General features: G+C 39.8%; 4 protein-coding genes across 4 annotated transcripts; 3 read left to right on the forward strand and 1 right to left on the reverse strand.

Moving 5' to 3' along the window:
* The first annotated feature begins 6,259 nt into the window (after positions 1-6,259).
* LOC141588201 (uncharacterized) lies at positions 6,260-8,686 on the forward strand. Its single transcript, XM_074409657.1, has 6 exons — positions 6,260-6,557; positions 6,671-6,755; positions 6,864-7,563; positions 7,693-7,836; positions 7,948-8,065; positions 8,397-8,686. The coding sequence occupies exons 1-6, from the start codon at positions 6,260-6,262 to the stop codon at positions 8,684-8,686; spliced, it is 1,635 nt and encodes a 544-aa protein (XP_074265758.1).
* A 23,498-nt stretch (positions 8,687-32,184) lies between these two features.
* Positions 32,185-34,125, forward strand: LOC141613262 (norfluorocurarine oxidase-like). The gene is made up of 2 exons (XM_074432014.1): positions 32,185-33,197; positions 33,356-34,125. The coding sequence occupies exons 1-2, from the start codon at positions 32,271-32,273 to the stop codon at positions 33,968-33,970; spliced, it is 1,542 nt and encodes a 513-aa protein (XP_074288115.1). The 5' UTR covers positions 32,185-32,270; the 3' UTR covers positions 33,971-34,125.
* A 2,665-nt stretch (positions 34,126-36,790) lies between these two features.
* Positions 36,791-38,696, forward strand: LOC141612586 (cytochrome P450 736A117-like). Its single transcript, XM_074431398.1, has 2 exons — positions 36,791-37,821; positions 37,953-38,696. The coding sequence occupies exons 1-2, from the start codon at positions 36,913-36,915 to the stop codon at positions 38,565-38,567; spliced, it is 1,524 nt and encodes a 507-aa protein (XP_074287499.1). The 5' UTR covers positions 36,791-36,912; the 3' UTR covers positions 38,568-38,696.
* Positions 38,697-44,965: 6,269 nt separating this feature from the next.
* On the reverse strand, positions 44,966-45,448 carry LOC141588206 (secreted RxLR effector protein 161-like). The gene has a single exon (XM_074409663.1). The coding sequence runs from the start codon at positions 45,446-45,448 to the stop codon at positions 44,966-44,968; it is 483 nt and encodes a 160-aa protein (XP_074265764.1).
* Between the last annotated feature and the right edge of the window lie 26,641 nt (positions 45,449-72,089).

The raw sequence follows: 72,089 nt of genomic DNA on the forward strand, positions 1-72,089 counted from the left end.
GGTCCATTTTAAGTTTGTCAATTTGTTAATTTGTATTATGTGACAAATTGGACATGTTACTAGACATGTCATTTAAATAATGCATTTTTAACAAATTAAAAATCATTACATAAATAAAATAAATCACATATAAAAATTAACTAGTAATTCACAATTACTATTACTTAAAATGTGTCATATAATTATAAATCACAACTACTTGTATTTATAATAAATAATTCATTCTTATTTCAATTGTTTCATAAACAATAAATAAACCTTAAGTAATAAAACAATTTAGTTACTTATCACGAATCTTATTTAATCAAATTATAATAAGATACGTATTATAACTCACAAAATCATTTGTTCAATTTTAAGGAATTAATTAACTTGTATCGTCATACAATTAATTAATTAATTAATTAGTCAATTAAGAATGTTTCCTTAGAGGTATGGCCTTAAGGGATCAACTGATCACCACCGTCGCACGACAGTAATGTCAAACTCTAGTCAGCCAATCATTACCGATTAATGTGGATCAGTTGACGATAAAATGTTATATTCCCTTATGTATTCTTAATATGAGATTTAAACATGTGATCGCATTATTGTCGAGGACACATACTCAAACATAATGTTGCTGAGATACGAAGTTTCTTGGGTTTAGCTGGCTACTACATGAGGTTTGTGAAGAACTTCTCTGAGATCGCTATACCTATGACAGCTTTGATGAGGAAAGAGACCAGATTTCCTTGGGATGAGAGTTGTGAAACGGCATTTAAGACATTAAAGGAGCGTTTGACCACACCTCCCGTTCTAGCTCTACCTAAGGGAAGTGTAAACTTTGAGGTATATACCGATGCTTCAAATAATGGGTTGGATTTTGTTTTAATGCAGAATAGGAAGGTTATCGCTTATGCTTCGAGGCAGTTGAAGTCTTATGAGGAGAACTATTCTCATGATTTGGAATTGGGTGTGGTGGTATTTGCTCTAAATATTTGGAGGCACTGGGGCGACCCTTAAGGTGTTTTCAGATCATAAGATTTGGAGTACATCTATACTCAGAAAGAGTATTTGAACATGAGTTAGAGACCGTGGATGAAGCTGATTGGGGACTACGATATGGAAATCATTTATCATGAGGGGAAGGCTAGTGTGGTGGTAAATGCTTTGAGTAGGAAGAGTGTGCATTCGTTATGTACTGCTATGTCTTTGATAAAACTAAAGGATGAGATGACTAGGATGGGGATTCACACAATTAGCAAGGGTGATACCATCAGTGATTTGACAATAGAGACTGAACTTTATGATGATATAAAAAGGAAACAAGTGATCCCAAGATGCAAGGGTAGAAGTCAAGGGTAGAAAGTGGTACAGTTTCGAGGTTTTCTATCCATACAGATGTGAGAGCTCGTTTTGATGGGAGATGGTGTGTACCTAATGATGTTGATTTGAAGAAGTTGATCATGACAGAGGCTCATTGCACTCCATATTCGATACATCCGGGTGGTGACAAGCTTTATAAGGATTTGAAGAAAACATTTTGGTGGTCCGGTATGAAGAAAGATGTTGCGGAGTTCGTGACTAGGTGTTTAACTTGTCAGATGGTAAAGGGGGAGTAACAGAGACCACAAGGTAAGATTCAGTCACTTGAGGTGCCAGAATGGAAATGAGAGTCGATCTCTGTGGATTCATTGTGGGGTTACCAAGGACTCAGCAGGGTAACAATATGATCTGGGTTATCATCGATTGTTTAATCAAGTTAGCTCATTTTATTCCAATGAAAGATACTTGGAGTAAAATCCAGATAGCTTTGGGGTACACGAAGCATATGATACGGTTAAATGGCATACCAAAGGATATAGTGTCGGATCGAGATGCCAGGTTTATATCACGGTTTTGGCAAGAGTTGCAGGAATGGATGGGTACTACTTTGAAGATGAGTACAACTTTTCATCCTGTGACAGATGATCAAATTGAGAGAACTATCAAGACTCTAGAAGATATATTGCGAGCTTTTGCTATGAATTTTGGTGGGAGTTGGGAGGATAGACTAGGCCTGATAGAGTTTTCTTACAACAACAGCTATCACTCTAGTATTGGGATGACACCTTTTTAGGCTTTGTAGGCAGGAAGTGTAGGAGTCTGGTTTTTTGGGACGACAGTGCTGAAGTTGTAATCTTAAAACCACAGATGGTGCAAGATATGATTGAACAAGTACACTTGATTAGCCAAAAGATGAAAGCAGCTCAAGATCGACAAAAAAGTTACGCGGATTTGCATCGTAGGAACTTTGAGTTTGCGGTAGGTGACAAGATTCTCTTGAAAGTGTCACCTATGCAGGGAGTTATGAGGTTTGGCAAGAGAGGGAAGCTGAGCCAGAAGTTCATTGGTCCCTATGAGAGAGGTTCTTAAGGAGATTTTGGATCATAAGGTATGCAAGACAAGGAATGGTGAAACTGTCTTGCTTAAGGTACTATAGTCCAATCACAATTGAAGAAGCCACTTGGGAACCAGATGAGACTATAAGAGAGCACCACCCACACCTCTTTTATCAGGTATGATTGGTTACTAGGACGTAACTGTTGTCTTTTAAGGGTCGTAGGAGATGGTCGCATGTGTGTTTTGGGATAATTTGAGATTGGTTTGGTTATGTTGCTAGTTTGTTGATCTATAGTTTGGTCATATAGTTGGTCATAGTTGGTGGTGTTAGTATCTTCGAGTATTTTGTGTTGCTTTTGTTTTGGGTATTATATAAATTTATGGGACGAAATTCGTTTTAAGTAGGGAAAACTGTAATGCCACGGTTTTCTGGTTCTCAGTTACTAGGTCGAATAAGTGGAACTCGACCGAGTAAGTCGTCATGTGACTTCTGGTCAGGCTACTGACCAGGAACACTCGGCCGAGTAGTGAGTTACTCGACCGAGTAGGTTATACTCAGTCGAGTACCCCAGGTACTCGACCGAGTGCCCGGTCTGATGAGATTAATTTCCGCGGTTTTGATTATGTTGATTAGAGATTATAAATTACGAGTTATCAGTTTACAAATCACTTTTACAAAATCTAACAAAGCTTATCACCGCTCTAATCACGCTAATCACTCGAAAGTCTAATTGCTCGATCGTGAGTCTTCAATCCGTCTTTTCCATATCGGTTTCATTGGTAAGTCACTAGTACTTTGTTAATTAATTATGTTCGTTCTTTAGGGTTTTGCCCTAATTGAGTAGGTTAGAAAAATGGTTGAATTGGATTGATATTGTTTGTGATTATGCTAGGTGATGAGTTCGTAGAGGAACAATTCTAGCTTCCGCTATGGTTTGTAATTTCAGATTTGCTAATAAGGTAGGGTTTCCCTACTCAACCGATTGTGTAATGAATTTAAGATTGTGGTAATTGATTGATTGATTAACATGTTGAATTGGATTGATATTGGTTGTTGATATTGAGATTGGTATTGTTGAGATGGGACCATTTTCAGGAGATGGTTCCAACCCCATGTTCGCCTCTTGTGGCTTCGTCAGAAGAGGTGTGCAAATTAATGATCTGGGTGCGCTCGTTGCGATGAGCGGGGTTTAATTAGGTGGGAACGGTTACTGTCCCTCACTGGCGCTGAGGATTACCTGTTGCGATGGGTAATCTGGCAGGAGTGTGTAGTCAGTTATTGATTGATAATGGAGTTGGGGATTGGTTTTGGCATTGAGTTGATTGTATTGTTGCATTATGAATTCTTATTTTGCTTATACAGTTGACTGACCACGATATTGTTTTCAAAATTGTGGTGATCTATTCGGGGATGGTGAGTAGTTGATTTAGAATGTGTAGCTGTGGATAGCTTGCAGGTTGCATGGGGGTTGGGTCAATTTGATATACTCTACCTCGGGCAATCGATATGGTAGCACCTTGATATGCTAGGGTGGTCCTTGGTAAGACACCTTAGTATATTGGGGTGTTACAAAAGGTGCTTATTTTCGTTGTGTGTGATGTATGCCATATTTATTTTTGGTCTGAACATACGTCAAACATACAAAGATTATTCAAGAACAACAATAGATTAAGAGCTTTAAAACAAAAAAGAACATTTTTAAAAAATGGGAGTGATAGAGAGAGAGAAAGAGAGAAATAAACCTTAGGGATCTAAAAAACACAAAAAACAATGATGATTTCACCTAAAATTCGATCTCCTTTGATTTCTGCAACTAATATCCATAAAAATCAACAAAAAAAAGTAATAAAATTGAACTTCTTTCTACAACCAATGCTAATGAATTCCCAGTTTTGTCATGAAAGCTTGGTCCTTCTAGTCAGGACAGCCACAAAGAGAAGAGCATGGGTTCAATTGTGAGAATTCCCCCTCTGAATTTGACAGTTCTGGTAGAGGTTGTTACTGGAGAGGAGGAGGAAGATGAAATACCCAAGGAAGTGGTACACAACAATTAAACTGTGCTTGAAGTCATCCCAAAGCAACCTTCAGGTATGTTGCAATTTATTGAGGCTGAGGTGATAGTTGAATTAGATTTTTAGAGAAACTCAGTATATTGTTTTATCCTGGGTGCTAATCCTCTTTGGGAGGTTGTTGATGGTTTTATCCGGCGATTGTAGGCTAATCATAAGATTGATATGATTTCTTTCATGCCTAATGAAGTTTTTATGGTTCGTTTTAATTCTTTGGCTGCAAGGGAGGCAGTATTGAAACAGGGACACTTCTTATTTGATAATAAACCCCTTATTGTTAAGCCATGGACTGTCGATGTTGAACTTGTTAAGCATGATGTGAAATCTGTTCCAGCATGGGTGAAATTACATAAACTACCATTGAAGTTTTGGGGGAAGGGTATTGATCGGATCGCATGTCTTTTGGGGGAGTTTATTAAATGTGATCCTGCTAATGAGGACAGAACCAGACTTGGGTATGCACATGTTATGATTGAAGTATTATTTGGAGAGAATATACCAGACAAGGTTAAGTTTTTGGATGAACAGGGGCAGGTGGTGGAAATAGAAGTAGAATTTGAGTGAAAGCCTATAATGTGTGAGGTGTGTAAGTGTATTAGGCATTCTGCTAAAGACTGCATGAAGTCCAAGAAGAGTACTCATATTCCTCGTGCAAAAAAGGCAGTTACTCAGGTTTGGAAGCCAAAACCTGTTGTGAACAAAACCGTGCAGCTGAGTAAGGGCAAAGAGAAGGTAGTCTCAACTCCTGTGATTATACCTCAAGCAATTCAGACTAGCAATGAGGGACAGCTGCAGACTCCTACTATTTGGCAAAGGTCTAGCTCTTCTACTATGGGGTATACTCCTTCTAGGCCTCTTATGAGATTGCCTAGACAAGAGGTCACTGAAAAAGCTTATAGTGTGCATAAATTTGGACAACATACTTTTATGGAAGTCTTAAATAATTCTTCTACACCTAAGGAAAGGATTGGGATAAGCGGTAGTGTTCCTCACCAGGTGGTGAGGAATGCATAGTCTAGGCTTCTGGAATGTTAGGGGACTAAACAATCCAACCAAGCAAAAGCATGTCAAGTGGTTTATGCACAAAAACAATGTTGGTTTGTTTGGTCTCCTTGAGACAAAGGTAAAAACTTTGTCTCTAAATAGTTTACATGGGATTCTTATGGATGGATGGAGTATATCAACTAATAATAGATGGCATAAGGGAGGGAGAATTTGGGTGTTATGGAATCATATCATTTACCAGGTGGATTTTCAGGATTACTCATCTCAGTGCGTCAATATGAGAGTCACTGAATTAGCTACTAATAAAATTTTTTGTGTTTTTATGGTATATGTCGTTAATGATCAAAATGGTAGACAAGAATTATGGGATCAACTAATTGCTTTTGCCACACATGTAACTGAACCATGGCTGGTGTGTGGGGACTTTAATTATATTTTGTCATATGCAGAGAGATTAGAGAGCAGTACTAGTGATCATGAAATTGATAAGTTTCAGAAGTGTATTTCTAGGTGTGGGGTAGTGGATTGCCCAGCCATGGGGTTGTTTTTCACTTGGAATAATAAACAGGATATAGGGACAAGAGTTTATAGCAGATTAGATAGAACGCTTACCAATGATGAATGGAGTAAGGGTGTGCCTGATATGTATGCTCATTTCTTGCTAGAGGGGACATTTGATCACACACATTGTATTCTGAAGAGGTCTGGTCAGAGTGTCAACTATAGCAAGCCATTCAAATATTTCAATATGTGGGGGAAGGCACCCTCCTATCTCCCCTTGAAAGCTGGATGATGGGATCAATATATTCAGGGTACCAAGATGTATAGAGTAGTGCAGAAACTTAAGAACTTAAAACACCAATTCAGAAGATATAATAAGCATCAATTTTCAGAAATTGAAAATAATACTGGGATTGCTTTGAATAATTTGGAGTATATTCAATCTCAAATTGCTGCTAATCATGGTAATATCTACTGGATGGATAAAGAACATGCTGCCAATTCTGAATATAAGGAACTTCATGAGGCTTATACTCAATTTTTAAGTCAGAAAGCTAAAGCAGCTTGGATTAAGGATGGGGATTATAACACCAAGTACTTTCATGGAGTGATTAAGAGTAAATTTGTGAGAAATCAAGTCATATCTATACAAAACACATGAATGGTGATGTATGTGAGGATCCTCAGAGTATTCATGATGCTTTTTTATCCTATTATAAAGAATTTCTAGGGACTGAAGTTCATACTAAACATGTGAATGCTCACATAATCAGGAAAGGGAAAATTTGTACTGATGCACACTGGGGAATTCTGATGTAACCTGTGACTGCTTTGGAAGTTAAGCAGGCCATTTTTTCTATTCCTGAGCAAAAAGCTCTTGGACCAGATGGATACTCCAGTGCCTTCTTGAAAGACTCTTGAAGCATTGTTGGTGATAAGGTGTGTGCTGCAGTTCTTGATGTTTTTAAAACTGGCAAGCTCCTTAAGCAGTTAAATAATATTTTCCTAACTTTAATGCCTAAGTGCAAAATTTCTACTCATGTTACTCAATATAGACCAATTGCATGCTGTAATATCTTATACAAGAGTATTTACAAGATCATCTGCACAAGGTTAGCTGGAGTGTTGCCTGACTTGATAAGTTTAAACCAAGGAGGGTTCATTAAAAGTAGGAGTATAACTGAGAACATTTTGATATGTCAAGATCTTGTGAGGCTCTATAATAAACAAGCTTGTACACCTATATGTATGTTTAAAATGGATTTAATGAAAGTCTATGGTTCAGTTAGTTGGCAGTTTTTGGGAGAAATTATTGAGGGTTTTCATTTTCCTCCTTATTTCAGAAGTTTAGTGATGGAATGTGTTAGTAGTGCTTCCTTCTCAGTTGCTATAAATGGAGATACCTTTGGATTCTTTAAAGGAAGAAGAGGATTAAGGCAAGGTGATCCAATGTCTCCACTAATATTCACACTTTGTATGGAGTATTTGAGTAGAATACTCAATTGTGCTACTGAGAAGCTAAGGTTTACCTATCATCCTATGTGTAAACAACTGAAATTAACCCATTTGATGTTTGTGGATGATCTTCTATTGTTCTGTAAAGGAGATGCCAATTCAATAATGGTATTGCTAAGAGCCTATTCTTCTTTCTCTGCTGCTTCTGGACTTAGGATGAATTCATAGAACTCTTGTGCATATATTAATGGTGTAGGGAGTAGATTGAAAGAAGTTCTGACATTTTATGGTTTTCAGGAGGGCACATTACCATTCAAATATTTAGGAGTACCAGTTACTGCAGGCATATTGAAAAAGAAGGATTGTGCAGTTCTAATTGATAAGATTGTTGAAAGGATAAGAAGTTTGGGAGCTAAACACCTCTCATGTGCTGGTAGACTGGTATTAGTTAGTTCTGTCCTTTCCACCTTACACAATTATTGGGCAGCAATGTTTGTGTTGCCTAATGGATTGTTGGATAGAGTTGACGCAATATGCGAGAATTTTCTATAGGAAGGGAGCACTGTACACACCAAATCATCCTTAATTGCTTGGTCTAAGGTATGTGTGCCTAAGAAAGAGGGCGGTTTAGGGCTCAAACAGAGTCAGAAATGGAATATTGCTTTGATAGGTAAGTTAGTCTGGTGGATAGCAGTTAAGCCAGACAAACTTTGAGTTCAGTGGATTCATCATGTCTATTTAAAAAATACCTGCTGGCAAACCTATAATCCTCCTCCTGATATCAGCTGGTACTGGAGGAAAATATGCAAGGTTCGCGATCATATTGTTGTAGGTTTTGTTGATAATGTCGGGAGTATAAGTGGGGAAGGGTACTCAGTTCAAAGCTGCAATAATTGGGTTACAGACAAGCTGCTATAATTGGGTTACAGACAAACAGGCTGAAGTCATTTAGAGCAAGGCTATATGGAGTCACTTGGTTGTCCCTAAGCATTCCTTTATAGCCTGGCTCATTGCTCATAATGCTCTAATGCTGAAGAATCGATTGTTTCAATATGGAGTTGCTACTGATAGTTTATGCTGCATCTGTCATTCACAGATAGAAGATTTGACTCACATGTTTCATGGATGCCCCTTCAGTAAGCAGATTCTGCAAGAACTTGGGAAGTGGTTGTGCTCTGATTTTACTCAAGCAAACTCTTTTGTTAGGATTACTGGTAGAAGATGGAGCAAAATCAGGAAAGAGGTTTGTACTGTTGCGGTTAAAGCAGCTTGGTACTTCATTTGGCAATAGAGAAATGAGGCCAGGTTGTTTGATCGAGTCCTGAGGCCTGAAATAGTGATGAAGAGAGTGCAACAGGCCATTAGAATGCGGTTTTTTCATTCTAAAATAGGGGTTGTCTCTTGTAGAGATAGAGCTTGGTTGTTAAGGGTCCAACTCATATCTATTTAGCACCTGAAAAAATTGTAATGTCATAAAAATGTATGATGTAATTGCCGTTTATTAATGGAAAAGCTTACGGTTTAGCAAAAATAAAAAAAAACATACGGCAGATTATTACTTGGTATTTTATTATGCATTGCGATATGCAATCCAAATTAAAGGGAAATAAACTAATAAGAAAGTTGCTTTATCAGTGTAGGGAGAGAGATACAAAGAGCTGGTTTGTTTTCTTTGTAGAAAAAAAATTTGGGTTTTTTATTTTCTAAAATAGCAAAATGAAGTAAAAACTATATAATTCTCACATATCTCAATAATTAAGTTAATGGAAAAAGTGCTAGTTTTAGGATTGATGCTTTAACGAAAACTTTTTACTATTGAGGTCTTTTATTGAAAAAAAAAAAGTATAATTTTATTTTAGCCAAAAGATGATCATTTCATTAATAAAAAGTCATACATCTACAACATATATTAATTTCGATCAAATACAAATAGATACAAATCGAATAAGATAAATTTTCATTCAAATAAAGATCTCTATACTTAATTTGCTCAGGTTCTACACATCCTCTACAATATCTCTATTTAATTATACAACCTTTTACAAGAGGCCAAGAGGGTCTTCAAATCTTCTGAAGTTTTAATGAAAATCGAGCATCTCACCTGATTGATATTACCAACAATCTGACAATATTTGTAGTACCATTGTTGATAATAGAAAACTAATATTACTCCAAATATACACGTATTATATTCCATTTCCTAGCCCAAATCCGCCCTGGTTTGAAGGCCTTATGATTTAAAAATTCTTCCCACCAATCAATACTACGTATATGCACAATTATTGATAATAGAAAACTAATACTCCTTCCGTCTCGGTCAATTGCTATCATTTGATTTTAGTATAAGAATCGAGGAAAGAGAAGGATGTCAATTAGTAAATGATAAATAGGCTAAATTGTGTATGAATGATCAAATTGCTCATCAAGTTTACTCTTTAAATAGAAAAGACAACAATTAATTGAAACTTCAAAATAAAATAGCATGACAAAAAATCCGGACTGATAAAACATAACTCCTAATATATATTATATTCCCTTTCTACCCCAAAACCGCCCCTAGTACTTGAGGGCTCCAACCAATACTATGTACCATTGTACATTACAATTATTGATAAGAGAAAACTAATATTACTCCTAATACGTATTATATTCCCTTTCCTACGCCAAATCCTTAATCATTGCTACATTATTTATTTTAGTTGAGGTCCTTGTATAGTTTACTCCCCTCGCACCCCTATATAAAGCGTATAATACCACATGGCTACATACAACAAATAAAATTAATAAAAGTATAATACCACATGGCTACATACAACAAATAAAATTAATAAAAGTATAATACAAAACAAAAACAGTGAGATATGGAAATGAACAAAAAAAGCATGAAGTTTTCAGCTGTCAACGTAGTAATAATAGTTGCCCTAGTGATGCTTTGCATCATGCCTAAAGGGAGCATGGGTACTCGACAATTTCAACCATTGTCAGACATCATGCTGCAAAGCATGGGTATCGATGCAAGTGATGCTTGCGTCGGCAGAGGCCAATCTTGCGGCCCATCTTACTGGTGTTGTACGGGCTGTTCTTGCGAATTCAGTTTCGCGCATGCATTTACTTGTGAACCTGAGTACTTTGATGGGAGTGGTTGTTGATGAACAACTAAAGTATTAATCTAAACCAATATGTTGCTCATGAATCATGTAAATTATCGAATAAGGTTATATTGATGTCGTTTTATGCTTTTTCTTTTTAAATCAATTACGGAGTAAAACGGTAGAGTGGATGACGACGAAGAATACGTACGATCTTTGGTCGTGGGTGTTGCACTCAATGACTTTACCAGCTATGGTAATAGTCATCCGTTAGTTGGTTTTTAAGTACTTGTGTTTTGATTTCTTTTGTTGTGCATGTTTAAGTAAGTAAATGAAGTTATAAGATAATGTCTCTCATAGGCACTAGCCTATATATAGGCATTATGGATGTTCTGTGATGTTATCTTCTCATCTTTATATATGTACGAGTGATGTTTCTATGTACGTGTGTTATCATATATTAAATAAATGGAAACATTATGTATATTTTTGAGACTTTGTTTATCAATGGGTTCGCCTTGGTACATAAAAAGAGAAAATATTTATATACTGGATCACATGGAAGTTATGAATATGTTCGAATTTATCTAACTTCATCACATGGAAGTTATGAATTACTTCGTATAAAATGCTGGAAGTTATGAATTACTTCGTATAAAATGCTGAAAGATTATATGTGTGTTATCATATATTTAATTCTTACTTTCTCTGTTCTGGTTATTTGTTATCATTTTTCATTTTGAGATGTCTTATTCAATTGTTGTCCTTTTTATTTTAATAATGAACTTGATGGGTAACTTGATTATTAACACTCAATTTGTTCCACTTATCCCTTATATACTAAAAGATTAACACATCTCTAAATTTTTTCGCTTACATTTTCCGCCCAAGTGAATTATACTAGATAATATTTATTTCCTATTTAATTTGTATTCACTATCTATATTTACTAATAAAATTTCCTTTATTTACTACTAAGAGAATAATATTTCTCTTATTTCCCTCCAAATGCATCTATCTAATTCAAGAAACAAGTAAAATATTCCTTCTTTAAACTATTATCTTTTTTATTAAACTATTTAGTATAGATTAAAATTATAAACTATCTTTTTTATTAAATTATTAACTTTACTAATTGTTATAATTTTTTCATCAAAATAAATTAAATTTGATAAACTATAAACTGCACGTTGTAAATTCTTCATTAAATGTTATAATTTTAATTTTAGAGAATAATTCGACACATACCTACCATTAACTTTGTGATAATAGAAAATTCATTAAAACAATTGGAAAATTATTTAAATAAAGAAATCATTAATTTCATGGTAAAAAAAATATATTTAATTCATAAAAATACACATTTCATAACGATACTGGATTCTCTTTAATTACTTTTTCATTATAAATAATACCCTAAACAAATAAATACTCTATATATACCGCGCATAGCGCGGGATCTATGCTAGTTATCTAGTAATTGGTCCACATATCTTTACTTGCTCTTTGTGCCAAAACTAAAGGACAATAATTGACCGAGGCCGGATGAATATTTCTTTTTGCGTTTTGTTATCTAACCACGAGTGTTACTGGAATATAACCGAATTGTTCTCTTAATGACGCCCATGCAAAAGAAGTATAAAATGTTCGATCTTTCAAAATTCAAACGACTACTACGCAAACGATGATGATTCCGTAAAGAAGGTGCCTCTGGCAGTTGGAAAATGAAAGGGCGTCACTCGTGACATCCAATTTAGACGCCATCCTCTCACATGGGATGAGTAGGAACCCCTTCAATTAAGAATGGGTGTGAGAGGGTGACACCCAGTAACGTCTTATCACCATCCCTCTCCAGTTACTCAAACATTGGCTTCGTTCTTAAAGTGGCATCCAATCAATCAATCATGTATTGACCCTTGTACGCGATATCCAGGAGTATTGGCCCCGTCATGGAGCATACCTTGAGTGTTATCATAACCTCTATACGGGGTCCTAAAATGCATAATAATAATAATAATAATCATATTACACATTTGGACTGATCTTAAATAATTAGTGAATCATGTGACATGATTCTAATATTAAATAACTGTTGTCGATCTAATACTTCCTATAACATGTCTGCACTAGTGTTTTTGTATTTTTCTATCGAATTTGGTTAAATGAGGTTAAAATGGTCTTTATGCGTAATTTGTGGAATTTATGATAATTGTATGCTTGATATGTGAGTAAATTAGGAAGTAAATAAAAGATTAACACGAGAACTTTGGTGAAAATCCAATGAGGGAAACGACCGTGGAAAGGGGACGGTACTCTTCCAAGAATTGCACTAGCTTTTAATGTAGAAGACGACTACAAGAATTATGGCACGGCTCTCTTGCTAGTACGATGTCTAGGGTTTATATGTGTATGAATGAATGATCTTTCTCCTTCTCTTCGTCATATATATAAGAAAAACGTAAAAATTTGGTGAATAATCTATTGAACGTACTAATACAGAAAAACGTAAAAACTTGGTGAATAGGAGGGAATATGTTGAATAACTATTTAAATAATAAAATTCATTTCAATACAAATTTCAACAATTACTAAAATAAAATTGTACAAATTAGGTATAATAATATTAATAATATTACCATAAAAGAAAGTAATTATTCAACTCTTTCTGTTTGAGTCTAGTATCAAATATAATATTTTTGAATGACATGTACTCCTGATAAGAATTTAAATAAATTCATCTTGACAAACAAAATAAAAGGTAAAATAATGAAGTTCGGTTTGATGTAAAACTACGGGAGTATCACGAAAAACAATGGTCGGACGATGAGGCCCAATTTAACCAAAAAAACAAAACTAAGAATCATTATGGAAAAACAATTAATTTACCTATTATGTACTTATTGAATATATGTGAGTTATTGTTTAATCAAATATATAAAATTGATTAAAATAGAGGAAATAGAATATATAAAAAAAGTTATGAACCATTTTTCTAATGGAAGGTTAATTTAAAAAGTGTGTTTCAAATTGCATGCATGTGTAAGAGAGCTAGACAACCTGAAGGGTTACATAAAAAAAAAAGAGTAAATTAATAATTACTCCTTTTTACATACCATTTAAATTTTTAATAATTTACTCCCCTCAAATATTCTCAGGTCAAAAATTATACTTATTTGCACTTTCTGGTGAAAAAAAATATTTTCTGACGAAATTGCCCTTGTGTATTCTTTTTTCTTAGGTCATCCTTACCATTTCATCAATCGTTCTTCTTCTTCCTCATTTTCTTCAGCGATCCAAGCAACCAAGATCGAAATCCGTGCTCACCCAATTTCATCAATCAATCATTCTTCATCTTCTTCTTCTCTTACACGCATTTATTACTTTTTTCTCCCTCTTAAAGTCCTCATTTTTCTTAACTTCCTACTTCAAAACGTAAAGGATTTTTACATTTCTTTCCTAATATAAAAACTGTTTTTAGTTCTCTCAAACCCCCAACTTTTCTGGGTTTTCTTTCTTAAAATTTGAACTTAGGTTTTTTTATCAAGTTTGGGGATAAATTAGAAATTTTATGATGAAAAGAGGGGGGGAAATGGAGATCTTTAATCTTACTCACTGGTACAAATCCAAATTTTTTCCTTCTCCTTGCAAATTCGTCTACCACACTTTACGAGTACTACAAAGTCAGAGAAGCTTGCTTATTTGAAAGGAAACATGTCATATAATTCAGCAAGATAACGATTGCCGTATACTCCTGTGACACCCCCATACTCCAAGTGCCTTACCAGGACCACTCAGGTATAGGAACGTCACCATCTCGGTTACTCGCGGCAATGATAATCATAAGACAATGAAGAAACATAATTCAAAAGTATAATACGGTTTAAGTGATTACATGTTTCAAACCCAAAACTGTTAACTGAAATACAACCAATCCAAAACTGTCTACTAATAAAATTGAACAACTATAGGACATCGTCTGACACAGTGGAAGACTCTTCTAACTGCCAAGTGATGACTCATCCCTGCTAGCCCATATGCATCATATCAAAACTGCTCAACAACTGCTCACCATCCCCGAATGGATCACCACAGTTTTAAAAAACAAACAACGGGTCAGTACTAATTACACGATACAAATCAAAATGAAGCAAATGCCAAACAGCTCAATCAACACAACAATCCCCAGTCTCCATTATCAATCTCCACACAACTGACTACACACTAAAGTGTGTAGTCCTGCAAGAGTACCCATCGCAACAGTTACTCCACACCGCCAATGGGGGACCGCAGCCGTACCCACCAAATCCCCGCTCATCAATCACTGAGCGAATAACCCAAGTTTCCTTAATGTGCACATCCCTCCTGTGGTGGGTTCCACAGGAGGCGAACCAAGGGCGTGAAGACACTCCCGCAAGTGACTCCACTCAGCCAGGAACGCGCCCCGAAGATCACAGACAGTTATACAACAACAATCAACAATATAACCAACAACCGTCACAATCACCAGCAGTATACTTAATCAACAATCACAATGCAACCACCACACACATCATGTAATTAATACTGAGTAGGGAAAACCCTACCTGGAAAGCAATCACCAAGATTGTCACAAGCAGCTAATCACAATCGTTCTTCAATGAAATCATCTCATATAAACACAAAATCATACAATCAAAATCTAACATTAACCAACTCCCCAAAACCCCCAAATTACCCAATTAGGGTTTTAAACAAACTCAACGAATCACTATAAAAATTATACCAGAATCTTACCCTTAACGCGACGAACTCAACGGTTTAAAGAACAAGACAATCCGACGATCCTAGCCCTTGGGATTTGTTAACAACGCGAAGAAGGAGAACAACGTAACTCTTTTTCTCTCTTGAAATGTTCTAGAAAAGTGAAAACTGATTAAGAAAGGTGACATAATCCTTTTATACCAATCACGCGTTATTAACAAAACCCGGCTAAAATAACCCGTAAAAGTAACTTACTCGATCGAGTAAGTAACTTACTCGATCGAGTGAGCCTTACTCGATCGAGTGCCACACTTACTTGATCGAGTACCCATCAGACAGAACACTTTTTCGTAAAACAACCTACTTACTCGACAGAGTAAGCCTCACTCGATAGAGTACCCATAGACATAGAAAACCATAGTATTATAGTCTTCCCCCCTTAAAAGGAATTTCGTCCCCGAAGTTCAACTCATACATAAAACAAACATACTAACTCTATTAAGACACAACAACGCAACTACGAACTCAAAACAAACCCCAACCTATAAAACATTAACTCTTAACACCAATTCCACCAACTATTCCTACCTCCACAACATGGCTTGTGATATCGTATCAACTACATCATAGTCTCTCTCGACACTAACTCCATACACTACCAACTACCATCCACAAACGCCGCTAGCTCCGTTTCACTAACATATTATCCACTAGAAAGTTCAATATCAAGACACTCATAAACATCAAACGGAATGTTACATTCTACCACCCTTAAAAGGAACTTTGTCCTCGAAGTTTACTAACACTCATAAACATCATCATCCAACTACCAAAACTATCGAACTCATAAACATCATCATCCAACTGTCAAAACTATCGAACTCATAAACATCATCATCCAACTGTCAACACTATCGAAATATTTTCACACTCCTAGACATCACACTACTACAAGCACGGTCATTAGCTTTTAACAAAATCAATCACAACAAAGATCCATCTTTTATGCTACACCAACACTCTACTTCCAAATATACTACAATATGCACAACCATGAAACTCTCTTTTATCGCATCCTACTCCTCTTAAGACAAATGTTACGTCCTCATAACTCACTAATACTAAATCCTTAGCTATATCCTCTCATTATCCTCATCACCACCGCATGTCAAAGATAACCTCCTATAATCTAAACACTCATCATTCCTATATCCAAGGCTCTCTTACCTAAACATTTCTCATACCTCAATTCACTCGGCACCTATCTTAGCTTAACCAAAACTTCAACTATTCCCTATTACCGCCAAAACGACCTAGTCCTCTATACATGCACCTATCTTCATACTCAGAACTCACGATCCACGATTATTACACACACTGACACTAGATCCTCAAGTTCTGTCTTTTATTACCACAAACTTATCCACAGCTTACCTGGATACTAATGTCCAACACCCTATACTCATTGTCTTAACAAAAGATTATGGACCACCTGTAGCTTTCAGATCTATACAACACATGTTCCCCGAATCACTTGCCATTACTAAGTCAACCAATGCCTCCTTTAAAAAAACATCACAAGTACTCCAACAACCTCTCGCAACTGCGTCGCATCAACAGGACATCACTATACCATGACAACAACGAAAACATACAAAACTCTCTTCCATATCATACTCTGCCCTTACTCCCAAACTAAAACTGGTAAGAAACATCAATAAACAGAACAATCGTCTATATGTACAACCCGAAACTCACAGGAAGCAACATCAAACAAAACAACAATCTATGTATAACTGGTATGTACTTTCGAAACTCGAATCATAATCATCCGCTTACTCCACCATAACCGGTGACGGCATCGCAACACAGCCACCAACAGCCGCACCGCAGTGCGAAAATATCCGCATCACTACACGAAGTACTGTGCCCGGATCACCACCCGAGGCACAACAACCACATCGATAAACATCACAACCATATACAATTCCCATAAACACTGACTCAGTATAACTTTTCGGACAATAAAACTTACTCAAAACTGCTTTACTAGATCATAACACAACATATTATACGGAATAAACAGACAAGAGTCTCATGAATATCATCCACACCTTTTCACGAAATAAACATATATCATGAATACGCATACAAGTATAACTAGTCACGCTAGATTATCCAAACTATCACTTTTGAACATCATTCTATTAGGTTATCGTACCCAACATGCATTACAAAACATTCAAATAACAACTTTATGACTATCACACCATACCACTTCTCGTGAGGTCAGAACCTCACACAAACATTTATACACGTCATAGACCCATAATCGCATCTAACTAGTCAATCTTGATCATGTAAGTTACCACCTGATAAAGGTTACCTCTCGCCCGAGCTTAACTCGTATGCCCCTCACAATACATTCTCCCATTCGCATAACCATCAGCCCTTGCCAACTATAACCATACAGCTAACACTCAACTACTAGCAACCGCTTCCTAAGACCACATCTTATACTTCCTCGCAAACGTACATATCAATCCGGCCTCTACAAAATCAACCTCTTTAGAATTGCTTTCCTTCTTATCTATCATCACCCCTAACCACTAGTGACAACACCACAATACCACCACTGCTCGTATAACAAACCTCTTACACTCACCTCTAAACATCATGGTTTCTTTCCTATCTTTGGTTAACATCCCAATAACGAACATCAAATCCATTAACATAATTACCTCAACACTATTTTCAATTCCATCCTTAATTGTATCATCACCCAACTCACCACCAAGATCTCGTATCATGCAAATTCTTTACACGGATCTTACTTTCCTTAATTCGAAACTCATGGCTAATCATGTTGTCCTGAAACTCATATATAATCATTAACTAACATCCTCATGATAGTATCATACATCTCGACGATTCCTTACTTCTATATCACATAACTCCGGTCAACATTTTCTCAGCTTACTTTTATCCTTCTTTTCTCTTTACACTCAACAATACTAATTAATAGCTCAACTCCTTATTACTTCTACCTAAATTTTTAGTGCTCCGGTTACCTTCTCATTGCTCCAAATTTCAAATCCCATTATTTCATATTAATATCATCTCACTCTTTCTTACCATGGATCTTTTCTTAACATGCTATCACTCACACTCATCATCAATCAGTCCAGACCATCTCATGCTATCACTCACACTGATTCCTAATCACCTTGTTTTTTCAAAAACTTATTTCATACCGTTACTTGCCCAAGGAAATCACACATTAGTTTCACCTGTTGATATTAGAAATTTCCAAACTCACTCACTATCTTCAAATCCACGTCGCTATATGTCTCCATTAAGTTCACTATGTACCATTCTTCTCCATCCCTTTAAAACGAACTTTCACTACATATATTCTTATCCTACACGACTCATAACCATCTCCCTCCATAATTCCTTACACATCTCAAGTTGCCACTATCCACATCCTTCCTTTCAATATTTTCATTCTCACGTTCCTTAGACTTATATCATCCCTTGCGCACATTCACTTACTTTTTTGTTTTCAACACACAAACATATCACTCATCTCATCTCACCAAAACATGCTCCATGCCTCAATAAGCCTTATCAATCTTCCTTTTCTTTTTCCACTGTCTATCACAACCACATATAACTCATGTCCTCCCCACCGAACTTATACTCACCATAGGAGCCACTCCTTACATTATAAGATTGGGTAACTTACGCATCAGGACAAACACATACGTAAAACAATGCATAAAGAAGCAAAAGAACACCTTTGAATTAAACATAATAGGCAACGAAGTCAAAGGATAAGCATGTGACCAAAAACAGGGGTCACTAGATCGAGTACAGGTCACTCGATCGAGTAGGTGAAGGTCAGAGACACGTATAAAAAATTAACAGGGCTACTCGATCGAGTAAGGGTTACTCGATCGAATAACAAGAGGTGCACTCGATCGAGTGGATCGAGTGAAGGCCACTCGATCGAGTACCCTATGCATTTCTCAGCACTGTCCAATTTTCGTAAAACGGTCATATCTCACTCATTTCTTGGTCATTTGGGGCGTGTGACCTATCGTTAGAATCGTAACAGAACAAGATATCACTTCCAATTGGAATCACATCAAAATAATATATACATCTCAAGTTACAACAGTTTAAAGGCAAGCTCTTTATAATCGAAAAACACAACTACTTGATTCTTTATTCCAACCAACTTAAACAACAACAAAGGAAACAAAAACAACTCAATACTCCTAAAATCAGTATTTATAATCACTTGTTACTATCTACAAAAGCCAAGCAATAATACCCATCATGATCATATGGTATTCAACTTACCAATCATGTAATACTCGCATGTTTTTATTCTATCACTTTACGTAAACAAAATCACAAATATATGACATCAAGTCCCCTATTCACATGTTTCTAGCAAAACAACATTATAAAATCACTTCCATCATACGACATGCTTAATCACAAATCATATTATCATGCAACGATTATTCATCTTTTTCCACAAATTCATCCATCATACCACATATTCATCCACCACATTCGCTCAACATATCCATCCATCATATCCATCAAACTTATTCACCCAACATATGCGTAAGAACAAAATAAACACATAGCGATCCCCATGACACCCCATAGTGACCGGTTCAAAATTGTAGGGCGAGTTCGCCATTTTAGGACGTCTCCTAAGTCTTTGCATTAGCTCCTACAACTCCTAACCGGGTTCATTTTATTTTGACTCCCTATGTTCATTAGGTTCATTGGTTACAGGTTCAATGGTTACAAGTTTCAAGATCGTCGCTCTGGTACCAAGACCACTCAGATATAGGAACGTCACCATCTCGGTTACCCGAGGCAATGATAATCATAAGACGATGAAGAAACATAATTTAAAAGTAAAATACGGTTTAAGTGATTACATGTTTCAAACCCAAAACTGTTAACTGAAATACAACCAATCCAAAACTGTCTATTAATAAAACTGAGCAACTAAAGGACAACGTCTGACACAGCGGAAGACTCTTCTAAATGCCAAGTGATGACTCATCCTAGCTAACCCATATGCATCATATCAAACCTGCTCAACAACTGCTCACCATCCCCGAATGGATCATCACAGTTTTATAAAACAAACAACGGGGTCAGTACTAATTACATGCACGTTACAAATCAAAATGAAGCGAATGCCAAACAGCTCAATCAACACAACTGTTCCGGGTGTAATTCCAGAGCAAGTATTGTTACCACCCGTGGCTTGTAGAATGATGTCTTGAGTTGAATCCCTCCTGTCTTTATCGTTCCACTCGGCCTCTCCTGCAACAATGAACGAACGGAGGGCTTGGCTTTGTGCCAAGCGTACTCACTCCGACGCTCAAGTCAGTAAACTTAGAGGGATAAGTTGTTGTTACTTGGCTAAGGATGTATTGTAGAGAGATAAGAAAGATATTACCAGATGAATAGTGATTCTTAGGTTAATTTGTGGATCCTTTCCTCAATGAAGGTTGAGGAGTATTTATAGACTTTCACCTTTTGTCACGTAGTGGCCAAGTGGCCAAGTGGCTAGCAGGTGGAAAGACCGTTCTACCCTCGGCCGATGGACCCATGGCAGGCCGGCCGAGGGTCTTGGATATGAGTACGCGGATATGTGTCCCGTGGTGGTTGCCGGCCGAGACCCAGTGATGTGAGCCGATGGGTTGCATCGGCTAGACTGTCTAAGTCGTTGACTTCGCTGGGATATCCTTGACCTTGCTCAATATGTTGACTTGGTCAGCGGTGCAGAATATGCCCCATCAATTTGCCCCCAGCGTAGTCTATGCCGTGGTATGGGCTCCGATGTATGCTGAGCGTATATTCTGCGAAAGTAATTTCTGAAACTTTTTCTGTATCGGCTTCTTCTACCTCGGCCTGGTTCTTATTAGGCCGTACCATATATATCCCCCCTCCGCATGGATGTGTAAAGGGCATCCGATGTGGAAGAGAAAGTGACGCTGGCCGAGACCAGGGTTGAGAGTGCCGGTTGTTTTTGATTGCCCCCGGGCCGGTGCTCCCTACCTTGGTTGATCACGTGGCCGGCGGAGAACAGATACCTAGGAATTTGTTGAGGAAGATGAATAGGCAGAGATATGAAGGGGCGTGTTGAAGACGCTTGATCACTGTTGCATTGATTGACGTTTGACTGTTGCGACGATTGACTTTCCATGGTTTCATGTCCGACACGTGTCGTGTTTTCTTTGATTGGTTTGGCGCTTCATGGGTCATTCTCACGATTGGTCCTTCTTCATGGGTTTTTCCCTATAAATAGGGCAGTTATTCCGTGAAATTAGCCACCAATTTCATTCTCTCCAAAATTTTCTTCTCTCTAAACTTTCAAGGGCTTCTTTGTCTTCTAATTTTCAGAGTTGTCACTCCGGCGAGTGTTTTTTCTTCAAGGTAAACGAACAAATTTCCTCACTTCTTATTTTGTTAAGTAATCATTGCTATCATGTCTTCTGCTGACGCCGGGACTAGCACTTCTGCGCCGGGGGGTTCCCCGTCGCGTCTTGATGAGGAGGAGAAGCCAGACGCCATCCTGATAATGTCTGGGGGCCCTAGGTCTCCTTCTCCTGAAGTTGATCCTCAAATTTTGGAGGAATGGGAGGATGACGATGATGTCGATGATGACGTAGACGATTTTGGTGATGATGCTGAAAGGGCTCGTCCTAATGAGGGGAGGGAAGATGCGTTATGGATCACGGCGCGCTGTAAGGTCCGCCTTGACCGTGCTTGGACCCATAAGTTCGCCAGCTGTTCCGGCGAGAAATTTTTCGAGGGCCATTTTTCCTTTGGCAGGGGATACAAAATTGTTATCCCTGAGGAGGGTCAGGCCGTCTGTTGCCCTCCACCGGGCTACACCGGCGTATACATGCGGCACTTGGAGTACGGGCTCCGGTTTCCGCTGAATGAGTACGTTATGGCCATCATTAGGGCCATGAACGTTGTTGTTGCCCAACTGCACCCGTTGGCTATGAGGACCATAGTAGGCTTTGTCTGGCTTTGTCTCTTCAAGGGAGAGGCCCCAACGGTGAATTTATTTCGCCGGCTTCATCATCTCCGCCATCAATCTCGGCGCGTCGGATGGTACGAGTGTGCAAACGGAACAGGGTTATGTCTCTGTTGACAAACTTACTTCTTGCAAGGACTGGAAAGATCGGTGGGTGTATGTTAAGGTGCCGGATGACTATCCGCTGCCCCGCTCCTTTCAGCACCAAGTTAATTTGCGGTGTGAGACTAAAGCGGAGCACGACAGATGGGTTACCCGGAAAAAGCTCAAGATGGATGCCGGCAAGGTCCCTCTTAAGGAGGATGAGAAGCTGGCGATGAGGCTCTTTGAGGCGGACAAGAGTGGGGTGCCGAAAAGATGGATTCCCCAACGCGAGATCATCCTCCGGGATGAGCCGCTCTGCCATGTCGGCCTCATACCGGCCCTAGCACAGGGTGAGTGGGGTCGGTGTGAGGCCCATCACCGCTCTCAATGTTCCTGTTTCTCGAACTTCGATTTATTTCTTCTACTTAACTCTTGCTTTGTTTCCTTCGCAGACCACTTTGGACCGGACTTGTCTGAGGATATCCTCCGGAGAATGGGGCTGCACAAAGATAAAACCGTTGCTAACTTGCATCCCAAGGCTCTAACCCATGACCGCAGGATGTCGCCGAATGATCTCATGGATCAGCAGCTGAAAATCTTGAATGTGGTGGAGGCCCAGGCGAAGGTTGTTAGTAACATGCCGCGCCACACGCGAAAAACAAAGTCTTCGGCGGTGACGGCGTCGACATCAGTTCCACCCCCCATCCCCCCTGCTCGGAAGAAGACGGTGGAGATCGTTGATATTACCAATGGGGAGGACTCCGATGAGGAGGGGTCTCCCCTTGTCCGCAAGAGAAAGGAGATAGCCTCTACCGCTGCCGTTGCTTCTGCTGCTGGCGAGGAAATGCGTCCTTCGGCGAAGAAGGCCAAGCATGGTACTGATCTATCCTGTGGCTCAGATTTAGCCGGTTCATTAGGCGCTGCCGATGACAGGTTCTCTGGCATGTCTATGCATGTTGATACTGATGCTTTCGTTAAATTTTGAAGATCAGCCGCTGTCGGCCGTCGCTCTTAATGAGCAGCAAGTGGAGGAGAAACCCGCGCAGGCTGGTGATCATAACGTCACCATTGACTCTTCATCCCAGAAGGCTTCCCCCTCCCGACTGCAGGCTGGTGATCGAAACTTCACCACTGACTCTTCATCCCGAAGGCTTCCCCCTCCCATTGCAGTGGTGATCGAAACGTCACCACTGACCCTTCATCCCAGAAGGCTTCCCCCTCCCAGCTTGTAGCGGAAAGCGCGAGGTTGATCGAGGAGCTGGCGAGATGGAACGAGCCGACCGGTGCTCGTATTATAGAGCAGGAGAAGGCCGTGGCTCAGTCCGCTCTTGAGCTTAATGCCACTAAGAAGGTGGCCGTGAAGGCGAAGCTGGATCTCCTCAATGAGCAGAGGCTTAGGGGAGATGCTGAGAAAGCGCTCTTGGCTGAGAGAAAATTCAGGGAGGACGCTGAAAAGGAGGTCCTTGCTGAGAGAGCCAAGGCCGAGGCTGCTGCGGCCGAAGTTGCAAAGTCTCTTTGGAGAAGTGTGACCTTGTTCGAGGCACGCCGACCTTTATTTCGATAGAGAGGATCGAATTTAGGGGCATGCATCGATCCGGGGAAGGTGATTGGAGCAAGGAGGCCATTATTAGACAAAAGGAGGAGGACATTGAGATGCTCCAAACCGTCATGCTCCCTAACATGTGCACCGATTAGGGATCCGGCCGAAGAAGCCGCCAGGGAAGTGATTGGGGAGCTCTTCCCACTTGATGGTTCCTTTCCGTGGGGCAAATTTGACGAGCTGTTCGACGACAAGCTCGAAGCTAAGGAGAAGGCCGTGGCAGAGAAGGCCAAGGAGGCGGTGAGGGTGAAGATAGAGGAAGAGGCGGCCGCGGAGAATGCGACCCTTCCGAGAAGGCTAAGGCGACGGAGGAAGCCGAGAGGGCAAGGGGCCCGAGGCTGCCGAGGCTAAGGCCGAGGCTGCTGAAGCCGAGGCCGCCGAGAAACCGCCAGGGTTGCCCATCGAAGAAGATCTTTTGCTCTGCTCGCGATGGCAAGCAGCAACAGGCATAGGGAGGCGGGCGGTTGTCACCAGGCTCACCCGGCGTTTCGGATAGCTTCAGCTGTTCGGGAGCCAATTATTAAGCCCTTCCTCCCTGCCATCTTTTGGCGCTCCAAATGACATATTTGTAACTTCTCTCTTTTCTTTTCCCTGTATTTTGTACAACTTTGGTAGGTTGTGTTTTGGCTTATCCCTATGGGGACGTCCGTCGCCCGTATTCTCCTCGCTTGTAACTTGTCAATCATTTTTAATAAGAGTTCGTTTCTTCTGCCTCCGGCTTGGCCGAGGTCTTTTCCTCATTTCTTTTTCTTGTGCTAATAGTTGAGCGTCTCAACTGTACTTAGCGTTTTTACTTTGCCTCTGGCTTGGCCGAGGTCTTTTCTCGTCTTCGTCCGAGTTGTCTTCTTACGTTATTAATTGAGCGTCACTTTTATTTCCGCCTCGGCTTGGCCGAGGCAGTTTAGAGTGCGTATCTCAATTGTGTAACGCTTCCAAGGCATTTTGATCGCCTCAGCGAGTATCAACTGCGCTGGTCGTGACCGTCGTGGTGTCTGCTTCCTGAGGGTGATTCCCGCTCTTGTCGGTGTGACAGTGTGAGCCGGCGTCTGCTTGCCGATAGAGACTGCCGCTCTTGTCGATGTGACAGTGTGAGCCGGCGTCTTCTTCCTCTTAATGACTGCCGTGGCGTCTACCACTTGGAGTGACTGCGACGGCGTCAAACCTCTTGGGGTCGCTGTGGCGTCTACTACTTGGGGTGGCTGCGACGGCGCGCTTCTTTATGGAGACTACCGCTCTTGTCGGTGTGACAGTGTGAGCGGCGTCTGCTTGCCGATAGAGGCTGCCGCTCTTGTCGATGTGACGAGTGTGAGAGCGTCTTCTTCCTCTTAATAGCTGCCGTGGCGTCTACTACTTGAGTGGCTGCGACGGCGTCAAACCTCTTGGGGTGACTGCCGTGACGTCTACTACTTGGGGTGACTGCGACGGCGCCTGCTTCTTTATAGAGACTACCGCTCTTGTCGATGTGACAGTGTGAGCCGGCGTCTTCTTCCTCTTAATGACTGCCGTGGCGTCTACTACTTGGAGTGACTGCGACGGCGTCAAACCTCTTGGGGTGACTGCCGTGACGTCTACTACTTGGGGTGACTGCGACGGCGCCTGCTTCTTTATAGAGACTACCGCTCTTGTCGGTGTGACAGTGTGAGCCGGCGTCTTCTTCCTCTTAATGATGCGTGGCGTCTACCACTTGGAGTGACTGCGACGGCGTCAAACCTCTTGGGGTGACTGCCGTGGCGTCTACTACTTGGGGTGACTGCGACGGCGCCTGCTTCTTTATGGAGACTGCCGCTCTTGTCGGTGTGACAGTGTGAGCCGGCGTCTGCTTGCCGATAGAGACTGCCGCTCTTGTCGATGTGACAGTGTGAACCGGCGTCTTCTTCCTCTTAATGACTGCCGTGGCGTCTACCACTTGGAGTGACTGCGACGGCGTCAAACCTCTTGGGGTGACTGCCGTGGCGTCTACTACTTGGGGTGACTGCGACGGCGCCTGCTTCTTTATGGAGACTACCGCTCTTGTCGGTGTGACAGTGTGAGCCGGCGTCTTCTTCCTCTTAATGACTGCCGTGGCGTCTACCACTTGGAGTGACTGCGACGGCGTCAAACCTCTTGGGGTGACTGCCGTGGCGTCTACTACTTGGGGTGACTGCGACGGCGCCGCTTCTTTATGGAGACTACCGCTCTTGTCGGTGTGACGAGTGTGAGCGGCGTCTTCTTCCTCTTAATGATCGCCGTGGCGTCTACCACTTGGAGGACTGCGACGGCGTCAAACCTCTTGGGGTGATCGCCGTGGCGTCTACTACTTGGGGTGACTGCGACGGCGCACGCTTCTCTATGGAGACTACCGCTCTTGTCGGTGTGACGTGTGTGGTGAGCGCTGCTCTTTATTCTTTGGTGACTTATGGGGGAAAATGGATACTTTGATGGAAGACTTGGACGATTTTTCATTAGGTATAAACATGCGTTGGGGTGCCCACAGCTATCTTAGACACCTCCGCCGCTATACAAAGTTTTCCCGAGATTACCAGCGTTCTAATGGCTCATCAAAGGCACACCTTCCCAGTCAGCCGCTAGTTGCATCCATGAGGTCGTCCTCCTGTTGTAAGGATGGACTTTTTCCTTTTTCTGACTTCTTTGCCACTTTGAGGGATTGCATGTTACATCCTCTGGCAGCTATCTGGACGTTGACCACGTCGTCCTTCTCGTCCTTGGAGACGAGCTTATGCGCTTCCCCCCGGTCCGAGACATACATCAGTGTTAGGGCCCGGATGGACATCACTGCGTCGGCCTCGCTCAGAGTGACTCGGCCTATGAGAACGTTGTAGGCGGACGAACCGTCGATGACCACGAACTCAGCTAGGACATTCTTAGCCGCGTTCCCTTCGCCGAACATCATCGGTAGTCTGATTGACCCCAGTGGTACCAGGCCGGCCCCAGAGAAGCTGTACAGTGGATTGGTGCAGGGGCTTAAGTCCTTGGCTTTCAGACCGAGGCTGAGGAAGCACTCTCTGAACATGATGTTCGTGTAGGCGCTGTGTCAATCGGCACCTCTTGACCAAGTGGTTGGATATGTCCAAATTGACTACAAGTGGGTCGTTGTGAGGAGCGATGACTCCCTCGTAGTCCTTCCTTCCAATAGTCATATCGGGGATGTTGGAAGCGGGGATCGTTGTTTTGGGCACAAAGTTGATGGCCTGATATAGCTCGTTCGGGTGCCGTTTGTGCCCATGAGCGGACCCTCCGTTCTCGTTGCCCCGATGACAACATGGATCACTCCTATCCGTTCAAAGACGGATTTCTTATCTGAACGCGGCGTCGGTCTTTTGGCCTTTGGCAACGTACTTGCCGAGGCTCCCCTTCCGGATCAGCTCTTCAATGGCATTCTTGGATGCGGCGAGTTGTCGATGAGGTGACCGGTGTGGCGTGGTACTCACGATCGGCTCGTGTCACCGTCTCCCTTCGGCTTGGGGGCCTTTCCCGCCGGCCCTCGTTCTTGCTCGGGCGAAGACCTCGCGGCCGATACGACCGTGGGGGTGCGATCTTTGTACCGATCCGGTAATACGTTCCCGAACTCCCCGCGCGCCGCCGAACTCATTTCTGGCGGACTTGTCGACCGTGACCTATTATTGTCGCGGCGTCTTTCACCAGATCGTGACCGATTATTGTCACGGCGTCCTTCATCCGGGTTGTCCTCCCGGCGGCTCTTCCTTTCTGAGGGTTTGGCCTCGCTAGGACCTACCCAGGTTTTGTGATAGTCCTCCACTTTAATGGCTTGATCAGCCAATTTCCTGGCGGCGTCCAAGGTCAAGCCGCCGCTTTTGATGAGCTCGTTTTTTAGGTCTCCCCTTGGGAGGCCTTTCATCATCCGCGAAAGGTCGCCAGTTCATTGTTCGCTCACGAATTTGTTGAACCTTGGCGTCGAACCTCTTCACATAACTTCGGAGAGACTCGCCTCCCTCCTGTCTGATAGTCAGGAGGTCCGATGTCTCCACGGCCCTCCTCTTGTTGCAGGAATACTGGGCTAGGAATGTGTCCTTTAGGTCGGCGTAACAAAGATATACCGACCCGTCGGGTAGCCCCTTGTACCAACTCGTGCCATCCCATGCGGTGTCGTTGGGAAGATACGGCACCAAACCTCATCGGGTTGCTCCCATGCGACATGTGAGACTCGTAAGCCTCGATGTGGTCGGTTGGGTCGCCTTCTCCTTTGTATGCTATAGGTGGTAACCGACTTAATTGGCACTGGACTTCTAGGACGTGGCGAGGAGCTGTCGACCACATGTCGAACGACACGCGGCGATCGCTCCTCGCATTCCTAGTCCGGCTTCTCTCCTCGTAGCGAGAAGGACTTCTCCTCCGACTCTGGTGAGTCGGGCTTCTTCTCCAACTCTGACGAGTTGGGCTTCTTTCGCTCCTCCGGGGTGTGCCTCGTTTGTGCCGCGGCGACGCTGTCTTCTCACGAGTGCGAGAAGGACTTAGGTCTACCACGACCACTTTGGGCTCCTCCGGTGTCTTGACAGTGGTCGCTTCTCCTAATGCTCCGTTCAAGTTTCTTGGGGTCACATTTTGGGCCCTGGTCTCCTGGACGGTTTCCGCCGCTCTTGTCGGCGTGACAATGTGAGCCGGCGTACTCCCAATTAGGTCCAGGAGCATCTTGATTTCTTTGCGTCAACCACATGTCCCATGATGGTGACCTGGTCGGCGGCGAGCGGAGTGTACGGTATTATTGGCATCCGTACTCCGGTTGAATCACTTGGCCGGCGGAGGGTTGCACAACTCCAGATTTGTGGACGGTATCATCTTGGTAGAATTCGGTTTCGTCAGTCACGAATACCTCTTGTTGTTTCGACATCTTCTTAGCTTTTGGGGGTGGGTTTTTTGTGTATATTTTTTTTTGTTTGGGAATGAATGTGACTAGCTTCTAGTGTCTATCCCCACAGACGGCGCCAATTGTTCCGGGTGTAATTTCAGAGCAAGTATTGTTACCACCCGTGGCTTGTAGAATGATGTCTTGAGTTGAATCCCTTCTGTCTTTATCGTTCCACTCGGCCTCTCCTGCAACAATGAACGAACTGAGGGCTTGGCTTTGTGCCAAGCGTACTCACTCCGACGCTCAAGTCAGTAAACTTAGAGGGATAAGTTGTTGTTACTTGGCTAAGGATGTATTGTAGAGAGATAAGGAAGATATTACCAGATGAATAGTGATTCTTAGGTTAATTTGTTGATCCTTTCCTCAATGAAGGTTGAGGAGTATTTATAGACTTTCACCTTTTGTCACGTAGTGGCCAAGTGGCCAAGTGGCTAGCAGGTGGAAAGACCGTTCTACCCTCGGCCGATGGACCCATGGCAGGCCGGCCGAGGGTCTTGGATATGAGTACGCGGATATGTGTCCCGCTGGTGGTTGCGGCCGAGACCCGATGATGAGCCGATGGGTTGCATCGGCTAGACTGTCTAAGTCGTTGACTTCGCTGTGGATATCCTTGACCTTGCTCAATATGTTGACTTGGTCAGCGGTGCAGAATATGCCCCATCAACAACAATCCCCAGTCTCCATCATAAATCTCCACACAACTGACTACACACTAAAGTGTGTAGTCCTGCTAGAGTACCCATCGCAACAGGTACTCCACACCACCAGTAGGGGACCGCAGCCGTACCCACCAAATCCCTGCTCACCAACCACTGAGCGAATAACCCAAGTTTCCTTAATGTGCACATCCCTCCTGTAGCGGGTTCCACAGGAGGCGAACCAAGGGCGTGAAGACACTCCCGCAAGTGACTCCACTCAGCCAGGAACGCGCCCCGAAGATCACAGACAGTTATACAACAACAATCAACAATATAACCAACAACCGTCACAATCACCAGCAGTATACTTAATCAACAATCACAATGCAACCACCACACACATCATGTAATTAATACTGAGTAGGGAAAACCCTACTTGGAAAGCAATCACCAAGATTGTCACAAGCAGGTAATCACAATCGTTCTTCAATGAAATCATCTCATATAAACACAAAATCATACAATCAAAATCTAACATTAACCAACTCCCCAAAACCCCCAAATTACCCAATTAGGGTTTTAAACAAACTCAACGAATCACTATAAAAATTATACCAGAATCTGACCCTTGACGCGACGAACTCAACGGTTTAAAGAACAAGACAATCCGACGATCCTAGCCCTTGGGATTTGTTAACAACGCGAAGAAGGAGAACAACGTAACTCTTTTTCTCTCTTGAAATGTTTTAGAAAAGTGAAAACTGATTAAGAAAGGTGACAGAATCCTTTTATACCAATCACGCGTTATTAACAAAACCCGGCTAAAATAACCCGTAAAAGTAACTTACTCGATCGAGTAAGTAACTTACTCGATCGAGTGACCCTTACTCGATCAAGTGCCACACTTACTTGATCGAGTACCCATCAGACAGAACACTGTTTCGTAAAACAACCTACTTACTCGACAGAGTAAGCCTCACTCGATCGAGTACCCATAAACATAGAAAACCGTAGTATTACAACTCCGATCCCAATCTTTGCGATTAGATAGAATAGTATCTTGATGCCAGGTAGAAATGCCAACATGGATGGCAGAATGGAAGCAGGAGCATCTTCCTTTTTTTTACAAGGGCGTCAAATGCATTTATGAAAGCACTGGGAGAGGTATAATGGAGATTGAAATGGATTGAATGAGGAAGATGTATAATGGAGAGAGAATACTTGAGTATATAAAACATAAATAAGGTTAGTTTCATCATAAAATTAGATTTTTAAACTGAAGATCTGAATTTTGACGGAAAATGTCGCCTGAAGGTGTAAATGAGTGTAATTTTTGACCTGAGAATATTTTATAAGAGTAAATTATTAAAAAGTCTTCAAAAGGAAGTAATTATTAACTATTGTAAATCCCCGTGCTATAGCACGGTATTTTTTTGTTTTGTTGTATAAAGAGACATTCTCATTAAATTAATTGCATAAATTAACTATGCCATTAATGTTATAATGTAGTAATATAATCTTAGTAAGAGGTAAAAAATAAAAGTTTATTTATTTTTGTCTTAAATTATTTTTATATTACTTTACTATAAAAATTAACTCTATAATGTTATATCATTGCATGAAACTAATTTATGACATTAAATTACAATTAAGTGATTTAAAAATGTAATCTAATTAAAACACATATAAACCTTATAATAAAACAGGTAAAAATAGTATACCACGCACTTAAAAAGACGCTTTACAAATAAGTAGACTAATATATTTTTTTTAATTAAAAAAATACATTAGAATTGTTACGTCCTTTAAAATATACACCACATTTAGAGTGTAACTGACGAAGGATAATATAAGAAACAAATTTACGTAATTTTAAGGTGTAATTGATGACAATAATTATGTTAAAGCCTGGATAAGAAGTAGGTTTGCGTAATTTTAGAGTCTAACTGATAAAGAATAATATTTATAGAAATGAAAATAATTGCATAATAAATTATGAATTTTAATGAAAAAGTCATAAATATGAATTTTAATTAAAAGACTAGAGTTTAATTATAAGAATATATTAATTGAAAAAAAAAATGAAAAAAAAATTTACTTCTTACCTTATTTAGCTAGATGCTTTTGGAGGGAAAACTAAGAGAATTTTTATTCTCTTAGTAATAGGGGGATTTACTCTAAAAAAAACTGGATGTATTTTGCATTTTTAGCTTGGACAACCTTAAAAATGTTAGCGTCAACGTGAAAGGTCAACTATTTGAGAGAAGACATAAAGGATAAGTAGTAACTAGTATAGTGGATATGTTGAGCACTCACATACCTTGAAGTGGTCAACCGGATCAACCCGATGTTAATCAAACTGAGTGACCCGATTGTAATTTCATTACTGCCGCTCAAAAATATGTAAAATAAAACTAGAGTAAAATCATCATCATAGGTCAAACAACAACAATATTACCAAGTGTCTTAATGAGTTCTGCAAATTACGGGGTAAGATTGCAAGGGTGTTCTAAACTCGTACCCTTGTACATTAACAGTATAACAAGGTTGCTTATGGATAACCCAACATGAAAATTAAATCTAGGAATCCATTCAAGGTCTGATATTTTACAATAGAAAGAAGAGAAATCATTATTGACCCATTTTGCTTATTTCATCGTAATCTAGAACCAAAGTGTAATATCGATTGGTCAACTAACGAAAATCAACAAACTTATCAACAACTAAGGAGTAAAAAGATAGCAGAGATCCAACATTTTACCAACACAAGACGATGCTACCAGAGCTACAGTCTATCATCTTACAACCTCTGACCACTCTGCCTTTCATTCTGTTTGTGATCTTCCTCTATAGATGTCTTTACTCGAAACCCGATGGCAGGAAAAACCTGCCGCCATCTCCACCAAAACTGCCAATTATAGGCAACCTTCATCAGCTAGGAACTCACCCACATCGCTTTCTACAATCCCTGTCCAAGAAACATGGTGAGCTCATGTTAATCCACATCGGTAGCGCACCAGCGCTGGTCGTGTCGTCTCCAAGGGCAGTCCATGAGGTACTGATCGCAAATGATATAACATTTGCGAACAGACCCATTTCGAAAAAAGGCAGGACACTTCTGTATAATGGCAGGGATGTTGCAGCTGCACCGTACGGCGAGTACTGGAGGCAGATGAGGAGTGTGTGTGTGTTCCACCTCTTGAGCAACACGATGGTACGCTCTTTTCAAAGAGTTAGGGAGGAAGAAACAAGTCTTATGATCGAAAAGATATACGACAATGGATCATTACCGGTGAATTTAAGCGAGATGTTGATGAATTTAACTAATGATATAGTATGCCGGGTGGCGTTTGGGAGGAAGTATAGGGAGAAAGAACACGGTATTAATTTTAATAAGCTGATTAAGGATTATATGAAGGTGTTGGGAGAGTTTAATGTTGGTGATTTTATTAGTTGGTTAGCTTGGATTGATAAAGTCAATGGGTTGGATGCTAAGGTTGGTAGGATTGCGACGGAGTTTGATCAGTTCCTCGAAAAGATAGTTGCAGAACACGAGGAGAGGCGAGATGAGGGCAGAAACTGTGATGATGGAGGAAATGATGAAGTGAAGGACTTTGTGGATGTTTTGCTTGATCTTCAGAAGGATGCTAGTAAAGTTCGCTTCGCTATGGATAGAGATAGCATCAAAGCTCTGATTCTGGTAAGATATTTATATCAAAGTAGTTTTATTCCTTGAACATATTTTATCCTTCCCAATAATAATAGTAAATCGAGTTTAAAAAGGTAAACAAATGATTAGGACAGAGGAAGTACCTGATAGTCTGATTAATATCATCAGTTTTGTTATGTCGGATGCAGGATATGTTTACGGGTGGGACTGATACCACTTCCACGTTAGTCGAATGGGCAATTTCAGAACTTTTAAGGCATCCGAAAATAATGCAAGACCTACAAGAGGAGATCAGAAAAGTTACAGCAGGAAAAAATAAAGTAGACGAAGAAGATTTGGAGAAGATGAAGTACTTGAAAGCGGTGATCAAGGAGACTCTCCGGTTACATCCATCAGCTCCTTTGTTGGCAGCTCGGCTATCCAGCCGAGATGCCAAAATATTTGGGTATGACATTCCTGCTGGCACAGCTGTAGTCACCAACGCGTGGGCTATTCATAGAGACCCGGCTAACTGGAATGAACCCGAGAGCTTCAATCCAGACAGGTTTATGAACTCTAATATAGATTTCAGAGGGCAGGACTTCCAGTTTATTCCATTTGGAGCCGGAAGAAGAATATGCCCCGGAATAGTGTTTGCCATCGTAAATAGTGAACTCGTACTAGCAAGCCTCATGCATAAGTTCGACTGGAGGTTACCAGATGGAGCAGACAGTCAGACTTTGGATATGTCTGAATGCTTTGGGCTCACTATGAGCAGGAAGACTCCTCTTCTTGCTGTTGCAGTAGCTCCAAACTGTAATTAAGCACTTTGTATGTTGTATAATCCAGTTTAGTAGACAATCAGACGAACAATATTATCTCATAAGTTTTGTTCTGGTTGTATTATAATGTTGACAACTTTACTCATAGTGTTGGGTTAATTCTCCCCAAATTCCAATATAGTGTTTGGCCGGATAAATCAGTTTGATTTTGATCGGGTTACAGTTTCAGTTCAATTTTGATCGGTTTAGTATGGTTAGCCACTTAATCGTTTGTGCTATATTGAGTCGGGTCAATATCAGGTGAAGTTCATGTTAGAATTTTCATGAGTTGGGAGTAAAAAAATTGATTTAACATTCCTTTTATTTTTTTATTTAAGAGTAATGATGCAAAATACCGTTAATAAATAGAGAATGAATGAATGAAAAACTAATACTCCCTCCAATTCATCATAATGATCCCCTTTGAGATGGACACAATACTTAAGAAAAATGAATAAAAATGAATAAAGGACAAATGTGGGGTTTGTTGATAGGAGAGAGAGATGAATTATTTGATGTTAAATAAGGAGTTGTGGGGCCAAAACATTAAGAAAAGTAATGTAATAAGAGTAAAAAGTTGTGTGGGGTTTGGTAATAAGAGAGAGGGATGAATAAAATAAAAGTAAAAGTTACCAAAAAAAGGAAAGAGGAACATTAGTTGAATAATCCGTTTCGGAAAAGAGGGAACATTATAGCGAATTGGAGGGAGTATAATGGAATGTTTCTACGAAAAAATAAATATTTTGTATGCAGGTCATTCGCTTCAGTTACTGTCAGTTTAAATGTATTTAGTTTCGTGTATTATTCAACTATATTAAACTAGTGTAGACCCGTGCATTACATGCACGGTATTTATAGAGTTCTAGTTTTTAGTATATTATTATGCGCGAAAGTGGTAATTAGGCCCCTTAACTCTAATCAATTGTGAAATTAGGCCCCATAACTTTTATTTGGAGCAATCAAGCCCCTTAAGTTTCATAAAAGTAAAATTCAACCCCATTTTTTAAATTTACACAAAAATTTTAATTAAAAACAATTTATAATAATATTAAACAATTTATTAATTAACTAAAAATTACTAATTGCAACTTTACGAATTTTTACATAATTTATTAATCATTGAAGAACACTTTTACATACATATTTAGTAAATTGTTTAAAATTTATATAACATTCATACATATATAATAAATTGTCTATATATTATAAAATTCAAAATAAAATAATTCTCAATATTTAATATAAATATAAAAGTTCTAAAATTATAAAAAAAATTTATATTTGATAAATTGTATTAAAAGTGATATTAATATAAGAATTTGGTGAAAATTATGAAAATTGGGTTGAATTTCACTTTTGGTGAAACTTAAGGGGTTTGATTGCTCCAAATTAAATTTATGGGGCCTAATTTCACAATTGAACAGAGTTAAGGGGCCTAATTTAAGGGGCCTAATTACTATGTATAGATTATAAATTGACAATTCATTACTTTTGTAACGTTTCTCAATATTTTATTTGATTTGAGAAAATAAATTAAAACAACAAAATTATCAAGAGATGTATGTAGTGACATGAAATGTGTATTATAATGAAAATATTTTTTTTACGTGAAATTAGTGATATTATTTTATATACACTCAATTTTTTTATATCTTCCCATTTATCAAAATCTCTTTTCTTTCAGAAAATATCATTTTTAAGCAAAAAAAAAAAAGTTATATATGTGTGTTGAAAAGAGCGGTCAAAATATTGTCTAGGAGATCAAGTGAAAAATAAATGGGAAGACTAACGTTTTTCTTTTAATAACATACTCCGTATATTTTAGCTATAACTTATCTTACAAAGTCAACGAAATTTTTATCACAAGAACCTAGAAACAAATCCTCTATACGAAAAATCTTTGTAGATAGGAAATTATATCAAAATGGGAAAGTAAATAAGAGTTAAATATCAAAATAGAAAAGATGTTTTAAGCGGGAAAATGTGAAGCTTTTTCTATTCATTTAGTATATAGGGGATTCTGGTTCATTTTCGGTTCAATTCAAATTAAATCGGGTTCTATACCATTCAAGATATTTATATCTGGAGTTCGGATCAATTTAAATAATTTGGATCAAGACATGCCATGGAATGGCAATTACAATTGGTCTTTTGCTAGTTGCTAACTTGTTATGTTGTCATTGGTCAATATAAATGACTTGGACTAGCCACTAAATGTGGATCAAGTGAGCATCTCAAGGTCATGTATGCTACTTATCCTTTTTGTGGATATTATAATTTATAAGTGACTTTTGTAAGTAGTCACAAACGAGATCTAGGCACGTTCTCAATGGTGAGATAATTTACATTTTAGTGAGAGTACGTATATATCCGTCATAAGGAGACTTATTGTTTTTAGTATAAGAAAATAAGAGTGTTCAATAATGTCTATAAAAAAGAGTAAGAGAAAGATACGGGTGAGTGAAGAGTGACAAAAGTAAAAGGGTGATTTGGTCCGATCTACTCAAATTCAGTATTGCGTAAATTTGTGGTGTTTGATTGTCTAGCTTACGTACGTGACCAAGCTACTGCCTTTTGCCATTCTACCATCGTTTATCCTGCTTATCTTAATGTCGTAGTTTTAATTTTAAATAAATGTTATGTAATCTCGATGTATGACTTTGTAGTATTAGATTTAGTTGCCAAGTGTCTAATGCTACCTAGTCGAGTAGCTTACTGTGTACTGATTGCAATAATGTAAGTTATTCACCTTCTATAAAAAAAAAATAAAAAAAATTGTTTGTTATAAACCACGCTGCGGCTCTGAGAAAGACCCAAACACACAGGGGTACCACAAAGCAACGACGTGACCCATAAAACACCCTTGAACACACAAGATTATTTAGCACAAAACTTATCATTTAGCACAAAACTAAATCATCATCATAAGGCCAGGGAGATCTAAAATGTTGCATTTCTACACTATCCTGCCATTCTTAATCTTCTTATTCTTCCTTTACAAACTCTTCTCTACCAGCCGCTCTACCGGAAAACAATTACCGCCTTCTCCTAAAACATTGCCAATCATAGGAAACCTGCACCAAATCAGTCGACTACCACATCGATCATTACACAGTCTATCCCAACAACATGGAGAGCTCATGCTGGTTCATTTTGGCCGAAAGCCTGTCCTAGTCGTTTCTTCATCAAAGGCAGCCTGTCAGATCATGAAAACCCATGACACAATCTTTGCAGATAGGCCACAGTTGAAAATATTCAAAAGACTAATTTACAATTGTAAGGATATAGCTACAGCACCTTACGGCGATTACTGGAAACATATAAGAAGTATATGTGTTCTTCATCTGTTAAGTCCCAAAAGGGTTCAGTCCTTCCATCATATCAGAGAAGAAGAAGTAGCTCATATGATTGGGGAGATCGAGCAGTCGTCAAGTACAACTACTTCAGTCAATTTGAGTAAACTGTTTGTGAACTTTAGTAGCGATATTATTTGTAGAGTTGCTTTTGGATTGAAATTCAAAGGGGAAACAGATGGGATTAATTTTAAGGAGTTGATGGAAAGGCATGAAAAGTTGGTAGGAGGTATTCATATTGGCGAGTTCATACCGTGGTTATCTTGGATTAACTATGTTAATGGTGTGGAAAGTGAGATTAAGAAAGTTGCTAAGGATATGAACAGATGTCTTGAAGGGATCATACAGCAACATGTAGACCGAAGAGATCAGGTTCAAAGCGGTGTTGAGGAAAATAATCATGACAAGTCGAAGGACTTAGTCGATGTTTTACTTGAGCTGCAACATGATGATATGAATAATTCCAGCTTAGATCAAGAGAGCATCAAAGCTATTATAATGGTAAGTTTTCTCAATTACGACTCTCATAGCCATGGTAGGGGTCAGATACACGCAGCCTTACTTTTACTCCTTATGTTTATAAAAATAGGTGTATTACTAAAGGCCAATCATTGTATCGGTGTCTAATGCAGGATATGTTTGTAGCTGGAACGACGACAACTTACGCAACACTAGAATGGGCCATGTCAGAACTGCTAAGGAGTCCGAAAGCCATGGAATCTGTAACAAGCGAAGTGAGGCGAATCACAGGTGGCAAAGCAAGCATTATAACTGACAATAAGCTCGAGAAAATGACATACTTGAAAGCAGTTATTAAAGAGACATTTAGATTACATCCTCCTGTTCCCCTGCTGTTACCCAGAATCTCAATGCAGGATGCAAAGATCCATGGTTACGACATTCCTGCTCGTACCCTTGTAATGATCAACGCATGGGCTATACATAGAGACCCGACTTCTTGGACCGAGCCTGAGGAATTCAAACCAGAGAGGTTCTTAGATTCTCCTGTGGATTATAAGGGACAATACTTCGATCTCATACCGTTTGGGTCTGGTAGGAGGGGCTGTCCTGGTATGCTCTTTGCCATCAGTAACATAGATCTGGCATTAGCAAATCTTATCGACAAGTTCGACTGGCGATTACCAGACAGTGCAGACGGGAACGCATTGGATATGACGGAGTATCCTGGGCTTACTGCTCATCGGGCAGTCCCTCTACTAGCTCTTGCAACACCTCGTTATGGTTAGCATAAATCTTGCAGGGAAAAAAACCCCGAAAGAATATGAATAGATGTAGTCTAGAGAACTGTAAGCAGTGGTTAATGTTAGTATGTCCATCAATCTAAAAGTCTGCAATCAAATGTTTATGTTCATTAATCATTACTCTACTTACAGTTTACAACATAGCCTGAAAGAGCTACAGATCGAGTACAGAATGTGCCTATGGCCAGGTAAGGGGGTCGAATGTAAACAACCGAAGTTTCCTACATGTATCGATTCACTGTTATGTCATATAAGTAGAGGGCAAATTGTTTCCTGCAGAATGCGCGCTTCGTTAGACAAAAAATAGTTGGAAGACACGCAACCGTTTCAAATACTCCGTATATTTTACTAAGTATAGCTAACACGCATAGAATTCGATCATTTTTTACTCAAATCGGGTTGGAATTTATCAATTATCTACAGAATATTATATGTGAATTTCAGGGTATTTCAAAATCTGTTAAATTCAACAACGGGCCTGGGCCGCACCCAGACGGAGGAGAAAGAGTCCACAACGCAGGTTCAAGAGGGTTCCACTCTAAAACCAATTGGCGGTAGAGGGAATAGCCCCTTGCCTTATAAAGTGGTAATTCTTCTCCTCTTTTATCAATGTGGGACAACCCTCACACGTGGGACTTTGGGTTTCTTCACAAAATCCAAATGAGAAAATTCTTTGGAATACTGAGTTCTGAGAAAGAGCGAGGTGTATGGCTGTATGCTATACTAGTTTGAGTCTTGTTTTTTGGGGGTTGGATATAGAGGTGGTGTTAGATATACTTTATAATTTCCGATAATGAAATCAGTCCCAAGATACAATATAGATTTGAATTAATTCAACCCTTTATATAATTAAAAGACGGAATAAAGGACTAACCTTGGTCCATGTCTTACAGACGCAATCAATTCAATAATAAGAAGTATAGCAGATTGATTCTCCTCCTTAACCCTTCCTTTATGTTTCTTGATGATGGAGAAGAAACTGTCTTTTCTCTTTTCTTTTAATGTACGTATGTCTGTGTTTTGTCAGGATGATTATTTTTGTGATAATTTTCTTACTGTATCCTATCATATATATATATATATATATATATATATATATATATATATATATATATATATAGAGTCGGGATCCGGTGAGAACTCCTAAATATTTGAGGATTGAGTAACGAATGAAATATCACTTGTTCTTCTAAACAATATCAGTCACTGTTAAAGGTAAAAAAAAACACTCAGCCTTGAAAAATAAAAACGCGTAAGATTATATTTTCAATCTACACTTTCTCTCTCTAAAACTGAATCAAAAACAAAGGGAACAAGGGATTAGATTGGCGAATCAATCAAAATTACGAAGCAATACCGATCATTCTTCATGATAATTGCGTTTTGAGCGGAATTCAGGTACAATTTTTGCCTTAATGCTCTCGAATTTTTGAATTTAGGTATATTTTAGTGAATTAATTGCTAAAATCGAGTAATTATTCAATAAATGTTGTATCATTGTTTTGAATTTGTGATATAATCAAAAACTAGGTATAATTATGGGAAATTGTGCAATTATTTTCAGATTTTGATTCGTTTTTGCTCAAATTAGGTATACAAATTATTACTAAAATTTATTAATTTTCATTTATTTTCATATAATTGAACCAATTACTATCATCAATTGCAGTTATAGTTGTTAATTTGATGTTTTTTGTTTCAATCCCGAAAATTAGGGTTTAATATTGTTCGATTGTGAAATTTAGGGTTCAACAGTGAATCTGCTTTGTGCAAACTTGAGTGTACTTATCTTATCTTTGTTTCTGAATTTCTATTCAAATTTGCCTCGAGTTATAGATGATTATGAATAATTTACTTGGAGTTTTTGTTTTATATTATTGAAGTAAGATTTTTGAAGTGCAACAAGGTGAACGGTTTTGTTATGTCGATGGAATATATGGATGTAAACAGCGATTCAACATCCCGTGTGAGATGATTGTGTGCATACAACCAAGCCATTAGTCTTGATATCATGTGCATACAGCCAAAAAATTAGTTTGACTATGTTGATTGAGTAAATGGATATAAATTATTGTAGTGATTGTGGTAGTGAACTGGTGATGGTTTAGCAAGTTATGGATTCTATTGATTTGGCTTGAAAGTTTTATTGAAAGAAAGTTCAATTTCGCTTATAAATGGAATGGCGTAAACTGTAGCAACTTTTGATTATTTATGGCTAGCATTGTCTGTACAAGTGTAATAGTACTAGTAATTACGCAGCATCACAATAACTTTGCTTTTGGTGAAATAATGATGCCTTGTGGGAGTCTTTGTAGGTTTGTTTTTGTTTTTGTTTCTGGATTTCGTTTACAGGATGAATCGGGATGGGAGTGATTCCCAATTCAGGTCTCCACCAATCTCTGCCTTTCACTTTAAGCTTACTTCTGTTACTAGGCCCTTTTTTTTCCTGATCACAAAATTCTTGTAAAAGACAGACGAACATATTTGTTACTTATATTTTACTTTTGTGATATTGTGAAACAATATCACACGTTATTAGAAACAATATCACACCTTATACAAAACAATATCACTATTTCACAAGTGCTTTAAATGACTCTCCAATTTTGTGATACTGTGAAACAGTATCAGAACCATTAAAATAAAATACCACAAGTCTTTAGAAACAATATTATAGTTTTGTTATTAATGTGTTAAACTTACTCCTGACATTATGTTTTTGTTCTTTTTTTTTCTTTTCTTTTTTTGCAGATCTCTTTACTTGCAGATGTTGATTAAGAGCTTGTCTGCATGCTGAGAAAGTCTATATTACATCATCAACTTAGCAAAATCGTCTTTTTTTAATCATTTTACTCACATGTACAATTTTTTTTATGCTTAGATGTAATTCCAAATGGCAACAATTTTGTATTCTTTCTCCCTTTTTGGTTAACAATATCATAAAACCTCAGAATCAATAATATAGTGTTACCAAGATTTGCTTTTTGTATTTTACAATATCACAAGTTATTGTAAACAATAGCACACTTCATTTGAAACAATATCACCATTCTTCTGAAATAATATCATCACATCGCACTTAATTGTAGACAATACCCTTTGATTGATATTGTTATACAATATCACATGTACTTATAAACAATATCATTTGTATACAAAATGATATCAAGAATAAAAGTATTTTAAAAGGATTCTCCAATTTATGCTACTGTGAAACAATATCACAACCAGTAAAATAAAATATCACACTGTATCTAAAACAATATCACACTATATACAAAACAATATTGAAGTAAAAAGGATTTTTAAATCCCTATCCGCTTTTGTTACAGAGAAACAATATCACACCCATTAAAGTAAAATATCACATGATATTTGAAACAATATCACACTTTACCAAGAATTATATCAGAGCCAAAAGAAATTGTTTAGCTATAACTACTTTTGTAATCTTGAGATACAATAATATTCACCTACACCAGAAATAATTGAGGATTGAGTAACGAATGAAATAAGTTCTACCATCATTACATCCATGTACTTTCAATTACATTTTTGTCCAACATATCTAGTTCTCATTCTAATTGCTTCTTCTACCTCTACCTCTACCTCTATTCTTATGATTTGCAACGGTCTTGTATCATACTGGTCTTATTTCGATCTGTTGTCCATGATCTTCAGCATCTTCTCTGCAATTAGGTCCTCTGTACATTAAATGCATAATCAAATAACCACGACAGACGTGACATTCACCAGCATAAATGAATTCCAATCACATGTTGATTCATTAGTAATTTATCTGCCTTTGCAACACCAATGAAGTATACAAGTCAAAATTGTTAACAGATCAAGATCAGCAACTATTCTAAAACTATTTGTAAAGAAGGTCCTCTATCCAAAAATATTAGGACTTTCATGTTGGAAAGAAAATGAAGGTATATTCCTTAGAGGATGGCCAGCAGCCAATACTAACATCTTGTTTATTGTCAAGAACCATGATGAACAAGACTTTATGAGCACATTCAGCCACCATTCTATAACCTGGACAAAAAAAAAGGTAGTCAGTGAGAAATAAGACATGTAAGCAGTGTGTCATATAACAAAGCCTTGGGCACAATGACATTATTTGTAGCACAGTACCATTTGTATACACCTTCCAACCAATCAAAACATTGTAACATGCGAGATCAAGATACTACACATGTAAAAGAATGCCAACTACTAGCTAACATTAAAGAGTAACAATGTAAAACATATGTAAATCAATCTGACACAAATTTAAAAAGACTTGAAACAAAATATTACACATGTAAATTAGGTTTGCATGACAAAAAAACTCGAACAAAGTGCAATAAATTAAAATCACAATCAAATAACAAGACAATATGAATCAATCTCATCAAATTACGAATCGAGAACAAAAAATCAAAACACAAGGTGAATTGAACATAGATCGGGAAAAATTACTAAATATATAACAAATTGTCAATATCATTGAAAAATAACATGTATTTGAACCAATATATTCATTGAAAACTCAAATCCACAAAATTGTCAATATCACACAGTCTGTAAAACAATATCACACCGTCTGTAAAACACTATCACATAGTCTTTAAAACAATATCACACAGTCTGTATACATATCAGAACCATCATATGCTGCTATATTTGAGAATTCATATCACAACAATCATCTTTTGTAAGAAAATCGAAAAAACATCAAATAAAGCTGAAATAACAATAAAAGTAGATGAAAATAAGAATAAAAATACACATAAATTAAAATTAGGGCAAACAAAATCGGAAAAGATCAAATAAAGCTGAAATAACAATAAAACTAGATGAAATTGAAAATCTAGATAGAAAATTATTACAAACGCAGTAAGATGACTAAGAATTCGAAATATATGTACGAAAAAACAAAAATAACATGTGATTTAAAGCTGAAATTACAAATTAAAGAGATAATAAATCTGAAATTAACAACAATAACGTACCTGACATCGCGATTATGATTGAAATAGTATGATAATTGATCAGAAATAGAAGAATGGGTTGAGATTGACTGAAAACCTAGAAATAAAGAAAGAAAGCGCTTAAAATTTGGGGAATCCAAGGAAGAAAGAGTAAGAGAAGAGAGAAGGTAGAGGGATAAGTGATTTGTGCGAGAATGAAAGGAGTTTACTGAGGAAAGGAGTATATATATGCACGCGCGAAATGACAATTTTGCCCTTATTGTCCGCGTTGATAATGGACGTTGGATCTCTTAAATCCGACGGCTTGTATTAATCCTCAATCCTCAAATATATGAGCCATACTTACATGATCCCATTCCTATATATATATATATATATATATATATATATATATATATATGATGGGTTACGTACCTTTTCGCAAAAACAAAACCGTTCGTACCTTTTCGTGAAAGACGACTTATTAGGGTAAGGTAAGAGGGAATAATAATTCCCGGACTTTATTTACATTAATCGAATCCGATCCATCACGGTGTCGTCTTTTATATTAAAGTCCCGTAACATTTAATATTAACTTAACCTTTATTTAAACCCGACACACATAGGCCACTCGAATATTATTAAATATTCTAACATTCTCCCACTTGGCCTTTGTGTTGATTTGATGGTTCAATTACTATAATGTGCACTTTTATGTTAAGCTCACTAACTTTTATATCCTTATCGAATTAGAATTAATTGGATCATGGCGGTCACATATCATTTATTAATCGACATGATTCCTTCCATGTATCACAAATCAATTCCAAATCTAGGAAAAACTTTAATTTGAGAAGAACATTAATTCTCACAATTAGTCACATGTAATCTAATAACTGTAATGTATACATATACTATAATGATTAACATGTCTATTATAACAGAAACAATACTATAAGTGAATTCTAGATGTCATATTTATTTACAAGCATATTTAACTTTATAATAACAAGGCCTTTGATACAACACCCATGCGTTCTACATGGCCAATGAACGATTTGGGTGGTAATCTCTTAGTTAATGGATCTGCCACCATTTTATCCGTTCTTATATGCTCAAATGACACTCTTTGCTTCTGTACCTCCTCTTTGACCGATAAGAACTTTAATTCCATGTGTTTAGCAGTTTAGCACCCTTGGAGTATTTATCGTTCTTAGAGAAGAAGACGGCTGCAGAATTGTCACAATAAATTCTCAGCGGCTTGGCAATACTATCGACAATCCCAAGTCCCGAGATAAAGTTTCGGAACCACAATGCATGAATAGTGGCCTCAAAGCATGCCACAAATTCGGCTTCCATAGTAGAAGTAGCAATGACAGACTACTTTCCACTTTTCCATGATACTGCCCCTTCAGCTAAAAGGAACTAGTAGCGAAATGTTGATTTTCTACTCTCAACACATCCGGCATAATCTGAATCTGAATAACCAATCACCTCAAGGTGATCGGATCTTCTATAAGTAAGCATGAGCTGCTTAGTGTCTTGCAAGTACCTAAGGACCTTCTTCGCAGCTTTCCAGTGGTCCATCCCGGGATTACTTTGGTACCGACCCAACATTCCAACAGCAAAGCTGATATCTGGTCGAGTACATGTCTGAACATAGTTCAAACTCCCAACCACAGATGCATAGGGAATTCTCTCCATTTCTTTTCGTTCCAGCTCATTACGGGGACATTGCATTTTACTAAATTTGTCCCCTTTTTGTATAGGAACTATCCCCGCGGAGCATTCATTCATTTTATATCTCTCTAAAACTTTGTCAATGTAAGCTTTCTGAGACAACCCTAACAATCCTTGTGATCTATCACATAACATTTCAATTCCGATCACATAGGATGCCTCACCCATATCTTTCATTTCAAAGTTCTTAGATAGATATTTTTTATATCATGCAACATGCCTAGATCATTCGCAGCAAGTAAAATATCAACATATAAGACTAAATAACAAATATGCTCCCACTGATTTTAATGTAGATACACCGGTCGATGGTAATCTCTACAAACCCATATGACGTGATGGTATTATTAAACTTTAAATACCATTGTCTAGAAGCTTGTTTTAGTCCATATATCGACTTCCTCAGCCTACACACCTTATCTTCATTACCCGGGGATGCAAATCCCTCAGGTTGGTCCATATATACTTCTTCCTCAAGCTCACCGTTTAGAAAAGCGGTCTTTACATCCATTTGGTGAAGCTCTAGATCATAATGAGCTACCAAAGCCAAGACAATTCTTAAAGAATCTTTCTTTGACATCGGAGAGAAAGTTTCTTTATAGTCAATGCCATCTTTCTGGGTGAAAACTTTGGCAACAAGTCGAGCCTTATACCTTTCAATGTTACCTTTTGAGTCCCTTTTGGTCTTATAGACCCATTTCGACCCAACGGCCTTAGAACCCTCAGGTAACACTACTAAGTCCCATACTTTGTTATCATCCATAGATTTCATCTCCTCTTTCATGGCAATTAACCACTTTTCAGAATTATCACTTTCCATGGCCTTACGGAATGAGACGTGATCCTCACTAATGCTCAAGTCACATTCAACATTATATGTCTCGTAGTCATCTGGGATGGCTGATCTTCTTTCTCTTATAGATCGCCTTAATTGTTCCTCTGGAACATTGACTACCCTTCTTCGCCTTACAGGTTGCCTTGACTGTTCACGTGACATACTATTCTCCCCTTGAATTGTGACATGATCATCATTGTTATTGTCATTTTGTGGGTCTTGCACTTCATTTTGCTGTTGTCCCATTATGTCATTTGACTGTGACGACATGATTGGTACAACAATTTCATGTGCAACTTCAGGAGAAGAAACTTTAACCTGAATTTCTTTAATGTCCACTTTTCGTGGTTCAATGCTCCCACTAGTTTGACCGTTCTCAATGAATCTAGCATTTCCAGTCTCTACTATTCTCGTACTGTGATTAGGACAGTAAAATCTATACCCCTTTGACTTTTCAGGATAGCCAATGAAATAACCACTGATTGTCCTAGGATCTAGTTTCTTTTCATTTGGGTTATACAACCTTACTTCAGCTGGGCAACCCCAAACTCGAATATGTCTTAAACTCGGTTTCCTTCCAGTCCATAGTTCATAAGGAGTCTTAGGAACTGCTTTACTAGGAACGCGGTTTAAAACATAGGTTGCTGTCTTTAATGCATAAATCCATAGTGAAAGAGGTAAAGAACAATTACTTAGCATGCTTCTAACCATTTCCATTAAAGTACGGTTCCGCCTTTCAGCAACACCGTTTTGCTGAGGTGTACCGGGCATTGTATATTGTGCACAAATACCACTACTTTCAAGTAACTTTGAAAATAGACCAGGACATTGTCCATTTTCAGTAAACCTTCCATAAAACTCACCACCTCTATCCGATCTCACAATTTTCACTTTCTTTTCTAGCTGCCTTTCCACCTCATTTATGAATATCTCAAGGACATCCACGGAATGAGCCTTTTCATGCAACAAATAAATGAAACCATACCGCGAGAAATCATCTATAAAAGTGATAAAGTACTTTTCACCACTCCAAGATGGAGTGTCAAAAGGTCCACAAATATCGGTGTGTATAATTTCTAAAAGCTGAGAGCTCCTTGTAGCTGATTTCTTTACTGTATGTTTAGTCTGTTTACCTTTAATGCAGTCTACACACACATCTAAGTCACTAAAATCCAATTGAGGTAGAATTTCATCTTTTACCAACCTCGTTAACCTTTCTTTGGATATGTGACCTAGTCGTTGATGCCACAAGTAAGCTAATTGTTCATTCAATGCACTACGTTTAATACCTTGACTCTCAACAATAAATAGGGAATCAGAAAATTTAACATCAAGATTGAACTTATAAAGTGAATCAATCAAAGTACCACTACCATAAAAGTATTCATTACGGTACATAGAAAATACACCATGTCCAAACTTAAAGTTAAAACCTAAATTATCCAATTTACTTAATGATACAAGATTTCTAGCACAATCGGGTACATAGAGACAATCTGTGAGATCTATATGACAACCAGTGTCTAAGATTAATCTGTAAGTCCCAATGCCCTCAATGCGTTGTTTCATCCTGTTTCCCATGGATACAAACTGTTCAGCTCCTCTTATGGGCTGGATCGTACGATATCCCTGTTTAATGTGAGAAATATGAGTAGTTGCACCAGAATCTAACCACCAAGTATTACTAGGTACTTCTATAAGATTTGATTCAAAGCAAACAAAACTATAATGTTTACCTTTCTTTTCGAACCACGCCTTCCTTTTAGGACAATCCTTCTTGAAGTGTCCAGGTTTCTTGCAAAAGTGACACTTCTTTTCTTTTTGGATCACACTTTCAGGTCCTTTAAAGAAAGACTTTCCCTTCTTACCATTCTTACCCTTCTTACTCGGTTTAGCCTTACTGCTGCTGGCACCATCATGACTCAGGAAATGAACAGCTTGATCTTTCATCTTCTTTAATCTCCCCTCCTCTTGTATAAGCATGGCTTTTAACTCTTGATAGTTCCATTTATCTTTTATGGTGTTATAGTTCACCTGAAACTGGCCAAACTCATAAGGTAGAGAGTTAATGATGAATTGTACCAAGAAAGTATCACTTACGTCCATCCCTAAAGTCTTCAACTTTGCTGCCAGGTTAGACATGTGTGTCACATGATCATGAATCGGTTGAGACCAGTCAAACCTGTTAGTAGTCAGCTCACTCATTAAACTACCAACAATTGACTTATCAGCTAAATCCGACTGTGAACACTCCTTTACTTTTAGCATGAATTCCCTTGCTTTCTCTGTTTTAGGCATGGAGGGCTTAATGTTATCGGCCATTGTCATCCTCATGAGGTGTAAACCCAACCTGTTAGATTTCTCCCAAGCCTGATAATGACACTTTTCGGCTTCGGAGCTCTGAGGTGTAATTTCTGTTGGCACCTCATCTGTCAGGATGGCAATGTCCAAAGCCATTATACCCAGTGTATACTGGATCTTTAAGGCCCTCTCATCATAATTAAGCCCATTGAACTTTATAAAAGAGTCAGCAGATGCAAACATATTTGGAGATGCTGCAAACATTTATACATGTTACCAATTAGTGCTTTGAAAAAACTATCATACAGATTCAAATAATATTATATAAACTTTTATACATGTATTTAAATGACCTTTGGGCAACACTTAAATACAAGTAACCATCATTGATGTTAATGTATATTTTAACAATTAATTATAACACATATGAATCAAATGAGAATGCTATCTTTGGATATACATACTATTAGACCCACTTTATGAATAATTAATCCTTTCATATTATCAACTATATTTAATGACCCACCTTTGGGTGATCTCCCAAAATATAGATGACAAAAAACTAATAATTGATCAATCAAACTATAATGTCATTTAACCATCTCTTTTAATCATGATCAATTAAAACTTTAATTTCAAATGTCTAAATGCAATATAACAAGGCCAATTTGGTGACTAACATGCCATATACAAAATAAACATTTAATTTTAATGGTATATTATGTTTCAATGTGTTAATACTTCATAACACTAATTACCTTTTACTTTAATGTTAACTATTCTATTGTTTAACTTCATGTGTGTTAGTATAAGAAAACTGTTAACCTTTATATCTTCCCAAACACACAGCCTAAAGGTAACAATATAATACGAGTAAATATGCTGTCATAGTGCCAAATGGTAATTACTGAACAATAACAAACTATGGTCCTGCATGTAACACCCCCTCATACCAAGGTTCCTTACCAAGGACTGCCCTAGCATGAAAAGCTGTTACCATCTCGGTTTCCCGAGGTTAGTATATCAAAGTTACCAATTCCAAACAACCTTTACTAAAGTATAAAGAATTAGCGATTACATATCTCCAAAACCAAACCAAAGCATAACAATGAAATATCTATTAATTACAAATAATGCAAGCTAAGTCTCTTGACGGCGGAAGCTAGACTCGAGTGATGACCCCCATAACTGTCCCATAGCTAAACATCTGCATTACCTGTCACAATCTGTTCACCATCCCCGAATGGATCACCGCAGGTTTTATAAAACAACAACAACGGGGTTAGTACTGTTCAATCAATGTAACACAAACAAACGATGCAACCAGCTGATCATCCACACTCTCCGGTCTCCCGATCTCACATAGTAACCGACTACACACCGAAGTGTGTAGCCCTGCCAGATTACCCATCGCAACAGGTAATCCACGCCGCCAGTGGGTGACCGCAGCCCATCCCACCAAGTCCAGCTCATCAACGAGCGACTGAAAATCCCTGTCCCTTAATGTGCACATCCCCTCCCGTGACGGGTTCGACAGAGGGCGAACTAGGGTGTGAAGCCACTCCCGCAAGTGACTCCACCACAATCACAACACACACAGCATCACAGCTATCCCAACTCCACAACCGTCACAACACAACAGCCATACTCCGATGATCAGCGGATAACAACAATTACAACACAAGCACAGTCTTAAATCAATTAACAGAAACCGAGTAGGGAAACCCTACCTTTTCGCAATCCACTATGCTGCAATCAATCATGCAATATGCATAACAATTACCACATCGTCACCTACATCAATGATAATCAACAATCACATAACGCAAACACTATTTGCAAAACCCCATTCCCCCAAATTCATAATCAAAGACAAACCCTAGAATTATCATCAACAAACATGGGGATAAAGACTTACCGACGGAGGAATAAGAGATTATACGCAAGGACCACGACGATTGTACACACAACGAGATTAGGGGATGATTAGGGAGTGATTAGAGTGATCGTAAGATGATTAGGGTTGAAAATGATGTTTTAGAAACTGACGTTGCATATAAAATAACCCTAAACATTCCCTAATCAAACCGGTAAAATAACACTCGCCAGGCCGGATACTCGGTCGAGTAAAGCTATACTCGGCCGAGTATCCTCTACTCGGTCGAGTATTCTCCATACTCGGCCGAGTATTCCTCGACAGAACCAAAACAGACTCCACAATAGACACTACTCGGCCGAGTAGGCTCTACTCGGTCGAGTATACAGCTTAATAAAATCCGTAGTATTACAGTCTTTCCCCCTTAAAAAGAACTTCGTCCCCGAAGTTCCAACCCAAACTATAAAACATGGACACCTAACACCAACTCCGCTAACCACACTTACTAAATATCATATCCTCTCGATATAAACTCCATAATATTATCGGCTAACCACCTAATAATATTGCCAACCTTGTCTCACTTCCATAACACTCACTAGCAACTCAATGCCAATACAATCCATGAAATAAGATCAACCATCAAAACGAAATGTTACCTTCTACCATCCTTAAAACGAACTTCGTCCTCGAAGTTATTCACACACATAAACATCCTCCCACAATCTGTTACTCAGACTCCTAAACATCATACTACTACGAGCACTACCACTATCTGCAATAAAATCGACCAGCACATAAATCCATCCTTATTCTGTACCAACACTCACACTTCCAATTGCAACCTGTATGACCATCAAACTCTCTTGTCGCATTCTACTCCTCTTAAGATAAATGTTACGTCATCGTAACTCACTAATACTAGGTCCTTTGGTATATCTCCCATAATCCTCATTACTACCGCATGACAGCGATAACCCACTATTACCTCAACACCTACAACCATTCCTATGACCAGGACTTTCTTCCTTTAACAGTTCTCGTGCTTCAATTATTCGGTACTCCCATAACATATATCATAAAATCCTCATTATAACCACTATTCCATCTCTTCTACATTACCACAAAATGACATACTTTTATATACATATACACTCATCTCCACAATTTTATCTCACAATCCTCAAGTGTTACCCATACTTACATTAGCTTCTCAAGTTCCTCTCCTTTATTACCACAAACTCACCCTTGACTGAACATCATACTAAGTCCCAAAACTCCGTACTCGCTGTCCCAAGAAAAGGTGTTAAACCTCATGTAGTTCCAGTTCAATACTACACATGCTCCACAATTCTCTTGCCACAACTATGTCCACCAATGCCTCATCTAAACCAGATCAAAAGTACTCTAACAACCTCCCATAACTGTGTCTCACGAACAGATTACTACTATACCATGACTTCAACAGAACCATACCCAACTCTCTTTTTCATGTCATATTCTATGAAAACCAACAGAACTATACCCATACCGACACTGGTAAGACATATCGGGAACCAAAACAACGATATATATGCCCCGACCGACACTGACAGGGAACAACAGTAAACAAGTAACAATCTATGACAACATGAAAATACTTGTATCACCACCCGAAATACCGTGCACAGTGCACAAAAACCACATCGATAGCCATCACAACTTTTACAATCTCATTACACTGACTCAGCATAACTTCCTTGACCATAAGACTTTCTTAAAACTGCTCTACCAGATCACGACGCAGCATATTAGACGGGATCACAAATACCAACCTTATGAATATTATCCATACCATGACTCTTGAGGCTAGAACCTCACACCATTACTTACAGATATCATACATACACATATAAGTATAACATATGACGCGGAACACACATATAACGACCCGTAACTATCACGCCCCACCATTACTCGTGAGGCCAGGACCTCACACAAAGATTTACACACCTCATGGACCCATAATTGAATCTAACTAGCCAATCCTGATCACGTAAGTTACCAGTTGACAATGAATACCTCTCATCCGGACTTAACTCAGGTGCCCTTCATAACATATCCTCTCATACACAATTATCACCACCCGGCGAACGTAACATGTCATCAGTACCCAACTACCAGCGAACACCTCATATATCCACATCTTATACCCCCTCACAACCACACATACTAATCACTTCCACAAAGTCAACCTCATTAGAACAACTAACTTCCCTAAAGTAACATCACCCTCAACCACTAGTGACAATACTATGACACCAACATTCTTCATGTGACTACCCTCTCACTATCACTTCTTAATATAACAATCCGTTTCCTCTCTTTGGTTATCATCCCAACTAACGAACATCTAATCCATCAACAGAATCTACCTCAACATTATTCCCAATTCTATCCTTTATCATATCGTTACCTTACTCTCCACCAAAATCTCAGATCATGCAAATACTTTACAAGCTTCTTATTCCCTTAATACCTCAAAACTCACGGCTAACTCGTCGTCCTGTTCTCCTATATAACCATTAACTCACACCCTCCAATGAGGCTATCGTAAATTTCCGTAAATTCCTACTTACGTCCATCCCTATTTCCCTCTTTTTACCCAATAATACCAATTAATAATTCATCTCCTTCCTCTTTCTACCTAACTCTTTAGTAATTTTTTTATTTTCTCGTAGCTCCACAACTCCAATTCCATTAATTCATATCAATATCTTATCATTCTTTCTTATCATTTATCCTATCTCATCTTGCTTCTCACTCACCCTTGTCACCATCAAGTCTACACCCTAATGGTTACTCTTCCATTAGTCGTATCTCTAGGAAACCAAAAATTCACTTCATACCGTTAACTATCCAAAGAATTACACATTAGGCTCCCCCTTGATATTCCAAATTCCCAAACTCAGTCATCATCTACAAATCCACATCGCGACATAACTTCTCTAAGTTCACTATATACCTCTCTTCCCTATCTTCTTACAACAACCTTCCATTACATATATCCTTAAGTAACTCTATCCTAGCTGTCTCCCTCCATAAATCCTTACACATCCAAATATGCCACTATTCGTATCCCTTATCTCAATCTTTCATTCTCATGCTTCTTTACACTTACATCACCCTTACCCATATACACTTACTTTTATACTACTCAACACACGACTATATCACTCATCATATCTCACAAAACATGCTCTTTACCTCGATTAGCTCATCATTCTTCCCTTTTATTTTTCCACTATCCTTCACAACCACATTAACACATGTCTTCCTTACCCAACACATGTCCCTCATAAGCCGGCATTCTCCATGTCATAGCATTTGATAACTTACGTATCAAGACCGTCACACATATAAAAGAATGCGTTCAGACTCAAATCATACATGTGTATATGCCCTACGACTCAAAACAATGTAAGCACATAACCACCGACTCAAAACAAAAGTATGGACATAGCCACCGACTCGAAGTGGCCGCCCAAAGAAGTACTCGGTCGAGTACATAACATAGTAGGTCGAGTACAAGGTACTCGGTCGAGTAACTATATTACTCGGTCGAGTTTTCGACTCCAGAAGCAAACTCAATTGTCGCAGAAGGATTACTCGGTCGAGTATTGGGAATACTCGGCCGAGTAGACCTTACTCGGTCGAGTATTAATTTACTCGGTCGAGTACCAACACAATTCTCAGCATCGTCCAGTTTTCGTAAAACAGTCATATCTCACTCGTTACTTGGTCATTTTGGGCGTGTGACCTATCGTTAGAATCGTAAGAGGACAAGATATCACCTCAACTTGGAATCACGGCAATATCATTTCCAGAACTGGACTTATGACAGTTTTAAGACAACCCTTCCAAAATCGGTTTGTATACAAATCAAAATTTCTTAACAAAACAATTTAAACATGCATAAAACAAACAATAACGACTCAATACTTCTAAAAACCAGTACATGGGTGAACTTTTATCATATCCACATGGAAATTAAACACGACATTCAAATGCATAGACACATGACCTTAATCACATGCTACTACCAACAACCAAACCTTAGCATCATCATGATTATGTACGCATGTTCCACTACCCTTTTGAAAGCCACATAATAAACACTTAACATGCCAACATATTTCATACCAAATCCGTTTCAACAAGTTTCACCATGTCTTACACATGTTTCCACACATCTCACTTTCTTTCACATGATTCAACCATTCAAGTTCCACATACCACACACACGCATCGAAAAGACTCACAACAAATTCCCCCTGGTGACCGTCTTGAGATTGTGAGGGCCATAGTGCGACTCCGAGATGTCTCCCAAGTCTTTGCGGTAGCTCCAACCAACTCTCCCCGGGTTCATTTTATTTAGACTCCCTAAGTTCATTGGATTGATTAGTTTTAGGTGCCAGAATCTTCGGCTCTGATACCACTTTGTAACACCCCCTCATACCAAGGTTCCTTACCAAGGACTGCTCTAGCATGAAAAGCTGTTACCATCTCGGTTTCCCGAGGTTAGTATATCAAAGTTACCAATTCCAAACAACCTTTTCTAAAGTATAAAGAATTAGCGATTACATATCTCCAAAACCAAACCAAAGCATAACAATGAAATATCTCTTAATTACAAATAATGCAAGCTAAGTCTCTTGACGGCGGAAGCTAGACTCGAGTGATGACCCCCATAACTGTCCCATAGCTAAAAATCTGCATTACCTGTCACAATCTGCTCACCATCCCCGAATGGATCACCGCAGATTTTATAAAACAACAACAACGGGGTTAGTACTGTTCAATCAATATAAGACAAACAAACGGTGCAACCAGCTGATCATCCACATTCTCCGGTCTCCCGATCTCACATAGTAACCGACTACACACCGAAGTGTGTAGCCCTGCCAGATTACCCATCGCAACAGGTAATCCACGCCGCCAGTGGGTGACCGCAGCCCATCCCACCAAGTCCAGCTCATCAACGAGCGACTGAAAATCCCTGTCCCTTAATGTGCACATCCCCTCCCGTGATGGGTTCGACAGAGGGCGAACTAGGGTGTGAAGTCACTCCCGCAAGTGACTCCACCACAATCACAACACACACAGCATCACAGCTGTCCCAACTCCACAACCGTCACAACACAACAGCCATACTCCGATGATCAGCGGATAACAACAATTACAACACAAGCACAGTCTTAAATCAATTAACAGAAACCGAGTAGGGAAACCCTACCTTTTCGCAATCCACTATGCTGCAATCAGTCATGCAATATGCATAACAATTACCACATCGTCACCTACATCAATGATAATCAATAATCACATAACGCAAACACTATATGCAAAACCCCATTTCCCCCAAATTCATAATCAAAGACAAACCCTAGAATTATCATCAACAAACATGGGGATAAAGACTTAACGACGGAGGAATAAAAGATTATACGCAAGGACCACGATGATTGTTCACACAACGAGATTAGGGGATGATTAGGGAGTGATTAGAGTGATCGTAAGATGATTAGGGTTGAAAATGATGCTTTAGAAACTGGCGTTGCTTATAAAATAACCCTAAACATTCCCTAATCAAACTGGTAAAATAACACTCGCCAGGCCGGATACTCGGTCGAGTAAAGCTATACTCGGCCGAGTATCCTCTACTCGGTCGAGTATTCTCCATACTCGGCCGAGTATTCTTCAACAGAACCAAAACAAACTTCACAATAGACACTACTCGGCCGAGTAGGCTCTACTCGGTCGAGTATACAGCTTAATAAAATTCGTAGTATTACACTGCAACTTTGATAGGTAATCCATACAATTTGCCAAATGGTAATCACCAAGTCCCCATAACATAATCTATCATATGCATATAGTTCTTTTATTTATGCAAAAACAATAATAATATTAATGAAAAACATTATTATGTAAAAGTGCATAAAATAAAAATCAATACTGATGCAGCGGAAAAGAGAATGTAGTGTTCCATCCTTCATACGTAATTTATGGTCATAGAGATTGAAAACATTCCAACATTGTCATACTGATCAAGACAAAATTTGCAGGGGATCGGATAATGCTAACAATACAACAAAATACCAATAGTATCACTTGATTATTCGCAATCCCTCATAGCAGACGAACAAAAGACAAATTCAATTCGACTTGCAAAAAACACACTTTTATGGATAAATTAATTAAGTCTATACCGCTCTGATACCAAATGTAAGATAAACTTTACGATTTCAATGATGAAATCAGTCCCAAGATACAATAAAGATTTGAATTAATTCAACCCTTTATACAATTAAAAGACGGAATAAATGACTAACCTTGATCCATGTCTTACAGACGCAATCAGTTCAATAATAAGAAGTATAGCAGATTGATTCTGCTCCTAAACTCTTCCTTTATGTTTCTTGATGATGGAGAAGAAACTGTCTTTTCTGTTTTCTTTTAATGTACGTATGTCTGTGTTTTGTCAGGATGATTATCTTTGTGATAATTTTCTTACTGTATCCTATCATATATATATATATATATGATGGGTTACGTACCTTTTCGCAAAAACAAAACCGTTCGTACCTGTTTTAGCAGGATTTTCCTGAAGGGATCCGGCCTGATTAGGGAGTAATTTGGGTATCTAGTTCTATATGTTTGGAAAAGATTAACGAATAAATAATAGTGAAAGACTAAGTATAGAGAATACTGTTTGTATTATATGGATAAGTTGAGTACAAATAAGAATATATGATCGAATATTTTGGAAGTAATTGAGAGGTAGAAAAATGTAGAATAACTAAGGAATAATTGATCTCCTCCTTTTCTCCCTACCAATGCTATTTATAATTCTCTGAATATTAACGTTAGAATGATCTCAACGTTTCTCCCAATTGTAGGAGCTGTTGCCGGATAAATAGGGCATGCTCCCTATTAATCCGCTTGACTTAATCTACCCTTAACAAATCTTCAACTCTTCCTCCTCTATCCGTCTACATTCATGGATGATATAGTTTTATAGTTGGACTTAGTCTTCCTTGAGAATAGGGCACGATTATTCATTCCCAACAACCGCATTTCTTGTTTATCTTCTCAGTCCAGCCTGTTTTAATGCTCTGCCAGGTTATTCTTTACTTACTATCAGGCTTCTCTTCCAGGACTTAGTAGCCTTTTTGCTATAATATTCTTCAACAGCTGAATAGTAGTCAGATTTGTCCGGCCTCTGGTTGCCTTAATCAGCCTAACAAGGTCAGGCCAGGTCAGAGTCAGGCCAGGCTAAACTGGGCCTAACAATTGCCCCTTGACATTTTACCCGTGCTGGATCAGGTTAGGGGTGAGATGTCAATTTTACCGGGTTAGACAATAAAAGGAATTATATTTACTCAATGACTCTTAGACTCCTAGTTACCGTTGAACACTTATAACGGCTAATTTATGTGATGTCATGCTGAGAGTTTTGTGTTTTCTAGGGTTTTTACACCGTTATACACCTTCTATAAATACGGTATTTGGGATGAGGTTGTTCTTCACCAAATTTCTTCCACTTTCTTTGCTAAACTTTCTTCTGAAATTCTCCCCTATTTCCCAGGAGTTACTCTGCTAATTTATAATTTTTCAATAATTAGAATTCATCACAATAAATTAAATAGTAAAGGATATGGGAGCCAAAAAGCGCCCTGCACCCCAGAAAGCTGTTGCACCTCAGAAAGCTGCTGCTGAGTCTGAACCCACAGACGTCCAAGAGGAAGAGGTGATGGAAATTGATCCTCCTGCTCGTGCTGTGGTTTTTAAATATTAGGATTCTATTTTCACTGCCCTTCAATCTCTGGATTCTTCTTTTTCTGAGGAAAACTTATTGAAAACGAACTATGATAGGGTTTTAAGGGAGAAGAAAATAATTCCTGAATCGACCGAGGTATGGATTCTCGAGTCTTGTCGATCGAGCTAATGGGTGTCACCTGGTTGGTTACGTATTTTTGAATGGGCGTTCAAAGCAGGTTGTAAGTTACCTTTTACTCCTTTAATGATTGATACCATTCGTGCTATGGAAGTATCACCTTTTCAGATTATGCCAATGGTTTGGAAACTTGTTCATTCCATTGAAAATCTATGTGCTAAACATAATCTTGTAATCACTATTAACGATATCAAGGCAATATACCATATGAAAAACCCTGTTGATGGTCGTTTTAATTTAAGAACAAGTCGAAAATGTCTCCATTAATTACCAACCTGGACTCTGGAGATGATAAAAGCTGGGCAAAGACTTTCATGTTTGTCCGGACTGAGAGCCTGGGGTCAGGCTTTGATTACCTGAGATATCCCCCTCTGGAAAGTGGTAGGTTTCCTGTACTGTCAATTTGCAATATATATCATGCGAAATTAGGATGTTTTGGGTTTTTACCTTTGTTTTTGACAATTTTCGCAGCCCCTGATTGGAACTCTGATCCCCTTGATGAGGAAGCTATTTCCAGGATAGAGGCTTTCCTCGCTATTCCCGAGGAAGAGAGGGCTGGCCTGCGAGTCTGGGCAGGGAATTATTGCCCCGGTATATGAAGACTAAGCTGAGTGCTGTCAGGGTGCCCAAAGGCAAGCCTAGTTCCACTGCTCTCTCCTGTATGTTTTCTGCATGTTTCTGTGTTTGATTATTGTTATGACTTCTCTTCTTATATTCATGTGCATTCTTTATATATTCGGTGTTCGGGTCTTCGCTGGGTGGCCAGCTTTCTTTTGTAAAAGATTTAAAGGTTGGGGTGGCTAGGATTTTTGAACAATCCAAGAGCCAGGAGGCTAGTGGGAGTGACAAGACGCTTGACATTCGGTTTCGATGTCCGGCCTCCTCAAGATCCACCAGGCTAGTATCACCGGAGGTAGTCCAGGCTCCCAAAAGGAGGAGGGAAGATGTCATCCCTGAAGAGGAGGAGGAGGAGAAGGAAAAAGAGAAGGAGCCTATTCAGGCCCAACCGATCAGGAGTATCAGGCAGGTGTCAGCTAGGATTGATGATATGGATGCTGCCCGGGCACGGATAGATGAATTTTCTGCCAAGATGGGCAGCCAGCTTTTATCTGCTAATACTCTTGAGTCTTCTACCAAGGTGGTCTCTATCTTGACTTCTCTTGTGACAAGGGCTGCTGAACTTGCTTCTCAAACTAAGGAGGTTAGCTATAAAGAGATGTTTTATTTGTTGTGTATTCTTTGTGTCACTTTTATATTTGGCTGATTGATTTTATTTTTTGTAGGGATTGGATGTTGGGTTGGCTCACGCTTGTCAACTCGGGGATGCCTGTGCCAGGGTTTCTAGCTTGGAAGAGAAAGTGGATAGAGTTAACCGTGAGCTGCATACATCCAGGAGTAATGAGGTAGTACTTCAATCTCACTGGGACAGACTAGAGAGGCGTCTAGGGCTGCTATAGTTTGTGAGGTGGGCTGCAAAAATCTTGAGAAGGTCTGTCAGGCAAGAGTTAGAATCTGTAAGGGAGGAGTTGGGCTCGAGAAGCGAGGCTATGCAAGATCAGCTGAAGAAAAATGAAGAGCTTGGCGCTAAGAAGGAACTAGTGGAGGCGCGGCTTGCTGATGCTGCTCAGTATTTCTTTGGGAAAGGCCGAGTTGATGCTATGAGGGATCCGGATTCTGACCGGGCTAATTGGGACCCGGACCGTGATGAGGGCGACTTTGGACGCCTTGATATCCCGATTTGGCCAATATGGGTCAAGAAGATGAGGCGGATTCTCCTCCTTCCAAGGGAAGATCTGGTGATCAGGAAATGGTGGATGGTTGTGAGTCGGTTACTGGTGAGAAGCCTACTTAGTTCGTAGTTTTTTTTTCTTTTTGTTTTGGCCCATCCAGGGGGGATGTTCTTGGAATGAATATTTAGGTATTTTTTGGCTTATCCAGGGGGAATGTCCCTGGAATGGATAATTAGGTTTGTGGCGAGGCCAGTTATTTTTGGGTAAATAAATATTTAGTCTTTGTTGGTTCATTTTTGTGTTTTGATAAGGCATTTGTAGTATTGAATGTCTTACTGGATCTGGCCAGTTATTTGACTGGATCGGGCCAGTTTTATGTGCTGGATCTGGCCAGTTTATTATATTATGGGTGGGGTTGTTGCCTGTCTGGAGGGCTTACGCCCCTTGCCTGTCTGGAGGGCTTATGACCCATCTATGTTACACAATCCAGGAATAGATTTTCCAGGTTTGCATGTTAAGTTGAGCTCAGTATTTTAAGGCCTGTTTTGCAACTGAAAATTGGGTATCAGTTGGATATTGGTGGGGTGGCCCCCAATATTTAAGATTTGTTTTAAATAAAATGCAGTATGTAAAACAAGTATTGAAGATTCTACTTTGTAAAAATAAGAATAAGAATATTGGCAAGTATTTGGGCACATAATAGAAGAAATTATATAAGGCATTTATTCATATAATGGCAAGTATCATACATTTAGCTTCACATCAGGTCAGGAAAGAAGTTTGAACACGAAAATAGTACCTGGACCGGGAGATATATTCTATATGTGAAATAGTTTTAAGTGTGCAATATTCCAAGCACTTGGGATCATTTCGCCGTCCAGGGTTTGTAATCTATAAGCTCCCTGGCCGACTATTGAGTCAATTAGGTAGGGACCTTCCCAGGTTGGGGCCAATTTGCCAGCATTCTTTTCTTTTGTGTTTTGGAAGACTTTCCTGAGGACAAGGTCTCCTACCCTGAATACCTTGGCTTTTGATCTTGTTGTAGCTCTTTGCAACTCTTTGCCGATATCTTCGCCAATCTAATGCTAGCTGCATCTCTTAGCTCTTCCGTTAAGTCCAGGCTGTCCTCCATTAGAGGTATATTGCTTGTTATTGTGTTCAGGCTGCATCTGGCTGATGGAATGTCGACCTCATCCGGAATTACTGCTTCACATCCATAGACCAAGGAGTAGGGGGTTTGGCATGTGGATGTTTTAGGCGTGGTTTTATCACCCGAGAGGACCGTGGGGAGCTCTTGACCCATCCGCCTTTCCTTCTTTCTAGTTTCTTCTTTATGCAGCTGATTACTACTTTGTTCTTGGATTCTGCTTTGACCGTTAGCTTTTGGATATCCTGGTGTGGAGGTTACCAGGTTGATGTTCCATTGAGCACGGAAGGGTCTTTGTTCTTTTTCCCACGAATTGCGTGCCATTGTCACATACTATTTCAGAGGGGATGCCATATCTACATATAATGTTGTGTTTGATGAATGCTATGACATCCTTTTCCTTGACTTGCCTGTATGAATCAGCTTCTATCCACTTGGAGAAGTAATCAGTCATGGCTAGCATGAAAACTTTTTGCCCAGGTGCTTGGGGTAGTTTCCCTACTATATCCATGCCCCACTTCATAAATGGCCAGGGTGCAGATATGGAATGTAGTTCCTCAGATGGCTGATGGATATATGGTCCGTGAATCTGACAAGCTTTACATTTAAAGCTAAATTCCAGGCAATCGGCCCTCAAGGTGGGCCAATAATAGCCTGTTCTGAGTACTTTGCTTGCCAGGCTTCTTCCACCTTTATGATTTCCACAGTATCCTTCATGGATTTCTGATAATATCTGCTCAGCTTCTTGTGGCTCCAGGCATCTGAGGTATGGCCCGGCCTGCGTTTTCTTAAAAAGCACGTTGTTAATAATAGTATATGAAGCAGCTTTTATTTTTAGTGCTCTGGCATCTTGTTTATTTAGGGGAAGGATTCCCTGTTATATCCAGTCATAGTAGGGTTTTGTCCAAGAATTAGCAACATAAATTGGAAAACTTTCATCTTGTTCATTTATTGCAGGTTCCAATAAATGTACGATGGGTATTTTGTCGAAGTCAAGGGGACTGAAGTTGGATCCTAGGCCGGCTAAGGCATCGGCCTGGGTATTCAAGTCCCTGGGAATTTGGTCAATATTAAAATTGCGGAATTTTGTGTAATACTCCGTATTTATGAGTCTTCGGGTACTCTATCGAGTAGGCCTTACTCTGTCGAGTAAGGGTAAGTTGCGTTTTAGAAAAGTTTCTGACCTGTTGGATACTCAATCGAGTAACTAGGATACTCGATCGAGTAAGGGGGTACTCGATCGAGTACCTTGGGTACTCGATCGAGTAGCCGGTTTTACGGGGAGTTTTCTCGGGTTTTGTTAATTATGCGATTAAGATATATAACCTTCCGTCATTGTTTCTAAATCACTTTTGCAAAACCTAATTTACTGTTTAAGAGAGAAAGCAAGCAAGTTCACCATCTTAATCGCATTGTTAGCAATTCCCGGAGTTTGGAAGGTCAGTTCTCATCGTTGATTATACCGTTGAGTTCCTTGCGTCGAGGGTAAGATCTATGTACCCTTTTTATTGTCTTTCCTTTGTTTTGGTTAAACCCTAATAGAGGGATTTGGGGGTTTATGAGTAGTATGTGATTTGGTAGCGTTTGTATGTTGTTGATAGGAGGAGGTTTCATAGAGGAAGCTTTTTGATACAGCAGTAGAGACCGTCTGATAGTGTGCTTTCCAGGTAGGATTTCCTACTCAGTATTAGTCCCATAATGGGATGATTGTTGATGTGTTGAGATTGATTGTTTGATATAGTAATTGTATTGTGATTGTGATTGTGATCATTGTCTATGGTTCTCGAGGCGTGTCCTCGGCTGAGTGGGGTCACTTGAGGGAGTGGCTTCACACCCTAGTTTCGCCTTCTGTGGAACCCGCCACAGAAGGGATGTGCACATTAATGGACAGGGTTATCGCTCACTATGTGGAGCGGGGATTTGGTGGGTACGGCTGCGGTCCCCCACTGGCGGTGGTCCGGTGGACGGTCGTGATTGAGATGATTGGAATTGGCGTGATGTGTGTGTGTGTGTGTGTGTGTGTGATTAAGCTGTCTGTTTATCTTATTGTTAATATATATTGAGTTGTGTGATTAATCGACCCGGTGTTGTTTTGTAAACTGCGGTGATCCATTCGGGGATGGTGAGCAGATATTGAGCAGGTATGAGATGAGTCTTGGGATATTTGGGATTGCCACGACATGATGATAGGAGTCTTCATTTGTAGCTTATTAGTTTATTTACATTTCAGTTAGAACAGCCAGTTTGAGAACATGTATTACACTTTTGGTTTGGTTTTGAGAATTGTAACTCTTCGCTAAGTATTTATATTTAAACGTTGTTTATTCATTGTTTATTTGATTATCATTGCCTCGGGTAACCGAGATGGTAATGTCTTCATACCTGAGTGGTCCTGGTAAGGCACTTGGAGTATGGGGGTGTTACAAATGGTATCAGAGCGACGATCCTGAAACCTGTAACCAATGAACCTAATGAACATAGGGAGTCAATTAAAATGAACCCGGGGTAAAAGTTGTAGGAGCTAATGCAAGGGCTTGGGAGACGTCCTAAAGTCGCGAACTTGCCCTACAATTTTGAACCGGTCACATGGGGGGTGTATGTCAAGGTCGTATGTGTTGTTTGGTTAGCTTGTGTAAGAATGTGATGAAGTGTGTGTAATTATTGGATGTTTGAAGTAGAAAGTTGAGAATGTGAAAGAAAGGTTAATGATATATGTAGACTTGTTGTTGGAGTGATAACATGTTGGATGTTTACAAGGTGGCATTTAATAACATGATATAATGCTTTCGTAGATCGTACGAAAAGATGCGTAGCATTATATGCTTAGTTATGATATAATATGTGGTTTTATAAAGTTTTTAGCATGTTAGCATATGATATAGCATGCGGGTAGCGTTTCTGAGTTAGCATGACTCGATCGAGTGGGACTGACTTGATCGGGTGGGTTTTTGACGATTTTGAGTCCAGAATCGTGTTTTTGGGCACTCGATCGAGTACCTCGGGCTCGGTCGAGTATGTTAGAGATCAGAAGGTCTGTTAGGGGTCTGATGTTGGGGCACTCGATCGAGTATGGTGGGCACTCGATCGCGTAGCCCGTTACTCGATCGAGTATGTTTGGGAACTCGATCGAGTAGGGGTCTGGGCAGCGTGTTTTCTTGTTTTGAGGTTTTGGCGCGTATGTTTATATCCACCCCTTTTTCTATGATAGTTTCAAGATGCCGCCTAAGAAGACTGCTTTGTATGCGAGAGCTGAGCTTATGAACATAGATGACATCGTTAAGATGTTGGAGCATCAGGATGCTCTCACCGAGGCTTTAAAGGCGTGGGGAAAGATAAGGATAAGGATAAGGAGAAGGAGGTTGATCATTCTAAAATCAGCCTCTATATCGCGAGGTTTAACCCGAAAGAGTACAAGGGAGTTGGGGAGCCTAACCTTCTTGATAGTTGGCTTAGAGAGATGGAGAACATATTAGATTTAGTTCTTTGTCTTTGATGAGATGAGAGTGGAACAAGTGCGTTCTATCCGAGGGAGGCGGTGGCAAGTGGTGGGATACGGTGAAAGTGAGTGCTAAGGAGATATATACAAACCAAGGTTTACCTGCTATACCTTGGGAGGAGTTTCGTAGGAAATTTGTGAGAAAGGAGTTCGTGCCGGAGCATGTGAGGAGTAAGTTGAGAGAGGAGTTTTGAGTTTTAAGATGACCGCCGAGATGTCGTGGCCGAGTACTACAGCAGTTCAATGAGAAGTCTAGGTATCTTTGAGGATATGGGTTTGAGTGAGGAGAATCGGCATTGAGGTTTGAGAGGGGTTGACCCCTAAGATTATGGATAAGTTACCCGTGGGAATCCTGCGATGTTAAGGAAGCTTATGAGAGGGCCGGGAGAGCCGAGAGGTTGGTGGAGATGGCTCGGGAGAGGTCGGGTGGTGAGAAAAGGAAGTCGAGAGTGAGGGTGGTGGCCGGTCTAATCAAAAGAAAGGCAACCACAATCGGTCTAAGGGGTTTTTTTCGGGTCGGGGTTGATCTTTGGGGCTTCCTTTGGGCGTGGCCGTGGAAGTGTTAGTGGTAGTTGGGGAGTGACTGCTAGTTTGTGATGGTGTAGGCCACAAGAGACAAGAGTGCACAAGTGCACCGGGATCTTTCCAGAGACCTGCGCAGAGCTATGCGAGCAATGAAGACCGGTGGGCCATGGCCAAACCGGGAAGTCGAGTTACCAGAGTGGAGGCAACCGCAACGGCGGTAATTCTTATCGGAAACCACCAACGAACAACAACAACAATCAAGGGTCGGGTGCTAAGCCGACCACATCAGCCAATCTTGTCCGGGAGGTGGACGAGAAGACCAGTGGAAAGTTATTCATGATGGAGAAGAAAGCAGCTGAGGAGGATGCTCACGTTATCACCGGTACTTTCCTTGTTAATGGTATTCCTACCTTTGTTTTGTTTGATTCGGGGGCTTCTCAGTCGTTTGTGTCTTCAAGTCATGTTAAGCGGTTGGGTTTGAGGGTATATGAGTCTGTTAGTGAGCAAGTTTTTATACCTTCGGGTGAGTCTGTATCATGTGGGAGGTTGTTTAGAGATGTATCTATGATAGTTGGGCAAGTCGATCTACCTGTAGACTTGCTAGAGTTTCCTTTTGACGGTTTTGAGATGATAGTCGGGATGGATTGGTTAGGAAAGTATAAAGCTAAGATAGACTGTCATCAAAAGAAAGTGTCTTTAAGAGGTCCTAAGGGTGTTAGTGTGTCTTATCGTGGGTTTCTAGTCAAACCCAAAGTTAAGTTGATTGCAGCTGTCACCTTGAAGTCTTATCCGAGGAAGGGATGTCCTTTGATCTTGTGCCATGTGAGAGATGACCGGATAGAGAGTCCGACAGTTGATGAGATACCAGTGGTGGGAGAGTTTGCCGACGTTTTTCCTGACGAGATTCCGGGGTTGCCACCAAAGAGGGAGATAGATTTCACCGTGGAGTTGAAGCCAGGGACGGGGCCAATCTCCAAGGCACCGTATCGTATGGGTCCTAAAGAGATGGAGGAGCTCAGGAAGCAGTTAGATGATTTGATAGAGATGGGATACATTAGACCAAGTGTATCGCCGTGGGGAGCACCAGTTCTTTTCGTAAAGAAGAAAGATGGGAGTCTGAGGTTGTGCATAGATTACAGGGAGCTGAACCGAGTGACGGTGAAGAACAAGTATCATTTGCCAAGGATAGATGACCTGTTTGATCAGTTGAGTGGTGCATCAGTCTTTTCTAAGATTGATTTGAGGTCGGGGTACCATCACGTGAAGATTAGAGAGGTGGACATACAAAAGACAGCTTTCATGTCGAGGTATGGCCATTATGAGTATGTGGTGATGCCGTTTGGGTTGTCTAATGCACCGGCAGTGTTTATGGATTTGATGAACAGAATCTTCAGACAGTTCTTGGACCAGTTTGTGGTGGTATTTATCGATGATATCTTAGTCTATTCTAAGACTAAGGAGGAGCATGAGGAGCATCTGAGGATCGTGTTGCAAACATTGAGGGAGCATGAGTTGTATGCTAAGCTGTCCAAGTGTGAGTTCTGGTTAGAGAAAGTTGCTTTTCTGGGGCATGTGATCTCTAAGGAGGGAGTGGCTATGGATCCGGCGAAGATTGAGGCAGTGACAAAGTGGGAAGCACCAAAGAATGTTGCTGAGATCTGGAGTTTTCTGGGTTTAGCTGGATACTACAGACGGTTCGTGAAAGATTTCTCCAAGATAGCTAGATCTATGACAACGTTGATGAGAAAAGAGAACATGTTTCGTTGGGATGAGAGTTGTGAGACGGCGTTCCAAACATTAAAGGAGCGTTTGACCACAGCTCCTGTCTTAGCATTGACTGAAGGGAGCGAGAACTTTGAGGTTTATACAGATGCCTCAAAGAATGGGTTGGGATCTGTGTTGATGCAGAATGGTAAAGTGATTGCCTATGCTTCTAGGCAATTGAAGCCTTATGAGGAGAACTACCCTACTCATGATCTGGAGTTGGGTGCGTTGGTGTTTGCTCTCAAGATTTGGAGACATTACCTTTATGGAGCAATCTTTAAGGTATTTTCTGATCACAAGAGTCTCAAGTACATCTTCACTCAAAAGGAGTTGAACATGAGACAGAGGAGGTGGATGAAGCTGATTGGCGATTATGACATGGAAATCATCTACCATGAAGGGAAGGCCAATGTTGTTCTTTGATGCTTTGAGTAGGAAGAGTGTACATTCTCGTGTACAGCTCTATCTTTGATGAGGTGAGAGATGAGGTAGCGAGGTTTGGGATACATATGATGCGGAAAGGAGATGCCATGGGTGATATGACAAAGACAACTTGAGTTTTATGATGACATTCGAGGTAAGCGAGACGTTGGATCCTAGGATAGTGGAGTGGAGAGTGGAGTAGAGAAAGGGACAGTGTCCCGATTTTCTATTCATACAGATGGTAGTTTGAGGTTCGATGGTAGGTGGTGTGTCCCTAATGATGAGGAGTTGAAAAAGACTATCATGACAGAGGCACATTGTACACCATACTCAGTACATCCGGGTGGTGACAAACTATACAAGGATTTGAAGAAAACGTTTTGGTTGCCTGGGATGAAGAAAGAGACAATTTGAGTTTGTGTCCGTTGTTTGACATGCGAGAGAGTTAAAGGGGAACAAAAGCGACGACCACAGGGTAAGATTCAGTCTTTAGAGGTACCTGAGTGGAAGTGGGAATCCATTTCCATGGATTTTATCGTGGGTTTGCCAAAGAGTCAACAAGGTAACAACATGATTTGGGTAATAGTGGATCGACTGACCAAGTCAGCTCACTTTGTTCCAATGAAAGATACATGGACTAAGGCACAATTGGCTATGGCCTATCGAAAGAACGTGCTTAAGTTACATGGAGTCCCTAAGGACATAGTGTCGAGCGAGAGATGCGAGATTTATATCAAGGTTTTGGAAGGAGTTGCAGGAATCGTTGGGAACAACTTTGAAGATGAGTACAGACATTTCATCCTGCTGACAGACGGACAGACGATCGAGAGAACAATCAAGACTCTTGAGGATATGTTGCGAGCTTGTGTGATGGACTTTGGTGGTAGCTGGGAACAGAGGTTGGACTTGATAGAATTTTCTTATAATAACAGCTATCACACTAGTATTGGCATGGCACCGTTTGAGGCTTTGTATGGGAGGAGATGTAGGAGTCCAATCTGTTGGGACGATAGTCTTTGAGGCAAAGTGGTTTTAGGACCGAGAGATGGTGCATGAGATGGTGGAACAGATTAAGATGATCGGGGAACGGATGAAAGCGGCTCAAGATAGGCAAAAGAGTTATGCGAGATCTACATCGCAGGACATAGAGTTTCAAGTGGGGGCAAGGTTCTTTTGAAAGTGTCTCCTATGCGTGGGGTTATGAGATTTGGGAAGAAAGGCAAGTTAAGTCAGAATTTTATCGGGCCTTATGAGATCTTAGAGCGAGTTGGGGAAGTTGCATATCGTCTGGCTTTACCAGCTGCGTTAAAGAGTGCATAATGTGTTTCATGTATCGCAGCTGCGGAAGTATGTGAGTGATCCGTCACATGTGTTAGAGGCAGAGAACTTAGAGCTAGATGAGTCCTTATCATATCTTGAGGTGCCTAAGCAGATTCTTGATCGAAAGGTTAGGAAGACTAGGAGTGGTGAGACAGTTTTGCTTAAGATCCTTTGGTCTAACCACGAGGCGAGGAAGCGACATGGGAACCAGAGGAAGCTATGAAAGAGCGATACCCGTTTTGTTTGATCGGTATGTATGGTTACGGGGACGTAACCTTGTTTCTTTAGGGGGTAGGAGATGATCGCAAAGAGTTTTAAACCGTTTTTATACCCTTTTTGTATGTTGTGTCGGTATGTTTATCGGGATGAGTTGGGTTGGTACCATGTTTTATGTTGGGTTTTGTTTTGTTAGTGAGTCGGAAGCGTTGGGGGAGTACCTTTGTTTAGTAGTGGTTTGAACTTCGGGGACGAAGTTCTTTTTAAGGAGGGAAGACGGTAATACTCCGTATTTATGAGTCTTGGGTACTCTGTCGAGTAGGCCTTACTCGTCGAGTAAGGGTAAGTTGCATTTTAGAAAAGTTTCGACTGTTGGGTACTCGATCGAGTAACTAGGATACTCGATCGAGTAAGGGGTACTCGATCGAGTACCTTGGGTACTCGATCGAGTAGCCGGTTTTACGGGGAGTTTTCTCGGGTTTTGTTAATTATGCGATTAAGATATATAACCTTCCGTCATTGTTTCTAAATCACTTTTGCAAAACCTAATTTATTGTTTAAGAGAGAAAGCAAGCAAGTTCACCATCTTAATCGCATTGTTAGCAATTCCCGGAGTTTGGAAGGTCGAGTTTCTCATCGTTGATTATACCGTTGAGTTCCTTGCGTCGAGGGTAAGATCTATGTACCCTTTTTATTGTCTTTCCTTTGTTTTGGTTAAACCCTAATATAGGGATTTGGGGGTTTATGAGTAGTATGTGATTTGGTAGCGTTTGTATGTTGTATGATAGGAGGAGGTTTCATAGAGGAAGCTTTTTGATACGTGAGTAGAGACCGTCGATAGTGTGCTTTCCGGTAGGATTTCTACTCGTATTAGTCCCATAATGGGATGATTGTTGATGTGTTGAGATTGATTGTTTGATATAGTAATTGTATTGTGATTGTGATTGTGATCATTGTCTATGGTTCTCGAGGCGTGTCCTCTACCGAGTGGGGTCACTTGCGGGAGTGGCTTCACGCCCTAGTTTCGCTCTCCGTGGAACCCGCCACGAGAGGGGATGTGCACATTAATGGACAGGGTTATCGCTCACTATGTGGAGCGGGGATTTGGTGGGTACGGCTGCGGTCCCCCACTGGCGGCTGGTCCGGTGGGGATCGGTGATTGAGATGATTGGAATTGGCGTGATCAGGTGTGTGTGTGTGCAGATTAAGCTGTCATTTATCTTATTGTTAATATATATTGAGTTGTGTGATTAGTACTGACCCCGGTGTTATTTTGTAAACCTGCGGTGATCCATTCGGTGATGATGAGTAGATATTGAGCAGGTATGAGATGAGTACTGGGATAGCTGGGATTGCCACGACATGATGATAGGAGTCTTCCGCAGTAGCTTATTAGTTTATTTACATTTCAGTTAGAACAGTCAGTTTGAGAACATGTATTACACTTCATTGTTTATTTGATTATCATTGCCTCGGGTAACCGAGATGGTAATGTCTTCATACCTGAGTGGTCCTGGTAAGGCACTTGGAGTATGGGGGTGTTACATTTTGCTTTTAAAATTTGAACAGTTTCCAAATAGAGTATCATTTTTGAGTCTTTTGCAGTATATACTCCGTTTACTTGGTTGGAAATAAGAAGGGAATCAGTACGTACCTTTAGGTTTTGCACACCAAGGTCAATACATACCTTTAATCCAGCTATTAAGGCTTCATATTCTGCCTCATTGTTGGTAACCTCAAATGCACAGCTTATAGCCTGTAATATCTTATCCCCCTGTGGCGATTTTAGTACTACCCCCAAGCCTGTGCCTCTCATATTGGCTGCACCATCGACAAATAGGGTCCATTCTAGGTCCTGTTTGGTTTGGTCGGTTTATTTACCTCTTTTATCAGGTCGGGTTCTAGGGTCGGACTAAAATCAGCCACAAAGTCTGCTAGTGCCTCGTGACTTAATTCTTTGTCCTTGGTTAAAATGTTATGTTGTATGTGCTTAGTGGGTGACCATTTGCACATTCGTCCAGGACAATTCGGTTTCCTAAGTACAGACTTGATAGGAAGATTGGTTCGACTATTATAGGGTGGCTTTCAAAGTATGGTCTTAATTTTGTGCAACACATAATTAAAGCTAAAACATATTTTTCAAGCAGGCCATACGATCTCTCGCATCCATGTAGACTTTTACTTACATAATAGACGGGGTGTTGTTGTCCGTCTGCTTCTTTGACCAAGACCGCACCGTGGCGAGTTTTATGGATCGAGCAGGTATCTGTCAGGGGTTCATCTTTGACTGGTTTTGCCAGCAAGGAGGGAGAGGATAGATATGTTTCGAGGCCTTCAAAGGCAGCCTGATGATCAGGGGTCCATTGAAAGTCCTTGTTCTTCCTTAGCATATTATAGAATGATTTGCACCTCTCTGATGATCTTGAAATGAATCTGTTCAGGGCCGCTATTCTTCCAGTCAGCTTTTGTATGTCTTTGACCGTCTTTGGTGGTTCTAGCTCCAGGATAGCTTTGATCTGTTCAGGGCTGGCTTCTATTCCTCTTTTTGTCACCATATAGCCCAAGAATTTGCCTGCCGAGACTCCAAAGTGGCATTTTTGTGGGTTGAGCTTCATATTGAATTTCTCCAGTATTTGAAAGGCAACTTCCAAGTCTTTGACGTGGTCTTCTGCCTTTTTTGACTTGACTACCATGTCATCTATGTAGACTTCCATGGTATCTCCTATTTGGTCTTTGAACATCACGTTGACTAGCCTTTGATAGGTTGCTCCTACATTCTTCAATCCAAAGGGCATAGCAGTATAACAATATATTCCACTCTCAGTGATGAAAGCCGTGCTCTCCTGATCTGCGGGGTGCATCTTTATTTGATTGAATCCGCTGGAGGCATCCATGAATGTTAACATCTCGTGGCCTGCAGTGGCATCCACCATTGCATCGATGTGTGGCAGGGGAAATGGATCTTTTGGGCAGGCTTTGTTTAGGTCGGTGTAGTCTACACAGACTCTCCATTTGCCGTTTTTCTTTTGGACGACTACTACATTTGCAAGCCAGTCAGGGTACATTACTTCTCTGATCATTCCCATGTCCAGTAGCTTGTCAACCTCTTGGTTGATGATTTCATGTCTCTCTGCAGCAAATTTTCTCCTCTTTTGCTGTACAGGCTTAAATGATTTG

This window comes from Silene latifolia, chromosome 1 (assembly GCF_048544455.1).
Source record: "Silene latifolia isolate original U9 population chromosome 1, ASM4854445v1, whole genome shotgun sequence".
NCBI classification, from domain to species: domain Eukaryota; kingdom Viridiplantae; phylum Streptophyta; class Magnoliopsida; order Caryophyllales; family Caryophyllaceae; genus Silene; species Silene latifolia.

Excerpts from the sequence above, each read along its gene's own strand:
- LOC141588201 (XM_074409657.1), top strand. The coding sequence starts at position 6,260 with ATGTATAGAGTAGTGCAGAAACTTAAGAACTTAAAACACCAATTCAGA. Across the intron at positions 6,756-6,863 it reads GCACACTGGGGAATTCTGAT|CATTGTTGGTGATAAGGTGT; the intron begins GTAACCTGTGAC and ends AGACTCTTGAAG. Across the intron at positions 7,837-7,947 it reads TCTCATGTGCTGGTAGACTG|GAAGGGAGCACTGTACACAC; the intron begins GTATTAGTTAGT and ends AATTTTCTATAG.
- LOC141613262 (XM_074432014.1), top strand. The coding sequence starts at position 32,271 with ATGCTACCAGAGCTACAGTCTATCATCTTACAACCTCTGACCACTCTG. Across the intron at positions 33,198-33,355 it reads GCATCAAAGCTCTGATTCTG|GATATGTTTACGGGTGGGAC; the intron begins GTAAGATATTTA and ends TGTCGGATGCAG.
- LOC141612586 (XM_074431398.1), top strand. The coding sequence starts at position 36,913 with ATGTTGCATTTCTACACTATCCTGCCATTCTTAATCTTCTTATTCTTC. Across the intron at positions 37,822-37,952 it reads GCATCAAAGCTATTATAATG|GATATGTTTGTAGCTGGAAC; the intron begins GTAAGTTTTCTC and ends TGTCTAATGCAG.
- LOC141588206 (XM_074409663.1), bottom strand. The coding sequence starts at position 45,448 with ATGGGTGAGGCATCCTATGTGATCGGAATTGAAATGTTATGTGATAGA.